This window comes from Saccostrea echinata, unplaced genomic scaffold, assembly GCF_033153115.1.
Source record: "Saccostrea echinata isolate AGI-Se365-2 ecotype Australia unplaced genomic scaffold, CSIRO_AGI_Sech_v1 ptg000005l, whole genome shotgun sequence".
Lineage (NCBI taxonomy): Eukaryota > Metazoa > Mollusca > Bivalvia > Ostreida > Ostreidae > Saccostrea > Saccostrea echinata.
Genome location: NW_026889754.1, coordinates 5,533,014 through 5,605,102, shown reverse-complemented (window position 1 = coordinate 5,605,102; position 72,089 = coordinate 5,533,014). Strand labels below are relative to the sequence as shown.

Sequence of the window (72,089 nt, the reverse complement as noted above, 5' to 3'; positions counted from 1 at the left end):
ATAATTTTATCCCATGTTTACCCCTTTATCCCGTGGATATGACTCATTGGATAATTTTTTCATAATCCACAGTTAAGTGCAGTTGTGACGTCACAATGGTTTTTGCGTTAGAGTGATGAAGTAAAATAAAGTGGAGTCCTATATAAAACAGTGTAAAACATTGGTTGTGAAGTATTAAACATGGGATAAAAAGAATCTCCCATGATTTGTAGTTGGATATGACTTTTATCCAACTCGTTGTGTGTTTTTATAAACGAAAAAACGCACAACTCGTTGGATAAAAATCATATCCAACTACAAATCATTGGAGATCCTATATATCTATTACTTAATACTTCCTGTCTGTGCCCATGTCCTGACGACGGATTTACGGAATTTTAATTCCTCGTACTGTAGAAGATCTAACAACTAGAGAAAGTTACAATGCAACAAATATTATTTGATGAACTTTATAATAAATTACTTGTATATAAGCTATATTAATGTTTTTTTTTCCATACATCATAAAGACATGAACACTAAAGAAAAATAACATGATTACAAAACATGTGAAGCGTGAAAAACTTTAATTAAAGCGTGAAATGACTATGCATATTTCAAAATATCAAGTATTGTTAAAACACAATCCAAAAATAAAAGGGAAAATCAAAATTCCCTTTATTTGACCCAATTTTTCATATCTGCAGTCATTTCCAGTGCAACAAGCAAAGGATAAGCTTTCAAAAGTCAAGGTTTAAGGAACGTTCCTCAGTCTTTGACTTCTAAAAGCATTACAAAGACACTGAAAATCATAAATTCATACAAAACACTTCTTATTGAATTTGTCTGTTACTCAGAAAATTTCCTATATCAATTTTGATTGAAATTACTTCATAGAAAATTTGAGGAACGTTCCTCTTTTCAGAAAACAGGAAAGCTGTCCAAAAGATTTCAGCAAGACTTCAGTATGCTTGAAAGCTGTACAAAGCATTTTAGGAACGTTCCTCTTTTCAATGCATTGAAAGCTATGCAAGGCATCCGAGGAACGTTCCCTTCCCCCTTTCATTTGGCTAAACCTGCACGATAGATCTGAGGAACGATCCTCCTTTTATGCAGACTCTAAGATTTACAAAACATTTGGGGAACGTTCCTCTTTTTTTATTTAGACTCTTAAGATTTACAAAACATTTGGGGAACGTTCCTCTCTTTTTATTCAGACTCTAAGACTTGCAAAACATTTGGGGAACGTTCCTCTTTTTTTTATTTAGACTCTTAAGATTTACAAAACATTTGGGGAACGTTCCTCTCTTTTTATTCAGACTCTAAGACTTGCAAAACATTTGGGGAACGTTCCTCTTTTTTATTTAGACTCTAAGATTTACAAACCATTTGGGGAACGTTCCTCTCTTTTTTATATAGACTCTAAGATTTACAAAACATTTGGGGGACGTTCCTCTTTTTTTATTCAGACTCTAAGATTTACAAAACATTTGGGGAACGTTCCTCTTTTTTTTATTCAGACTCTAAGATTTACAAAACATTTGGGGAACGTTCCTCTTTTTTTATTCAGACTCTAAGATTTACAAAACATTTGGGGAACGTTCCTCTCTTTTTATTCAGACTCCAAGATTTACAATACATCTAAGGAACGTTCCTTTTTTCAGTGCCGAAATCTATGAACAGATTTTGAGGAAGTTCCTCCTTTATAATCTGGCAGACATCTGTAAAATATATTTCATTTTTTGGTCGGACCAAATCTGCGAAAGAATTTGAGTAGTGTTCCCATTTCAATCTGACCAAAATTAAAACATCCAAGGAACTCTTTTTATTCTGGCTGAGATCTATACAAAGAATATGAGGAACGTTCTTCTTTTCAGTTGGACTGAAATCTAAGCAAAATAAGCGAGAAGCATCAAATTTCCTCATATCAAAAAGAAAGCTAAGGCCATTCCAAGTTTTCTCTCTGTCTGTGTCCACCTTAAATTCGAAAACCTATCTTTCTATCCGGAAATGACACACAAAACAAATGGGGAAAAAACACAACATTTTAAGCACAATTCTAGAATTTTTTATCATCATATGAGAATTCTCCTTGCATTGTAATTAAGTTAAACTATTAGTTTATTGATACATAAAAATTTTGGTACACCACTTAAAAGAGAGAGTTGCCTATAGCAAAAGAGTAAAATTGTGTTTAAAATATTTTTCATTGATTTTAATTTGTGTGTTTGTTTTTAATTTTATAAGCTCATAATCAATCCATCCACGGATGCTAAACATTGAAAAAACTTGGAATGGCAAAACCTTGGAATAGCAAAACTAACCGAGAACATATTACCTTTCATTAACTAAGCAATTGAAGAACGTTTTAACTTTCATATTTTAAAGTCGCCTGCATGACGCAGTGGTAGAGCATCTGCTCTAGAGTCGCGAAGTAAGGAGTTGATCCTTAAGTAGTGGGTTCGAATTCCACTGTGGAAAGAGGAGACCCGTCCTTCGGATGAGACCGTATAAACCGAGGTCCCTTGTCGCAGTTGGTGCTGGCACGAAAAAGATCCTTCGATGCTCAATGGCCCTGAGTGCCGAGTACAGGTAAAAAATTTGCAGCTCTCCACCAGCAAGTGGTGGCGCCTCCATATGAGTGAAATATTCTCAAGAGGGACGTTAAACAACAAAGAAACAAATAAATATTTTAAATTTGAACTAATCTTTTGATTGGTGTAAAAGTCATCTGTTTTCGAAAGCATTTCCAGTTTTCATTTCTTTTCATGATAACAGTGTTGTATATTAGGTTCTTATACTAATCAATTTACAGACGAAAAGATACATTAAAGTTCTTGGTTTTTCAAATACTGTATTGGAATTCCTTATTACTCAAATGCCTAAATATACACAAAGAACAAAATGTGCCAGTTTATGACAATAAAGGCACTCCCATTCCTATGTTTAAGGGGGAAAAAGACAGTTTTCACAGAAAAGGAAAACAAACAAAAGTGACATATACATATACTAGCTCTAAGCAGTAGAAACAAGTTTGAAACACATATAATAGTTGTAAAAAAAAACCTGTTAAAGTAATATTACTTGTACTAAAAAAATAATATTGATAAGTTTTCAATGATACAAGTACAATGAGAAAAAGTTATTGCAGGCTTATATTCCTTATTATTATTATAAATGTACTACTTTTTAAGATATATAACTTTATAAAAAAGGAATAAAATAACTCCCATAGCTGCAGACAGACAAGCAGAAACACACATTTTTCGTCCACTGTGAGGCAACACACACAGTTACCAATGTGACATTAGTTCTTAAAGATTGCTTTGAGCTTATCTATGATATATTCAGGCAGAACGCAGTACAGTTAAGGCAACATTTTCTATAAAAAGGCACCAAAAACGAGACACTTAAAGTTCAACCGTCTTATTTTTTAGCATGAAACTCTATCTGAAATATCTTAATGGCTTTATGAAGAGTTTGTCCAACGCTTTTAACATTGGTATTTTTTGTCATCATGTGACCCTCTACAGTCACGTGAGCTCCGATTTTAGGTCAAAATATGAAATGTCAAATTTAACCAAAAAGTGCAAGGGCAAGGCAAACAATATTTGAACTGCACAATGTTTCATTGTGTCCCTTAGTATCTATTCTATCGTAAAACTGATGCTCATTCAGTCAGATTTCTGAGATATTTAAGTTATTCATTGAAAACAGACACCAGTATTCAAAAATAGGGTATTTTTCATCATTTAATCGGAAATTCTAAATTGCCTAATGAATTACAAAGAAATGAGCATCACTTTTTAAAAACTATACAGTAAAGTAAAGAATTTAAAATAAAAACCTACCTCTTGGACTGTCGCCTTGCCCTTGCACTTTTTGATTAAAAATTGAAATCTTAACACATTCATTCTAAATATAGTTTTCAAACGCATCATTGACCCAGCATTGGAGATAACTCTGTGGTACTTAATAGAGTGTGTGTACCTCGCAAATTTTGAACAAATAATACTTACGGACTGTGCTGGGCTTTATTTCATTAAATCAAGTCGGTATGCATAAAAAAAATCCTTGAATTTACTTTATTTTGTATATCTTCGTTCTTTTATACTCCACACAAGACGTATTTGACACCTACCGCATTTCCTCCGTTCGTCAACAATAGGCCTAACCGCAACATCTATCATGTACATCGGAAAATACTCATGGTGAAAAAATATTGAAAGATTCAATCATTTGTAATAAAAAATAGACAACCGCTATCAATGATAAAATATTTATTCTCCTCCAGCAGACACATAGAAAAAATATCTCCGACAGAACTTAGTTTTTTTTTTGTTTTTTTTTTAAAAATACATATTTGATTATTTTAGTTATCAAACCTTCAACTGTTTAGGAATTCTAGACTACGTTAAAAGTTTTAAGAACAGGAGGAAGGGATTGGGGAGCTTATTCCTGTATTTAATTACCTGTTTTCCTTTCTACAGATCTACCAACCACCCCCCCCCCTCCATCACCAGTTTGCCTCTGGCTCCTTTGATACCATATACTTTACTTGCACGTAAAAAACAAATTATTAAACAGTGTTTACATCAGGTTTTACTTATTTGGGTATTGTAGCACAAATCACATTGGGGGAGGGGGGGGGAGGCTTTAGTCTCATTTTTTTTGAGTTATTATCAATCCATGCGCAAACAAGATAATCATAGTAAAACTTTGTAATCAAGAAACATATACTCTGTTAAAGAACAGGTGAACACAATATACATGCTGAAATTTAGATCTTGTTGGTACCCAAAAACACATATAGGCGCGTAGCCAGAATGGAAGTGAAATGTACGCAGAAACGGCTGGGGTCCGCTTTGGGAAGCCCTGATGAGGACCCTTGGGCGAAGTCCCTTGAAGCTCATGGGTTTTACCAAATATTTCATTCAAAATCATGCCATTTCGATTTTCTTTAGAAAATACAAGACATAGTACTTAATATTGCTTTTAACACAGTTAAATACTTCCGTGCAAATTTATTGTACATGTAGAAGCTGAATATTTTTTGAAATGATATATTTGGATCATGTACTATTTTTTAACTTTCAGCAACAAATATAATTAATTTGAATTATTAACAAAATAATGTTATATTTCAAATCATATTCTAGTGGATCACAGCATTCAACGGTTGATATTTTCTCAAAGATCTTTAAAAAAATTATCAATGTGTTGTAGAAGAATTACAAATTAATAAATGTTTTATTTGGTTGTGGCAATGATTTAATAAAACATTACAATTTTTTTTATAAAGACATGGTAATATAAAGTTTGAATTTGAATCGAAACAGTATGAGATAAAATGATTCGAAACACAAATATTTGCTGGATGGTATTGATATTTGTTCTCTTCTCACAAATCTCCCCCCCCCCCCCATTCCATTTTTTTTAATTTGAAAACGATGTGTACACATCTGGGTATAGGCAGCTACGCGCCTGTCAGAATATATTCAAGCAAAGATATTGAAATCTTAACAGCCTTCAAACTTTCACACCATTGTACTGTTAAAAATTCAAAGTATTATTTATCTAGTAAATTTATTTAATCAAAAACAGCTTTTCAAATCCAAAGGCAGGCTGTGAAGGGATTTCTGAGCAGGTGCAAAAAATAATCCACAGTTCAAACTGTTCTTCTGGATGAAATCAATTCTGAAAACAAAATGAAATACCATTATGGAAAGTTCATTGGTGTTGTAAAAAAGTGATACTCAAAACAATGCATTGAGTAACATGGAAAGCATATACATGACTCTACTGTTTTTATTATCAAAACATTTCAATAATCTTGTTAGGAATATGTATGGTTTATAGCTTATATGGAGCATACCTTTTTATTTTATTGGTGGAAACACTTGCTGCCTGAGTGAATTGTTCAAATTGTTTAGGAGTAGCTACAACACAATATATATGTAATGAGTGAATAACATAATGATTACTGTTGTAGAATGAAATGACATTGCATTGTACAAAACAAACCATGCTATACTATATTTTCTGAAATTCATACAATAAATCGAAATAAACTTTTATACAAAACTTTTCTGGGAAATTGAAACCTATGACATTTGCAAAAGTAGAATTGGTAGCTATACTTAATTTAAGTAAAAAAAAATCAATATACTAGAGATAACATTTAATTCTTTCACCTATACAACATTAAAAAAAAATACTTAACACTGCCATACTATAAAATTAATATAAAATGCTTTAGTATGATCATACCCAGTGGAGAAATTGATGCATCTATTTTGATAGTTCTAGCTAATGTACATGTAAATGCCAGTTTTAACCAGTTCTGTGACAGCTTCAATGACAAAAGAATTATACATATAAAAAGTACATAAATACATATAAGATCGACTTAATGTACATGTAGCAGACAAATGAAAATTCAAACATTTTATCTTCATTAATGTAGAAATTCTACAAATTTACTGCCTAGTGATACAGATAGTAAAAGTTCTACGATGAATTTAAAATATGAAGCACTGGTAAAACCTGAAATCTTAAAATTCACATATTTTGATTGCCAGAGGTATGGTCTTATACTCTTGTATGTACAGTGCACATACATTGTGTACACTGTGCAGTTTGACTTCACAAATACATTGTAAGTGTGACTGCATCTAAATTATACTATTTGATATCATGACGTGCTGTGCTTATATTATGTTACATGTTTGTACATGTATGCCAAAGGACAACATCATTGCATGTTTGAAAGTGTGCAACTTTCATAATGTGTGTGTTTTTGTGTATGTGTGTGTGGGGGGAGGAGGGGGGGGGGCATACATACAAGGCACTGCATTGCAGTTTGTGACGGACTGTAATAATACATCTTATTGTACATGTTCATGGTTATTTGACATCGATGTAAAGAATAGTATGTCTACATGTTAATACCTATGCACATACACACCTTAATGAACACAGAGGGACCTACGGAGGTAGTGCGGATCGTCTCAGTTATCCATGATTTCCCGAAATAACATCATCATCTTCTCATCAAAAAGATAAACAAGGCCCAGGTCTCTTATTTTATCCCTATTCTCTTTAAAGATTGCCTGATTGTTGCATTAATCCACTGCATATCTAAGCTGCTGTCGCCACGTTTTCAGATGTAAACATCATTCCGTGTCACCAAGTGCAAGCGCTTGGCTGAAGCCGAATGCAGCCAAACGACACAATAAAAAGAGAATTATTTCGAAGACGTGTTGTTACTATATAAGAGAAAATCACTAATGTTTATTTATTTAAACCTGAAAATACAGACATTCATTACAAATTCTCGCAATCATCATTAAATAGCTTTTTTGAGCTCTATTTCCTTATATGGATCTATCAAGGCGGAGCAACTGTCATGACGTCAAACCTCATTATGACCTCATTACCATATTATCTTCATGTGTAGCCTTAACTGTACTGCGAACTTTCTCTGCAATGAAATTAAATCTGCAGGCAACACGTGTGTTCTGGACAACATCTGGGTCACATCCAAGAAATTCAGGGTTGAGTTCCCACGTGGAATTGTAACTTCCTGTTAGCCAAGAAACCTTCAATTTAGATTTCGCGACTTCATTGACGAGTGCCAACAAGGTTCCCCATCGATGATATCCCTCTTTCTGATTGGCCTAATGGCCACAACCATATTCTTTTTAACATCTTCATGACCCTCTTTGAAATCCCACTGATCTGGCTTGAGAGCGCTTTTCTTTGGTGGTGGAATGTCCAGATCTTCTGTGGAATCTGTATTATGAAATTGACATTTTAACTCTTAATTGTTAAAATTGAATCTATTACAGTATAACAGTAAGGGTTGAAGGAGGTAAACTGAATCGTTTTCAAAATATCAGACAGTTTCAGAATTGAAATGCAGATCAATCCTGCATAGTTTCATTTGCATAATCCAGTTGGTCTTCAACAAAATATTAAACTTGTTTTGGTTAAATTGGAGATATGAACCAGATTTTAAGGAAGTTAATAATTCCAGAAGAGGTAGGGGGCCAATCTAGACTTGTGAAAATTGTCCTCTTCTCATTTCATATACCATTTCGCTTGATACAGTTGCAATTATTAATCAGCAATACCTTCAAGAAGAATGGATGGTTGTTAAACATATTCAGTATATGCCTAAAAAACATCAAGAGGCCCATGGGTCACAATGCTCACCTAGGTCTATATGGCCCTGCTGTTTTTCATCACCCATTTTTTTTTATTATATATGCATTTCCTAAGGATGCATCATTATCAATATGACTAATAATGGCTTTGCTCTTCTTGTGAATAAGATTTTTAAAGACCTTTTCCTATATATTCCTAGGTAAAACTTGATACCCCATTGTGGCCAAACCCTATTCCCAGGGGTTATGATTTTGAACAAATTTGAATTACATTGTAATATCTGAGGATGCTTCCAAATCAGTATGACTAAACATGGCATTGTTGTTCTAGAGAAGAAATTTTCCTATATATTGTGTAAAGCTTTGACCCCCCAATGTGGTCCCACCTAATCCCTGGGGAAATGAATTGAACAAACTTGAATCTACACTGTCTGAGGATGCTTCCATATCTGTATGACTAAACATCGGGCTTTTTTGTTTTAGCATTTTTTTTTTCAAATTAATGGCTCTAACAAGTAATTTGGTTGATTGCCTATCTAGAGTTCATTTTTCGTAAAGATTTCCTACATATTCGTATGTAAAACTTTGATACACCATTGTAACCCCACTCTATCTTGGGGCCATCATTTGAACAAACAAAGCTACAGTTTGTAAAGAGGAACTTTTTTTGGACGGACGGACGGAAGACAGACAAAAGGTGATCAGTTCAGGTGAGCTAAAAGTAGTCTTATAACCTATTAGCAAGATGGAGGGATTTCACAGTTTTGGTTAAATTAAGTTGTTATTTTTCAGATTGTGGTGTCATACCTAAATTATCATATGTGAGTGTACAAGCATATTCTATCTCTCAAATAAAGCCCCCAATGATTCAGTCAGGTCATCATTGTGAAATTAACATGCCTACTCTAGAGATCAGTAGCAACAGTTTGTCTCCAGGCTGCTCAGGAGATGAGTACAAGACATTTAGCATTCTTATGTAGACATTTGGCATTGACATTTTGAAATTACCTCTGTCACTCTTCCTTTTGCTGCAAGATTTTTCTTGCATTTCTTTCAACATTCTGCACTCCTTTGAAGCTTTATTTAATTTTTCCTGTGAAACAAAATACATATGCATATAATAAATTGTTTGTTTTTTTTCAGATTACTTTTGATGCATTAATATTCATATTTTGTTATTTTTTAATCTGGAAAAAAAGAACTTGCCCTCAGTGAAATTATTTCATGTAAATGTTGTTCTGCTTTTGCATTTCTCTCTGAAAGTTCCTCTTTTATTTTATTTTTCTCCACTGAAATCAGTTCTATTTTATCCTCCAGTTTCTTCGTTTTCATTTTTAGATCATTGATCTCCTCACAGTGTTTGGCTTCTCTTTCCTATTATGAATACACAATATGCAACACATTAATTGTCATATCTTACATTGACACTTGAACTTCAAGTTGGCTTATGGTTTTAGAATAATGAAAACAAAAATTGTTACTATAATGATGGTCTAAGCAGATATTGAAATAACAATTATCTGAAAACAACTTTGGACAAATAAAAGATATTTCATCTGAATTTCACTAGCACTTCATCTTGAATATCCAGATGTTTTCAGTATATGGACGATTTACCTTCAATGCTATGTACATGATTTTATAGTTGACCGAGTCTTCATCTTCTTGATTTTTATCAACTTGATCCAGTTCCTGGGTCTGATTCATTGCCTAAAATTGATAAATTTTGCTAAATTAGTTTGAGCACTTGATAATTTCTGTTTGTTTGTTTTGCATTGTTTTGAAAGTGGTCCACCTTTCCCTAGTCAAAGGTATTTTAGATATATAAAATTATAATACCTCTTCTTCCACTTGCAAATCAGATGACTTCTCAGGTTCTGTGTTGAAAGAACTATCTTCATCGCAGCTAGAAAAGTAGAGGTTAATAGGTGCATGTATTATGTTTAAAAATTGCAATTCCAATTCATTTCACAATTCAAATATTTTTGACATATATATATATATATATATATATATATATATATATATATATATATATCCAAAAAATGAAAAGAAATATCACAGTGTCCGGTAATTAATATGAAAATTAAAAATAACAAGGCAACAATGTTAGTAAAACGTAAGCGCTTTCATTATACTTCTTCAGACGTTTTACAATTCAAAACAATTCAAACATGTGACGTTATAACGCTACCTGATGATAACGTCAACAACAATGCATTGTTGTTGACGTTATCATCAGGTAGCGTTATAACGTCACATGTTTGAATTGTAAAACGTCTGCAGAAGTATAATGAAAGCGCTTACGTTTTACTAACATTGTTGCCTTGTTATTTTTAATTTTCATATATATATATATATACTCAGATACGTACTTTTTTATATATTTACTCATATACCTACTTTTTTGACCTGTTGCAAAGCACAGTCAACTCCTTAAAATTGATTTCACCCTCAATATACTTCTGAAGAAATGTATTTAGGAGAATGGTGTCTTTCACTCCATCCACTGGTTTCAGAAGCCTTCCGCTCACTTTCTCTATCTTCCTATCCCGCTTCAGTTTTTCGACACTTTTAAAAAATGTTTCCCAGACTTCACTTGGAAGCTGAGCCAGCCGCATTTCGAATCCAAATCTGTTGTTTAGAGTTTTCCTCTGTAAATGATTAAAAAAAAATTAAAATACACACTTTAATTTCTTCAATACAATTAACATTACTTGTTGACTTAAAATGTTTTGTTACTGATAAGTATTAAGAAGTAATAATGGAATAACCTACACTGATTGATCCCATGCATATTTCTAATCCTTTTTTCCATTTTCTAATTACATCTTTAGCTGTTGGTGTTTTAGTGGCGATTGTTTCAGGGTTAGACTTCATTCCTGCTTTTTCGAATAAAGCATACCTAAAAAGGTACATCAACTGAAAGTAATTATGTGGTCTTAAAAGAAATTCCTCTTCCAGTTCTTTAACATGCTTTTTGTCTGGCTCTCTAAGTAGGTTGATGAAATCAGGTTTAACTAAGTGCTCCACTGGTAGTTCTTTATAGCCTATAAAATCAAATTTTATTGATTGTTCAAAGTGCTGTCTAAATGATTCCGCAATATGCATATCATAAATCAAAGTTCTAAGCAAAATTCTAAGCAATAAAATTATCTTTGCCATCATGCAGAATCGATTTTAGTGATCAATGAAAAAATCATTGATTTCCTTTTTTACCTTTAAACTTTTCATGAATTCCTTCCATAGCTTCTTTATTGGTAACTTCCTTCCGCTGAAGTTTCCTCTGGCAAGACATTTCTTTCTTCATTTGAAGTGTTTTCTTGCAAGACATTTGTGTCTTCATTTGAAATTTTCTCTGTCATAACATTCTGTTCCTCAGATGAAACTTAAACAAACAAAAAAAATGTTCTGCTTAGTAATTAAAGCTTGTTAAAATATATTGAACCTCAGGATTTTTAGCATTTAGTGTGTTCATGTGTGTGTGTGTGAGGGTGTGTGTGTGTGTGTGTGTGTAAGGGACGGTGTGAGTGTTGTCTTGAAAGGAAAAAATTGAAGGGTTAAAATGAGGAGTAATTTGCACCGATGGTTAACTTCACTTATTTTCATGATTTAAAATACACATACCAGTGTTGCTGCTTTAATTCATTTCTGTAGAATCTTTTCTTATTGGAGAGGTATCAGTTGGTTTTTTAGGATTTGGAAAAAAAGAAGAAAATTTCGATGAATATATTTGAAGATTTAGAGAAGTGCATTTAAATATGTTTTGCATATGTGCTTTTGAAAAAAGTCTGTCACAAAATCATCATTTATTTATTTATTTATTTATTCTTTCTCTCAATTCATTACTTTGTAAATGGTTGTACTAGGAAGTGAAGGGTAAGTTATAACAGAGAGAAGTAAAAGTTATAAATACAATGAAAATACAACCAGACTAATTGTATCAAACAAGTCTTTATTTTGAACTTTTGCAAACACCTCATTAAATTTTAATGGTTTAACTAATAAATTATTTAAAAAGGCAAATAATTAAAAAAGGTCTGAAAAATATTTTGTTACTCTATTTTTAATGTAGATAACTTTTCAATGTTCAAGGTCATTTGATTTTGGAATGAGAAGCGGTCACCCATCCAGGTGTTATACAGGCTCGCCGTTGATTAACTTGCCTGAAACCTCACTAGGAAGCAGTATAAGTTCCCTATAGACCATCTGCTACAATATCACTGTATCCGATACAAACGGTTGCATCTGAACATTTAAATATGGTAGTCTCAAAAGGGTTTGTCTGTAGAAGAATTCAATCTTATATAACATAATAATAGTTTCATTGAAAAGTCTAATTTTACTTCAGTGGTAGCATAAAATATTAAGTATTTGCAAACTGACATCATGAATTGCAAAAGTTATATATAGCAAGAAAATATATGACTATAACTGGAAATTCCAAAATCTTAAATGTTTTAAAGGACAGACTATGAATAAGGCTGAAGTATACATTATAAATTAAGATATTATCCATCTAATTTAAGCTTAAGTGGAAACAAAAGCCAGAAGATTGAAATAATTAACAACTGTTCAATATGAGATAATTCAGATACAATAACATGTACGCACGGGTTGTAGATAAATACTGACTCGTAAGAAAAATGTATTTTTATAAAAGATGGTCAATCTAAAAACATAAAAAATACGAAATTATTGTATATATATATTTTTGTCTATAACAATCACTTCTTATCTGAGTCATGACACCCAGCAATTTGTTTAGAAATATTTTTAAAAAATATGATTTGATAATATATCAAATTAATTTTGCAACTGATAGACCCATCTTGAATTCCAAAATACTGTAATAGTGTAACTTTTAAGTGATCCAATTTGATTTCATTACAGATGTGATTGATATTGAAACATTTTACTTCTGTCATCCCAAACAGCAAAGCCTTAAAATCTTCACAGCTTTAATTGATATAATGCCAGTACCTAAAAGTAATGTTCACTCGGTTTTTGCTAAGAATAGTCAATTCCCCGTCAAATAATTCCAAAGAAATGTTCATTCAATTTTGTTTAAAATAGTCAGTTTGTTAATAAATGATAACAAATTATAAATTTTGAGCATTAACAAAGGGAGTTTCTTAAAAATATGATAGTGTTATTAATTGGCCAAAAAAGAATTAAGAAATAATGTAAAAATGTCTTTGAAAGGGAAATTTTTTTATGCATTATTATGTGACCCAACAGTGTATATCAAAAAGAAAGGAAACAAATGATGCTGAAAAAATATTTTGAAGCACAATATAAAATCACTATAACAAATTAAAAACTACAGAAACTAAAACATACTTTAAACACTACAGAAAAACTGTGACTCGATCGTTATATAATACTTTGAAAAGAGAAGTACATCATAAGATTTGTCGTTATTAATTAGGGAAAAATACAAATTTATGCAATTTTGGCACTTCTATAGGTGAAATGTTTTGTCAATGTTAAAATATGTAGCTTTCGATACTCTGTATATTTTTATTAATTAACAGATGTATAAAATTATTATCATTTTTTTTAAATAAATTGTGTATTTTTTATTATGTTAATAATTACAAAACATTTTGAGGTTATCAGCTGTCCCTTAGCAGTAAGGGAGTTTCAATCCTGAGCTTTTGGGAAGGTTTCTCTCTGAACCTATAGACTGAAAAGTTTGCATCATATATATATAGAGAGAGAGAGAGAGATTTTGAGACTTCCAGTTTGCAGACAAAATAGAATTGTTTTATACAGCTAGATAATTCTTAGTTGATTCTAAATTACATAAAATAGGTTATTTCATAGTGTCATATATTATATATTAACTTTTATAAAGATATCCCCATACCCCCAAACCCGGGGTTGAACTCTCGACCTACGGAACCTGTTTCCTAGAAACACATGAACAGCGCGCTAGGACCGCTCGGCCATCTAGGCCAGTCAAAAACGCTTGTTGCCGATGGAATTCTAGTTGCATCACCCTACACTACACGGTCATTGAGAAGGAAAGTGAGATACAGTTACTTGGACATTAGTTTTATTAGAGGATCATTACCGATATACATTGTGATAAAATTAATTATTATTTATAAAGCACATTTTACAAAAACTCTTAAACCTATAAATATTCTGTATTTTGGACAGTTTGATAACTTTTTAAAGTGAAGACCAACCCTTCCAAGTAAAAATAACTAGAATAGGTTGGCCATTCCATGCAGTTAAATTGGTCTTATAGCACCTCATCAAATCCCAGTGCAATTATTATCTCAGCTAGACATGCCTGCGAGTAGAGAATGGATGATAGCTCTAAATGATTTGTTCAAGCGAGGCAGTTAATGGGTTTCGACTCGCTAATTTAAAGCAGGGATAATTCACTATGTCCAACAATTATAAAGCAGGGATGAAATATGACCGGGGATTTGAGATTAAAAGAGATACTGTATTTATCTTATCAAGTGAATGTTTCCTCAAAGAAAGATTTAATTAGTGGAGTTTTCTATGACCAAATTCTGAGCTCTTTTTTTAATATAAAAATGAAGTGTTTCTTATTTTGAAGTAACACTGGATATCCATTAAAAAAACAAAATAAATTTTGACTTTAATGAACTCGTTATATAAAAAAAAATCTTTATGTTTATCAACATTGGCGAAAGATTTTAGCAATAATTAAGTTACAGATATGTCTGGGAGAATGTATATTTGTTTGATATTATGTAGAAATAAATGTTGTCCAGCTCAATTTAATTACAATTTAATAACTAATTGCAAATAAAAACAAAATTTGAAATAAAATGAGTATAAAATTAATTTGAAATACGTATTATTGATGAAGACATTCAAGACTATAGTGTAAACTTAATTACCACAATAAACATCTGTGAGTGTTTGACCCTGGACCAGTCAAAAGAAGAATATAAATTTATTAGTGCCTTCTCATGATGTGGTGGTGATCTGTTTATTATTTTTATTTTTATCTTTAGATCCTGTTGAAAACCACATCCATCTGATATATTCACCCGTGAGATTGTTTGTCGGTATTGGTTTCCATTTCTCTTTGATTTGTTAAACCTAAAAAAAATACTTTGAAGGAAATCGATTTTTTAAATTGTTTGGAATATTTTAGTCCTTTTTCTTAATAGAGAAATCAATATATAACATTATAAATCAATATAATTTAAATTCAATCTTTGATCTAGGTTTCAATTAAAATTTTGAATTAATGTGTTGGTTTCAGAAAGAAGAACTATTAATCTAATCAATTTGACTTCTTATCAATAAAATCTGTTCAATGCAAATAAGGTGAAAAACCATCTGATTACAAAATCCTTATGAAAGCATGAATTAAATAAATATATTTCTAAGTTTTTTAGAACTTTTACCCAGTCCCAGTTGTAAAGTTTATAGACTGTCACAATAAAAATATGCTCAAGTCAATCTTAAACATGTATCAAACTAACCCATTATGAAAAGTATAACAAGACAGATTTAGACAATATGTAAAAAAAAAAACAATTACAGAAATTATCTGTATGTTCATTATTACCTATTTTAGGAAATTTTAGGGGCAACTGAATATACGAACTTATGAAACTCACACTTTCTGTGAGATACTGTCATCCTGATCTATACATTAGAGCATGGGTATTGTGTGTGTAGTAGGGCTAGGCAATAATTCCAATATTCCGGTATACATGTATTACGGTATGTTGACAAAAAATATCGTATTGCAATACATTTTTTGTAATACTGAATACCGGCAAAATGCTTGGACTCAGGAATCCTACCATAAAATATAAAAAAAAGTTGTCAGAAAGGTTTGCGATCATGCCAAACAGTAAGATGTTACGTTTGTTGTAATGGCAAATAGATTCAGGATCTATCTGGTATTATGAATTAAACATGTCGTTGAGACAGTGCTGTATTAAAAACACGTGTTGTTTTTAACTCGTTTATTTAACTAACAGAGAAAATCAAAACATGCACAGAAGTATTATTTCCGGATTACTCAGTACGAACTAACATACACTACACTCCTCCCTGACTAGTAGAAGGATCACCATGAAAACAAAAATGAAATTGATTAATGTAGCAAACAGTTCAATCAAATACAACTAAAAATTACTTCACGCAAAATGAACTTTACAGAAACATGAGAAAGGTTCATCTCAGTAAATGATCATTTCCAGATTATGGATGAGCTCACAAATTCAGTCTGTCCGGCTTATTACGAGTTCTTGGCGGATTTCGACGTGGCACTGTTACTGGTGAACTGGTCTCTACATCCTTCGCGCATTCCTGAGTTTTGTCGGTAGGACATGGAACCTTCACGGATGGCACAAACGGAATATCCACTGGAGTTGGATATGCGGCTTGATTTTTGGATGTATGAACTATTTGGTCAATATGTCTCCTCCAAAGAGATCCATTGACATCGACTTTGTAAGATAAAGGTCCAGTGCGTGAATGGATTTGTCCATTTGCCCATTTGTCCGAGTTAGTGCGATAATCACGCGTGTTTACCGAGTCCCCATCAGCAAATTCTCGAATCACGTTTCCACAGTGTTTTGCTGTTGAGCCATATTGTTTTTGCAGTACTGTACTGGTTAAATCCGGTTTCATAATATCCAATCGGGTACGTATATTACGGCCATACATTAGAATAGACGGTGATTCGTTAGTTGTTCCTTGTGGTGTGATTCTGTATTTGCATAGAAATGAGTTTAGTTTCTTGTTTATGCAAGCTGATTCTCCTGAGGTAGATTTGATTGCTTTTTTAAATGACTGAACGAACCTCTCAGCTTGGCCATTCGTCCGCGGGTGGAATGGAGAAGAGGTTATGTGTCTGATGGCATTCGACTCCATAAACTGACGAAATTCCTCTGAGCGAAATTGAGGTCCATTATCGGACACTATTTCTGCAGGTATTCCCTGTCGTGCAAACAAGGTTCGTAAGGTGTTAATTGTTGCATTGCTTGTAGTACTCCTCATCTCAAAGATTTCCGGCCATTTCGAGTACGCATCCACAACAATGAGAAACATGGCATTGTGAAAAGGTCCGGCAAAATCTATGTGTAAGCGATGCCATGCCTTTGGCGGGAAATTCCATGGGTGAACAGGTGCAGCGGAAGGTGTGTTCTGCACACGTTTACAACCAGGACAAGCCTTGCAGACTTCTTCAATTGCTTCGTCAATTTTGGGCCACCATACATATGATCTGGCTACTGCCTTCATTTTGACAATACCTATGTGGCCAGAATGAAGCTCTGTCATTACTTTCTCACGCAGAATGTCTGGGATGATCACACGATTTCCCCATGTAACATATCCTTGATAAACATTGAGTTCTTCTCTGCGATTGTAGTACGGCTTTAACTGTTCATCACAATCATGAGGAAAATGTCCTCGGACCACATAGTCCAAAACTTGACTCAGAACTGGGTCACGTTGTGTTTCCCTACGAATTTGCACACAAGTTACAGGTAAGTCATCGAAATGTCTGTTGTAGAACAAATCAATGGGATCCTTTTCATCCTGTGGTTGATTAATACTGGGTAGTGGTACACGCGACAGTGCGTCAGCATTACCATGAGATTTGGTTCCACGAAACTCAATGTCATACTGGTATCCTGAGAGGAATACAGCATAGCGCTGAAGACGTGCTGCTGTCATCACAGGAAGGGACTTCTTTGGATTGAAAATGCTAAGAAGAGGTTTGTGGTCTGTGACAAGTGTAAATTTATGTCCATAAAGGTATGAATTGAACTTTCTAACACCCCAATAGAGAGCAAGGGCCTCTTTGTCAATTTGTGAATAAGCCTTCTCTGCTTGGTTTAATGTGCGCGACGCAAATGCTATAGGTCTTTCGGAGCCATCTGGGAACACATGAGAAAGTACAGATCCGATCCCATATGGTGAAGCATCTGCAGCTAGTTTCAAAGGTAGTTTGGCATCATAATGGCACAAAACCTTGTCAGAGCAAATCAACTCCTCGATTTCTTGGAAGGCTTTATCTCTCTTGGAACTCCATTCCCACTTGGTTCCTTTGTTGAGAAGTTCATGTAGTGGTCCTGCTACACTTGACAGATTGTCTATAAATCGGTGATAATAGTTCACTAGACCTAAAAATGATTTAAGCTGTGACACGTTCTCAGGGCGTTGGGCATCTCTTACAGCCTCAATTTTGTCAGGTGACTTGTGTAGGCCACGAGCATCAATTTCATGTCCAACATAGCTCACTTTAGCCTGAAAAAATTCACACTTCTGAAGATTCACATGTAGTCCATAGGATTGTAGACGGTCCAGTACCAGTTTTAAGTTGTGTAAGTGCTCCTCGTCATTGCGACCAGTAACAATGATGTCATCAATGATCACTTGTGTTGATGGTATATTCTGTAATACTTGCTCGATTGCACGCTGCCATAGTGCTGGAGCGGATGCAATTCCGTACGGAAGTCGCTTGTATTTAAACAGGCCCTTATGAGTGTTAATGACGAGTAGATCTTGTGAATCTTCATCTAGTTCCATGTGGTGATATGCTTGCGTTAAGTCCAATTTTGAGAAATTCTTTCCACCAGCTAGGGTTGCGAAAATGTCCTCAATTTTGGGAAGAGGGTATTTGTCGACGCACATTACAGGATTGATAGTTACTTTGTGATCGCCGCACAGTCTAACGTTACCATTCTTCTTAATGGCTGGGACTATGGGAGTAGCCCATTTGCTATGTGCAACAGGCTCAATAATTCCATCTGCCTGTAATTGATCAAGTTCTTGCTCAACCTTGGTCCTCAGTGAGTACGGAACGGTCCTAGCTTTAAGAAACACAGGTTTGGCTTCCGGATCAACTGTAACTGTCCCCTTAATGTGTTTAAGAGTTCCGACTCCAGGTGAAAACAACTCCTTATGCGAGTCAAGCAGATCCTTCAATGGTGACTGATTTGTTGAATTACTTGAACGTAAAGTCTTTATCTCCTGCCAGTTGAGCTGTAACTTTCCAAGCCAGTCTCTTCCAAGTAAAGCTGGTCCATCATGTGGAACAACAAGTAATTCAAGGTTAGCAGATTGCGAGTTGAGTTTAACATTCACCTTCATCTTGCCCACAGGTTGAATCATGTCTCCTGAATATGCACGCAGTAATTCACTGGATGGTTCAAGGTTTACCTTGCTAAAGTTTGCACTGTAGCCACTCTTGGAAATCACGGAAACAGCTGTTCCTGTATCGACTTCCATCTTGATGACTTTGCCTTCAATAATTGGTTCCACAGTTATTGGTGGTTCATGATGTGATTTCATGTGGAAAGTGCTTGTGATGTGTAGAAGTGGTTCTCCATCACCCTCCTTGTAGCGTTCTTCAGAGTGAAATTCCTCCTCATTATAGAATAGGGAAGTGTTACGTCCCTTGTTCCTGTCACGTTTCTTTTTCATGCAGGCTCGCTCAATATGTCCCACCTTCCGACAAAAAGAACAAACAGTGTTTGTGTGTTGACACTGTGATGCTGGATGATCACCATCACAACGATAGCATGAAGGTTTCTGTATTGTTGGTCGTGCATGAGATTGAGCGTTTGTGTTTCTCAGTAGGTTTCTTGTTGAATTGACGTGGTTTAGGACGTGTGCTGATTTTGTTAACTGTCTCACTCTTTACCCCCTGTACTTCAGCTGCATCTCTAGCTGCCGTTTCCATAGCAACAGCAAGGTTGATTGCTTTCTCCAGGTCAAGGTCTTTCTCTGAGAGTAGCCTCTTTTGTATGGTTTCTTGGCGTAAACCAACCACTAGTCTGTCACGTAATGTGTCACTCAGGGCTGCCTCAAATTGACAATGTGTTGCCAGATTACGAAGCTCTGCTACGTAAGACAAAACCGACTCATCTGGGCGTTGATTGCGCTTATGAAATTGGAACCGCTCGGCAATCACCGAGGGTTTGGGGCTCAAATGCTCACGTAGTGCCTTCAAAAGGTCCTTTATGCCTTTGTCTGTAGCCTTAGCTGGGGCAATTAAGTTTTTCAAAAGTGTGTAGGTTTTTGGACCAATTAAACTTATCAAGGCAGGAACTTTGTGGTTATTATCAATGTCATTTGCGAGAAAAAATGCCTCTAATCTCTCCTCGTATGACTCCCATGATTCAACCGAGTCGTCAAATTGTTCTATTTTACCGATGTGTAGCATTGTAAACAAATGAAAGTAGGTCAATCACGTACTTACTCCTCGTCGCCAATTGTTACGTTTGTTGTAATGGCAAATAGATTCAGGATCTATCTGGTATTATGAATTAAACATGTCGTTGAGACAGTGCTGTATTAAAAACACGTGTTGTTTTTAACTCGTTTATTTAACTAACAGAGAAAATCAAAACATGCACAGAAGTATTATTTCCGGATTACTCAGTACGAACTAACATACACTACATAAGACAAAAAGCTGGGTGTATTTAGTTGCATAACTGTAATTCAATCAACAGGGTAACTTTTATTGGTTATTTATAATAGTTTTGTACACATTTTACATGTAGAAGAAAGTTGATATAGAAAATTCCATTTAAATTTTTGTTGAAAATATTGCATTATATATCGCAATACAGTAAAAAATATCGCAAAATATCGCAATACAAAAATTCTAGCCAGTACCTAGCCCTAGTGTGTATTTAATTTTAATTTTTGTATAAAAATCATTTAAATAATCGTGTATAGATTCCTAAATACTCCTATACATTGCAAAGGAACTGTAAAACCATTGTCAATTTATTTTGATAACATCACTTGAAGGCTTTTATATACATCTGTACCTAAATCGGTTTTGTGGTAAAAGTGTTGCAAAATAAAAAACTAATTATAGTAATTTTCTGTTTGACAGTCATTACATTTTTATTTCTTTAAAGTTGTGGAGCAATTCATCCTTGATTATTATACAGCAATGTCTTCAATTTCCCCTTTTATAATCCTTTCTATTTATATTTTAAAGAAGGGGATGACATTGCTTTATAGCTTTTCTCAGACAAAAGTGTAACATGAATGAATTTACTTTAAATCCCTATAACTAAATCTGGTCAAAATTGCAAGAACTCATAACATAAAGTTGAAAATCATTCATTTTAAATCAGATCTGCAATACAAGTAAGCAAATAAAAAAAGCATAACATTTAGAAATTGAAACATATCGGATATAAAACCAACAGTTTTTATGCACGGATCTAGATGGGGGGGGGGGCTGTCAGGGGTCCTCCCTCTGGAATTTGCAGAGTTTAAATGTATATACTAATCCAACTAAAATGACCTTGGACCCCCCCCCCCCCAAAAAAGTGAACCCGTGTTAAGTGGATATGAAAAGTCATACATATGATGCTTAAGTAGGATTGGATGGCTAACCCCCCCCCCCCCCCCCAACCCGCTAAATAGGATTTTCACATCTGGGGTTTAGGTTTTATCTGTTTTTTGTTTGTCAAGAAATTTCTTGGATTTTTTTTTTTGACTGGGATGGACCCCCTCTACCCATAATACATTCCCGGATCTGTGCCTGGTTTTTGTGGCGAGGACAGATGGCATAATTTTAACAATCAAGTGCATGTATTATTGCACAATATATATTCCAGAATGGGAAATATATTATTTATGAAGAGTAAAACAATTTTTAAAATAGTGGTAATTAATGTCTGAAGCTCCTTGAGATATGATTACATTATCCATTTATAAATGTAGTAAGGGATTAACAAACCTGAATTTGAAGTGTTTTCCATCTTTGTACAAATGCAGTCCGTCCAGTCACATGCCCAGCAAACAATCTACAAAAATCACTGTCACTCAAATCAAAATCTTCTAGGCGCAGTATTTTATCATGGCCATTCATCATAACCTTTAAAGTTTATTATGATACATCTTTAATCAATTTGTTTTAGAAGAAGATGTGAAATATTTTCTAGTAATGTTTTAAAACAGATAACTTTTCCTTCAAATTAGCATTAAACATACAAGCAAATCTATCAATTTATCTATTTCATGGAAATCCATGGGAATAAATTCAATAAATAATATTGAACAAATGAATAAAGAAAAAAATATTACCTTGACACATCCCGCATTGTTTGCAACACCTATATCCCAAATTTTTCCTACAATGTTTCCATTCTGTTTCATGAACAATGCATTATTTTTTCCTTTGGAAATGGACCACATTTTGTATCAGTACAAAATCTGTAATATCTTAGTAGAAAGCTGGCTACAGTTACTCTGAGTGTTCACGCCCCTAAAATCTTTTCAGCATCCAGTTTGTGATTGACATCTGATGTTTGTAGTATCAGAGATCAGGTTGCATGTAACACTTGTTACTTAGCTAGAAATGGGTGATTCTCTCACTGAAGCAGAGGAATATGAGTCTTCCTTAGATCATATTAACATTTATACTGACCATGCTGACAAATCATTACAGGAAATATCAAATTTTGAACATTCCTTTAATTCTGTGTCTCAAAATAATGCATCTGGTGATATATTCTCTTTTCGCGACGATACACCACCTGCTATTCGTGCGCCCACCGTTTGCGATGAAGATTTCTATGAATATTTCAGTGAACAAAGCAATAGCATTAGCAAGGAGGTTTCAATTATTTCATCTGATCTGCACACAAGTGGGAGTTCAACAGATTCACAACCGTTTGGAAATGTACACTTTACTGAACCCTTGATGACCAGTACTCCAAAGAAATCAAAAAGTAAGTCCTTCTTTTCAAAACCTTTCTTTTATTTAATATATATAAGTATCAATGTGAAAGAATGTACATTGTGGCATTAATCTTGCTCTTGTTAGAACTATATATACCACATCTTTCAGTCAAAGAGCTGGTTTCATAGAGAAATGCAATTTTTAATTAAATCAATGTGTTGGATAAATTTTGTATTTTAGAAATTGTGTTCTGGTGATAAAAGTAACCTATTAATTAAAGTTATAATGATTAATAATTGAGATTTTTGTTTCCCCAAAATACAGTTTGGACAGCATTCCTCCTAAAATATGTGAATAATTTTAGGGGGCAGTCACACACCCTGTCCATAATTTAAAAAAAAAATTTAGTCATGCATGGATATGAAGGGTAAAATTTGTAAAATGTGAATAGCACCAGGTGAATTTACAGTTATTATTTAATACAAGTTTTGGGAATTTTGTACAATCAACTTTTCACGATTGTACTTGATTTCAAGCAATCTATATCACAAGAGAAATGTTTTCCTAAAAATTGTCATATTCTACAATGCAGACCTCTCACGGTTAGATTAATACCAAAACCATTTTAAGACAATTTCTCTCAGACATTAGGTGGTTCTAGCTCTCTGGTATAAAGCTGGTTGACAGACTTGGGGGCTATACATGTACCTGTACATTTTTGCTGAAAACCCTGTATTTAATAAAAAAGAGGCAATTTATTGTAATCTATATATGCATGGCTTGTGAACAAATTTTTCTAATCAGGCCTGTGGTATGCTGGGGGTGCCATTTTATTTCTGAGAATTGACTTGCTGTTATAGCAATGTCAGTTTAGAATTATATTTTCAAAGAAAGGTTGCCCCACCACCTTAATCCTTTGTATCTCTACCCAAATAGTTAAGTTATTTTCCCTATACTCCCCTTTACCATTTAAGTTTTTTTTTCTTTGTCACCAAATTATTTATTTTTGCCCCCCCCCCTCCCCAAACAACAATCTTCCTCGCCCACTGTGAAAAAAAGATGCAATAAATTATCTGCTATTTTTATTTTACAAAAATAGCCTTTCAAGAAAATTTTATACTTAAAAAACATATTGAGACATGCACTCACTGCTGATTTTGCCACAGAAATTCTTTAAATTTATTTCAGCACCACTGGAATGTGAAGTGTTAAATTCTTGCATGGTGATCAATGATCACTATTTTTACTTGTAAATTAACAAAATCAATTAGAACTTTATGAAGGTATAAAGAAAATTTTCAGGATTCGATAACGTGATTATCGCTTAATTAGTTTAAAGCGGGGCGGGGGGAGGGTTAAGACTAAAATGTCTATATATGGAGGTTAATTAAAAGATAACAATGACTTAAATTCAAAATTTAGAAGCATCTTGGACCTTTAAGAGACCTCAAGGCAGCCCCAGACCTTCTGCCTGGCAGTGCCTATGAAAATACTTTGTATAGAACACCCCCACATCCTCCAAGGAAATACCTTGAGCCATCCATAAAACTTCAAGAGTACAGTTGACCTAAACATATTATAATAAATGTATAACGGGATGGCACTCAAAATAACGCTAAGATGTATAGACGGTACTGTGAACAATTAACCTAAAATTTACTGAACTTGAAACCAACTGATTTTAAATTAAATGATAGATTCCAGTAAATAATTAAAATACGTTTTAAATAACTTGAGATGGTGGTTTATTTTGGATTAATCTCTAATTAACAAATTAAATGAAATTTCATCAATGATAAAATTCAGCCAATAAAAATACAATACCGCAGTCGACTTAACTCTTAATTCCCCCAAAATATTTAACTTCATACTTCCCTAATTTATTAAAGACTCTAATAGATAACTATAGGCTTTAGCTTTCTTCAAGTTACTGTGTGGTAGTATAAAGAAAAAAAATCCCCATAGTTCTTAAAATTTTACCTACATCTTATCCCTGGAACAACCCAAAAATTTGGAATCCCCGTAGAATGCTTGCTCACTTATATACCCCTGGGGAACCATCCAAAGAAATTCTGCGCATTTTCTCCGATTTAGATTTAGACAGAACATAACCAAAGCGCAATTAACCCTTAGGCTAATCTTTGATATTCCAATAAGCGCGGTGCGAGGCTATCTATATCTGCAGTTTTGAGGAAGGGATCCTAAATTTAAAACGTTTAAACTTAACAGCAGGAACTGAACAATCTGAGGCTTTCAATCTCTGTTCTCCTTTTTTTTGGGGGGGGGGTGTTCTTGTTGAATTAATTCTGTAAGTTCACGGGACTGTGTTCGTAATTTGGAGGGATATATACAGAACATAAAGTAGTAGTTTTTCCAAGGGAAATGCGTATAGCTACCGCCTGAAGATTGGTTTTCAAAGATAGTACCGTTCACGGTAGCTCAGTCGGTAGAGCGCTCGCTCCGTGATCGGGAGGTCGTGAGTTCGAATCTCGGCCGCGACAGACCTAAGTCGATAAAAAAATAGGTAGCAACTGTTCCTTCGCCATGCGCTCGGCACTTTGGAGTGAAAGTTGCGGGTCTTTCGGATGAGACCTTAAAAACCGAGGCCCCGTGTCACGGCAGGCGTTGGCACGATAAAGATCCCTCACTGCTCAATGGCCCTGAGTGCCGAGTAAAGGTCAAAATTTGAAGCCCTTCACCGGTATATGGTGACGTCTCTATATGAGTGAAAAATTCTCGAATGCAACGTAAAACAATATACAATCAATCAATCAATCAATCAAAGATAGTTGGCTATGAATATATTTATTGTGGATTGCTATAGTAGAACCACCTGATGCTCTTTCAGTTTGAGCATAATGGTTGTACATACTATAATATTTGATATTTATTGTATCGGTTTCTTTCAAATGTGTCTCTTGTAAACATATGGCAACCGGGCAATGGTCCTGAATAAGTAAAGATAATTCAATAAAATTGACTCTAAAACCCCGACAATTCCATTGTATAATTGTAGGATGATTCATTTCTATTTATCATTAAGGGTTATAGGAGATATTCTCCCTTTATTTTTGGGGGGCGATGCACTACGGACTCGCGAGGAAGAATGGGATGGTGTAAAATCCATCTCCTCGAATACCCCAAATTTATTGTGTAGAGCAACGGGATCTTTTGCCCCTTTGGGCAGCCGATCACTCGATAGCTTCTGCGTATTTTTTGAGGGAGACTTATTTTGCCTCCCAGATTGTTTGGATGTACCTGCAGCTGCAGGCTTTGGTGCAGCCGAAGCTGCATCTTTTGGTGCAGTCGAAGCTGCAGGTTTTGGTGCAGCGATAGCTGCTGGGCCTGCAGATGCAGGTTTTGAAACTGAATTGCCTTTGTCATTAGATGACGCGGTAACTTTGGTTGTGGAGGTCTGTTGAACAAAGTCGTTCTCACAGACCTGTGTTGACATATCTCTCAATGAGGATGACTTTACAACTGTTGAATATGATGGTAAATTCGGTTTAGGAACGCTGTACATGTTTACAAGTTTTTTGGCCTCTGGGTAAGGTATACGTTTTTCGGCTTTAACTTTTTGTATTTCTTTTTCTTTTTTTCCAAATTAGACACTGTTTAGAAGACGCCATATGGTTTCCTTTGCAGTTTTTACATCTTGGGTCCTTCTGGCAACTCTTTCCGTCATGCCCCTCTTCACCACACCTGAAACAGGTATCAGAGCCTTTACAATTATTTTGTCCATGCCCAAATCGCTGGCACTTGAAACAACGCAGCGAATTTGGGACAAACATTTCAATTTTCATCTGGTACAACCCAACTTTGATGTTTGTTGGCAGTGTTGGCATGCCAAATGTAAGTAAGTAAGTATTTGTTGGCTCAACATTTTCATTATGTTTTTTTGTAAATCGTTTCACAGAGACCACTCCCTGGGATTCCAATTCAGATTGTATTTCTTGTTCTGGAATTCCATCCAGGTCATGATCCCTGTCAAACAAAATACCCTTGCTTTGATTAAGTCCACTATGGACTTTTCCAAGAACAGGAATATCAGCTAGTTTTTTCAATGCTAACAAAGATGTCGAATGTTGTTTTTTGGTGTCTTCAATGAGAAGAGCACCAGATTTCAATTTTTTCACTGATTTCGGTGTACCAATAATACCTTGTATCCCTTTTTGTATGACGAAAGGTGATACTTTTGTTAAAGGCTTTGAAAATTGATCAGATAGTTGTGCTTCAAGTGTGATGAAGCGAGGCCAGTGTTCCACAACCGAATTGATTTGTTCCTCATTAAATGAGATTTCTAGACCTGATGGGTAGCAACGTTTTTTGGAGGAAGCCATGGTTAGATAAAGTAGTTTCAGAATCCTTGCTCCCCGCCCGCCTCGGAGCGCCAACAAGGGCGATGTCAAATCAAACAGATATCCAGTAAGAACGACACCAAGAGGATACAAAGAAACTATACTCGAACAGAATATATCCGATTGACCCTAAGCCACCGCTTAATATGTATATCAACATGGAAACGTCGGCGTATTGGAAACTTGCAAAAGCAAGACAAGTTATTATAAAGGTATTGCAAATACATCAATACTAAGGCATGTTAGATAAAATCAGCTCGGCGTGACTAGCCGATTGATCTTGACCTCCCGTCTAGATGAATATGGGGCCAAAGTGGAGTGTTGGTCTATCAGGTGCATTACACCCAGCACCTGCAGACCTCAGCCACCAGGATCCCCTTCTCGACCAACACGGGTCGCAACCCACGGCCAACAGGTTGCCCCATTTAGTCGCCTCATACGACATGCAAGGGGGTGCCAGGGACCTTTTCTTATCACCCCGGGTCCCCACGGGGGGACAAATTTTGATCAGAAAAGCTCACTTGAGCCTTTGGCTCAGGTGAGCTAAAAGGGTCATCAGAGCTTATTATTGAGGGTGTACAACTTTAACTTATCGCAGGGGATTGGAATCATTTCAGGCATTTCGTAATAGATACTCCTTACCATTACTTTGGCCGCCTCCTGTAGATCAGCTTATCAACAATATGGCTCACCTCGCAGCTTCCCCTATGGCACATTCAACCGTACGATGCTATATTAGCGCCATTAGCTACGAACACCAAATACATTCCCAGACCGATACTACAAAAGAATTCATTGTTAAGAAAATGCTAGAGGGATTGGGCAGGTAGAAGCCCAGTAAAGACAATTGTTCCCAATTACATTTCCTTTGCTTAATCAAATAACAAAATTGTCTCCCATCAGTTTGTTGAAACTCATATGAAACAACATTGTTTACTCTGGCCTTTCACTTAGCATTTTTTGCCCTTCTTAGAATTAGTGAGTTCACAGTTTCAGCTAAAATCATTGGTGCTGGCTCTCGAGGACGTAAAGTTACAGTAAACTCAAATCGAGATACATATTAGGGGTTCAAAAATTGATCAACATGCAAAAGGATCTACCTTACACATTTCATTAAACCAAGAAACATGTACATTATTACACATTTCACTGCTACTTGTCAATTAGGCCTAACATTCCAGGTCCATTTTTTATTCACCTTGATGGTAAGCTTTTGACTTCAATGCTACAAAAAACTATTCAAATTATAGGCTTGGACACAAAATCATTTAAGTCTCATTCATTTAGAATTGGGTGTGCAACACACTTGTATGCATTGGTTGTGTCTGGAGATGATATAAAGATTAAAGGTAGATGAAAGTCCAATGCTGTTTAAACCTACAGAGTTGTAAAGATAGGGGGCGGGCAATTAGCAACATGTTTCTACTGTATATTAACAATATCCTAAGTTGTGCTCCCGTCGTGGTATGGATTATTGGATCATCTTTGATATATCATGCTTAAAATCACACATTCATCACTTTCGGTAGTGAGCATTTGAACCTAGAACAACACAACATCCATATCAGATGGATTGGTCAAAGAGGAATGATCTGGGAGCAGGTCGAACCAATGATTCAAAGTCTGGTTTCACAATAAGGGAGCCGACACGTCATAATGATTCATTGTGGAGGTAATAGTCTCGGTACCATGCCCCTGCGCCAAGTAAAGTTTATTAAATGACTCTATCTCGCCAAAATTCGCAGCGCTACCAACCATTACCCTTCTAAATGAGATTGTTAATGCAGAGTTTTTATGAACATTTCAATAAATTTAAAGAAATTCATTTTCACTTTTTCTACAGAAAAGCAAACAAATTTCAGAACTATTTCAGAATTATATACTGCTTTGGAAAATGGAATTGACTTCCAAGTGTATGAATGCAAAAAAATTATTCCCCAACACAGATGAAAAAAGTATCATCGACTGGTATATTTAGAGATGTTTCTTCCACATCCCTCCATGATGACCCCATGAAGTTAGGAGGTGGCAAAACGACGGAAAACAGAAAACACAATCGCGGAACTGAGTTTTCGGATTGGTGGAAAGAGGTACGAAAAAAGTGGTTCTACACCTGGTCGACAAAGGGATAGGGCCTCTCTCATACCAATTATTAATAAATATGTTGAAAAGGGTACAACCATCTTCTCAGATCAATGGTCAGCCTATTTCACATTGACAGAAGAAGGCTACAACTACCTAATTGTAAACCACAGCAAAGAATTTAAGAGCGACAGCAGATGTTGTACCAATACCATTGAGGGTTTTGTAGTCTTTAGCCAAATTAAAATTCAAAAAGATTAAGGGAAATGTGCCAAGCAAACTACGATGCATTCTGGATGAGTTCACGTACGGCTATCGGTATGGACACGGGAATGGCGATGTTTACCGTCGATTGATACATGATGTTGCTAAGCTACCTGCAGACCTCATTTCATAATTGCGCATTTCATCATTCACGTTATCAAGATACATAACTTCTAATTCAGAAATAACTACCAAAATCCGCTAAAAATTTCCCAAATATATTACAATCCTTTTTATAGTCGCCCGCGTGGCGCAGTGGTTAGAGCGTCTGCTCTAGAGTCGCGAAGTAAGGAGTTGATCCTTACATCGCAGATTCGAATCCCACTGTGGGACGTGGAGACCGGTCCTTCGGATGAGACCGTATAAACCGAGGTCCCGTGTCGCAGTAGGGGATGGCACGAAAAAGATCCCTCACTGCTCAAAGTACCGAGTATAGGACAAAATTTGCAGCTTTCCACCGGCAGGCAAGTGGTGGCGTCTCCATATGAGTGAAAAATTCTCGAGAGGGACGTTAAACAAGATACAACCAAAAAACAAATAAATGATTCAATTTATAGATCACGTGTAAATTTCAATGCGTTACATTTATTCTAAGAGACGTCACATACGTCACACATTGCCAGCATAAACCATTTATTTCCTCATTTTCAGGAATGTGTCGTCGCCGTTTTCTTCCAGGTCTACATTAATTACAGAATCCTCCAGATATTCAGCTTGTTTATCTGAATCTTGACAATATTTAGTACTACTACAATCTTGCGAGAAGAATCACCTTTTTTATCCAGATCAATTACTTAAATTTTTTCAACGTAACGAACACAATTCTGTTTAATAGATTCGGGTAAACTGACCATTTTTTAATTATCCAAGGGAATTTGTTTTCAAAACAATCAACTTTCGTCACAGCTGATTAAATCATGTAAAATATCACGTGATAAAACGCGTCGTTGGACAAAATGACCGCCTTTTACAGTGTAATTAATACACAGGTGGCTGTTTATCCCAGTACAAATAAAACAACAAGGTACAAGAGTATTGCTAGAATATTTAAAATTTTAAATTGATATTCAATATCCTGTTACATAGTAAGGCTCTAGATATATCAGTCACATTATTCATTATTAAAATAAATAGTTTAGCTAAAGTTCTTCAAAAAGATATGCTTGACAGTTTGTATGTTGATGACTTTGTCCTTTGTTACAAATCCAAAAAAAAATGAAGTCCATTGGGCGGAAGTTACAGTCTGGTCTAAACAAAATTCAAAATTGGGCTGATAAGAATTGTTTTAAATTTTCAGAAACAAAACTGCATATGTGCATTTCTGTTCCAAACGGAAAGTCCACGACGATCCGCATTTGCAATTAGATGGCGATCGCATAAAAGTACTTAAAGAAATAAAAGTTTTACGTGTCATACTTGATAGTTGTCTTTCATCCCACACATTAAAATGCTGAAAGAAAAATGTACAAAAGATATAGATATAATTAAAGTTATTGCAAACACTAATATTGCAAACACTACATGGGGAACAGATAAAAATACGCTTCTTAAACTCTATCGCTCTCTAGTCAGGTCAAAATAAGACTATGGTTGTATTGTGTATGGATCGGCAAGGACCTCTTACTAGAAAGCGCTTGATGCAATCCACCATCAAGGTCTTGGACTGTGCTTAAGGGCTTTCCGAACTTCCCCTGTAGACAGTTTATATGTTGAAGTAAACGAACCACCTCTCGACTTAAGACGAATTAGGCTAACTTTATAATATTAAATAAATTTCAAAACAAATACTGATAACCCTGAAATTGACTGCGTTTCATCCGGAACATGAAGAGTTATAAAATAAAAAGAAAGAATGCATTAAATCAATTGGTTTAAGATATAAAAGCAATATTAAAGATTCAGACTTACCGTTGGATATTGTTAAACCCAATACACATTCTGAAATACCATCATGGTAATTAATTAAACCAGATATAAATACTTACAAGAATTCACCAAGTCTAAAAACGAATTCCATCGTTTTCAAGCACAAATCAGTAGAAATTAAACAATTTAAACATTCGACAATTAAAATTTATAAAGATGGTTAGACAAAAAAGACAAAAACAAAGTTGCTGCTGCTGCAGTAGTTATAAATGACGTCCGGATGAAGGAACGATTTTTACAGCAGAAGCAAAGGCAATACCACTTGCATTGATATATATTTAATTATAGTTTTTTTAAAAATATTTTTTTCAGACTCGTTCGCCTGCTTACAATCCATAAACAATACACTGATCCCCCATATATTTTGGATATATTTATCAAGTACTATCACTTCATTAAAGAAGGTAAAATTATTGAATTTTGTTAGATCCCAAGTCATACTGGTATCCGCGGAAACACGAAGGCTGATAGTGCCGCAAAAAATGCACTACAGTATGAAACTGTACATTTTAAATTCCTTAAACTGGTCTGAAATATTTAGTTAAAACCTTAATTCTCTTTGGCAAATATTTTGGGGGTTTTGTGATAATAGTACGTAGTTATGCAATACAAAACAAAGTTAACCAGTGTAATGTGTGCCGAATACACAAATCTATTTTTAGCTCGCTGTGACACACTTACAACAATACACCAGTCGAAACGAATTAAAACTTTAACAAATTTTAATTGTAAAAACAAATAATTTCGAATAGTAAACAAACATAGTTACAATGAAAGTACACAATACAGACAGAATTTACTCAACTGTTCATCAGTGTTCATCTATAAGTCCTCTATACATGAATTAGACATCGATCGCTACACACGGTGGGGGTAATACATCTGCACTTCTACGGTTAGCCCAGGCCGAATTACGAAGTACGTCCAGTACCGTCCACCATTTCAATCCCGAATCGCTGAATCAACCTCAACTGGTGACATCAAACATAAAACAGTAAAACAGTGCAAGAGTTTTATTAATAGCTTTATGCAATACAAAACTGAAACGCCAGGACGAAGAGTCATTATGTCAACAATACGCATTGGACATTCAAGGTTTACTCATTATGTCAACAATACGCATTGGACATTCAAGGTTTACTCATTATGTCAACAATACGCATTGGACATTCAAGGTTTACTCATTCATATTTACTAAACGGGGAACATCAACTGAATGCATATCTTGTGACTGTGCAATGACTATAAACCATATTCTTTTAGAATGTTATGATTCTGCCTGTTCGAAATAGATTTTTAATTATGAGCTTTTAATGCATGACCTTTTTATACAAATACAAATACAATGAAATATATGGAGATAATGAACAGTATTCAAGCTCAAAGGTCCATTAATCAATACAAAATAGTAGCAGAGCAAACACAGACCTCCAAACATCAGAGGTGGGATCAGGTGCCATGGAGGAGTGAGCATCCCCTACCGACCGGTCACAACCGCCGTGTGCTCCCTGTCATGATCGGGAAATAACGGAAAAATCCGTCGACAATTCAGTGTGTAAATAATGGCCTAACAATTAGTGTGAAAAACGTCAGTCAGCATTTGACTCAATGATAAATTGTATTTGCTGACAAGGTCATTGTATCGACCATAGAACTTACGAAATGATGACTTTAAACGAGACAGCTGATATTCTTGTTTCATAAACTTATTTGTCAATAATTTACCTCGTTTTAGAAATTGTACATACGTAGAGCATGCTCTTGCGTATCGAATCAACTGAGAGATATATATCCCGTATGCAGGTGATGAAGGTATATTGCTGCACAAGTAAGGGAAGTTGACGATTGAAAAGTTAGTCATCACGTTTATCATAAAGCTTGGTTGTTAGATTACCATTAACGTCTTTTTCAAGTAAAATATCCAAAAATGAAACAGATGTGTCAGACTCTGTGGTATCTTTTATCTCAAGTTCACAAGGATATATCGTATCGACATAAGAATGGAAATAGCCATTGTTAATTGACAATACGTCGTCGATATATCTAAATGTCGAGTTGAAGGCCACAGCAAGTGTTTTCTTCTTTTCACGTACAAGATTTCGGACAAATTCTGCTTCATATGAATACAAAAAAGGTCTGCTAATAACGGGGTGCAATTGGTACCCATGGGAATTCCAATAGATTGTTGGAAGACCTGGTCTCCAAAAACCACATAGATATTGTCAATCAGAAACTCAAGCATCTTTTTAATGTCAACTTCAGAGTACTTGTGTAAACAATCAGAATGTTTTTTAACAAAATAATTTTGCAAATGACCAATGACAAGGTAAGTATATTTACGAGTTCCATTTTTATTGAAAAAGCAGCTGTCAATGATATCAAAAAGCCTGGACTTTAATTTATCGTGGGGAATGGTTGTGTACAAAGTTGAAAAGTCGTAAGTTTTTAAGCTGTTGATTTTGGTAAAATCTTGTGATTTCAAATTTTTCAAAAGTTCCTTGGAATTTTTAAGTATCCACATCTGATTTACACCACTTCTCGAATATATTGTTGCACAGTACTCTTGAAGTTTCTCCTTCACCACTGTTAATATCTTAGTGAGGAGTAAAGATAGAGGCTTGGTTGAACATTTACTGGAACCCGCTATGTATCTTTGTTTGTAAGGATTGTTTATGAAGTTTCGGAATCCAATCTAAATATGGTAATTCAAATTCATTTTGGTTGTTTGGAATATTAAAAATATTCAAAACTGACATATGATTTTGAAGAATTTCTTCCTTAGAAAGAGAACTATGAGTATAAGTTGGGTTACCACTTGTAGAATTAAATCCAAATTCCTCTAAAATACATTTAATATAATGAGCCTTACAAACAAAGACAATGTTGTTACCTGCTTTGTCAGCAGGGACCAGTACGTACTGATCATGTAATCTATCTAATTCTTTTTTCACTTCTGGATTATTGAATACAGAAGGATAGATGGTTTTCATATTGCCTCTCAATCTTTTAATGCGCGATTTTAACATACATCTGATACACTTAATCCATTCTGACAAAGTATCAAGGTCTTCTTTTTCATGTCTGGTCCATCGCCTGGCGTAGTCATAGTACAATTTTACAATACTCGCAAGAAACTGATTTTTACAGTAAGATCCAGATAAATATATTTGAAATAGCAAATTTTTGTGATTGTAAATTTAACTGTATATATATTTTTAAATTTAAAGTCCTAAGAATGGGACATTAAATGGGGCCCCGTGTCAAGGATAACAACCCCCTTGGCACGTAAAAGATCGTTTCTCTGGAGTTCGAAAAAGAGGAGGCTCACTGGGGGCCACCAGAGAGATTCAGAAAATTATTTACATTAATTATTAGCTTTAATTTTGATAACAATATGCATAAAATAATTTAAAAGGAGGAGGACGTTAGTGACCTGATACAGCCGAAGAGGTGCAGCAGTAGTATGACCGACACCTGAGGGGAGTATACAATGGGGGTATTGTGTAAGAGAACAATGGGGAGAACAATGGAGGGGACAATGGAGACCCAGATGACCTTGTCCGACTTATGGTTGAGTGCCCTTGAACAATGGTGTACCCTTGACCTAGAAAGGGTAGAGTACAACTGAACAATGGGGTATAGAAAAAAGGGAACAATGGAGAGTGGGGGAAACCCAGTGACGTCAATAAAGTGAACAATGGGGTTGTATCTAATGTCAACAAGGGAATTTCCATGGACGACTGTAAACAATAAGTCATTGTAATGGTAAATGAAAGGAGATAATGGGGCGTGAGGATTCAAGAGAAAAAAAAAGAGACAAATACATTGGAATTCTTTTGTTTAACTCCGGACTGATTTTCCTGTTGTGACCATGACCTACTTATTCATTTCTCAATAAAAGGAGATGAGAAAAAGAAATGATGATCATACTTTCGTCGAGAACACATCTGAGCACAAGTATTTTCTTAACACAATGTCAACGATAAAATACGAAATTAAGATTGCAGGAGAATACACGGGTTTTGAGACTTTCTTGAGAAGGGGAGCGGCTGTCAAAAAACTCGTCGATGGTTATATTGCAAATAACATGAATTCTACCTCCTGTGACTACTGTAAGAAACATTACGTTTTGAGAAGCAAACTCGTACACGAGAAACACTGTCTCGTCAGACTGGCTATGGAAGCTAAAACGGATGTCAGGAAGATGACGACATTCTGTCTGCGTGCAAACGACATCGAAGACGATTCGCTTAAGGAGGAAATCTTAAGTATTCCAGAAGTTCTGAAAATAACCATGGCTGATCGTATTCCCTTCGATGATATGGAACAAGCTTACTACGAATCACTTTGGGAAGATTACTATTATGGCAGAATGGAATTTTTGTGGCCGGACGGAGTTTGGCGGAAAGAAGAACCTATGTGAATTCAAGCTGTAGGGACAGTCATAAAAAAACATTTTTTTATAGGTTAAATCATGTCATCATTTTGTTCATTATATTTCAAACACTTGTCAATAAATGTCATTTGAAAACGTTACGAATGTTTTGTTTTATATTCTTAAAAAAGGATAGGGGCATCTGTACATGGAATCGTGTGTTGTTTCAAGGAACAACTATGATGACATTCTTGTCAGAGGTATTTGCAAAGTTCTTGAGGAGAAAAAAAATAAACACTCCAATCTCCTCCGAATTTGTCGTGAAAGTCCATGGGGACTTGACTGTCAAACAATTCACTTGGTGACAAATGGCATCTACATCAGTAAGAGTTAAGATGTTTTCCAGACACGTGACAAACACTCATGATGAATATTTTGAAGTCCCCAGTCTGTTTCCGACTGTACAAATTCCTTTACAAACAGTTCTTATATCAGACACGTTTTTTTATCACGTGACCAAAAAAAAAAAAAAAGAAAAGACAAAAACAAAATGAAATATAATACAGATTTTATTCCCTCACGGTCTATGGTAACTAACATTTTCTCTTAAAAAATATCAATGACATTGAAAAAAAAATGTCCGAGAAATGATATGTATACTTTTTTTTAAGTGTTCATAAATATATTAACAGTCTTTCACAGTTTTTGTACAATTCTCAGGGTTTTTTCACCACTTGTAGAATTCATCGGGATTACAGGCTTCACATTGTAACATTCCCAATTGATTATGATGATCGTCCCGTTCATGACAAGGGATGACCTGCTCCAGCTCTGGTAAGATCTTTTTGATGTCACCTATATGTTTTTTCAAGTTTTAGTATTCCAGTGGTCTAAGACAGAGCCCCTTTTTAGTAGGGACGAGACCGGATTCACAGGAGGGTTTCCAATACTGTCGAACGTCGATGCAGGGATTGTCCTTCTTGACTGTGACGTAGACATTAAATCCAAGGTGCCATTTTCCATCGACATTTTCTTTTAAAGTTGCTTCAATCAGATCCAAGGTGTCGATCAGTGTTTTAAATGAGAGCAGTTTCAAACTGATGCCCTTTTTGGTGGGTTTCAGAAATGGCTGATGAATTTCCCATTCCCTCAAATCAACTCTGAGTTCTTCTTTCCACGTTTGGACTTTGACATAACGTCCATTTTCCAGTGCCACGGAAAAGCGAGGAGTAGACATGTTTTTCGTTTGGTGATCAAAATTAAAAATGAGAAAATGTCGATGGTGTGACTTTTATACTGGAAGTGAGAGCTACGTCATGGAAAATTCCTCGACGTCAATGGACATTTATTTGATAACAATGAAAGAAGAATGAGGGTAATGAGGCGGGGAAATGGAAAAATACAGAGAATACCAAAGAATACAACGGAAAACCCATGACGTCATACACATTGTCATTGAGACACAGAAATGGAAAAGTACAGAGTTATTGAATAACGAATAATAAAATGGAAAAACCCATGACGTCAAACTCCTTTGTCATTAAGAAACACACGGATAATGAAAATGACAAAAATAGACATGACCTCGATTTTCTTTAGAAAGATTACAATAGGAGAGAGACAATAAAGAAACGCACGAATAAGTTGTAGACGTATAAATAGAGAAGTTCTTTTTTCGAATCGTCATTTCACGTCTGCTACTCGACTGATCAAGATGACTTCCACGTTAGATGGAATTCCCAACCTGATAGAAACGGACTCTGCTGCCAATTTTGCTTGGGGCAACACGTCCTCTTTAGAATGTGAACCCTCTGACTCTTGGGAGGCAGATAGCAATGCTAATTTTGCCTGGGGTTATCCAGATTCCTCCTCATCCAAGAAGAAATCAGAGGAGTACGTCACGATACAAATGCCAGTGAAAAACATCCCTCCACCACCTCTACCTAAAAAGGAGGTTTCTGTCTGGAAGTACCCAGAATACGTCAACTTTTCCGAGCGTTATGCCAGTTTTGGGGATTGGCCAAAATATCTGAAGGGACCCAACAAAAAAGACCTGGCACGTTCTGGATTCATCTACACCAAGATCGGAGACAGAGTCACTTGTTTCTCCTGTGGCATGACCCTGAAAAACTGGGAACCTCTGGACGATGCTTACAAAGAACACCTTCGTTGGTCCAAGAACTGTACCTACGCCCGGATGGTAACAGATGGAAAATACGATGACTGGAGAAAGAGATCTTACAATGTTCGTCAGTAAATAAAATGTGAAGGTCTCTTGTTGTTAAAATGTGCTCCTTTGAAAGCTTACACTGAACATTTATTATCATGGACTTTTGCCTGCCGAGAATCCGAAACAACAGATCTAGGACACGTATAGCACGTGCTCCGAGTCGTATGGACATAGATTGAACGTAGTAGTGAGGCAAGCATATGTACATGTATAAAAGTGTGTGACATTCATGTTTTTTGTCCTATTTGAAATCACGTGCTTTATGACGTTCCAATAAAAATAAAGAACTTTTTGTTTCTTTGTTTCTTTATCTCTGAGAGAAGGTATAAAAAGGTCTGTTATAAGGGAAGTCATGTCATTCATACGTCAGTCGTCAACAAGAAGTGACTCATGGAAGAGTACTTAAAAAAAATCTGGTACGATCCTCGTCATGCCGGGTCCTTTGCGGGACCCTCCAAATTATATCAAGTGGTGAAACGAGAGGGTAAATACGACATAGGCATGAAAAAAATAAAAAAATTCCTACAAAACCAAGATGCCTATTCACTTCAAAAGAAAGTGCGTCGACGAGGCTTCAAGAGGAGAAGAGTCATCGTCCAGGGCATAGATTATCAGTGGGAAGCCGATCTCGCTGACGTCCAGAATCTGTCAGAGTACAACAACGGCATTAAATTCCTTCTGGTGATCGTGGACGTCTTTTCTCGCATGCTTTGGGTCAGACCTTTAAAAGATAGAAAAGTTAAAACCGTTATCGATGCATTCAAAGACGTATTCAGAGGACCGAGACACCCCCAAAGCCATCCGCACCGACAAAGGTTCGGAATTTTATAACCGTTACCTCCAACAGTATCTGAAAGAGCAAGGAATAAAAATATTTTATGCCCTCAACGAAACCAAAGCCAACTTTGCCGAAAGATACATTCAGACCTTAAAGAAACGATTACATCGTTACTTTACCCACGTTCAGAAATACAAGTACCTCGACATCTTACAAGACGTAGTCCGTTCCATCAACCACACTCCCAATAGGTCGCTAAATGGACGCACGCCGGCTTCGGTCAACAAAGAGAATGAAGAAGAAGTGAGACTCGATGCTTACCTAGCTCGACGCCGAAAAGACACTGCAACACCGAGGGTTAAGAAATCCTTTTCGTCAAAGAAGCGCAAAGCCTATACGTTTAAAGTGGGTGATCAAGTTCGAATTACGCATCTGAGACGAGCGTTTCAGCGCGATTACGATCAGACGTACACGGAAGAAATTTTCGTCGTCAGAGAGCGTTTTATCTCACAGGGCCTCCCCATCTACAAGTTAAAAGACATGATGGACGATCCGATTCAGGGTACGTTTTATGCCAGTGAGCTCCAGAAAGTGTCTAAAGACGAACAGACCATCTGGAGGATCGAGAAGGTCCTACGGAAACGCAAAGTTCGCGGCCAAGAAGAGGTTCTGGTGCGATGGTTGGGATGGCCCAAGAAATTTGACAGCTGGACTCCACGATCCGATATAAAAGAGACGTAACGCGTTCAAATACCTTCATTCATCGGAAAGATGTCGATGCGTATGGTCCTCAAGTCTACGGACAGTCCCTCCGTCTACGGTGATAATCAACCGTGCGACTTCAGAGTACGTCTACCCCGTCCCTTACCCTTAACGGGGGACTGGACGGTAGAACTGACGGAATTTCGCAACCTCAACGTTAAGCCGACCTCCGACCAAGAAATCTTTGTCTACTGTTCTGTCTGCGACGAAAGCATCGTGTGTGAACGTCAAAAACCCCTCCTGAGACGTATCGTTCTGGAAAACGACAAGAACGTCATCTTTATTCGACCTTATCGCGTGCCGTTACGCACCAATGATTTGAGGGACATACACGTGTATATAAGAGACAAAAACGACGTCGACGTTTCATTCTTAGCCGGAGAATCGACGGTGACGCTCGTCTTTCGACGTCTCTGATCAATCATGTCTGGACCCACGTACATTTCAAACCCCGCTCTGTGGGAACAATTTCATCACACGGAGGGGGGTGAAAACTTCATTCCGTCAATACGACGAAACGCTCAGAGAGGAGGAGGTATCTTAAACATACGAAAAGCTTACATGATTCCCTTGAAATCTCGCAATCCCGTCCCCAATCACACCATCCATCAGGTGACTCCCGTGGCTGCCGAGCAGGAGAGAGCCCTATCCGATTTGAAAAAAACCATCCGTAACGACGAGCCTCACATGCCTCTCAAGAAAACAATAAAAAGAAAGAAAACGAAGAAATCGATCAGTCGCACATCGACTTCCAAAGGGAGAGGACGTGTTCAGAAACCAAAGAAAAAAGGTCGTAAGCCAGCCAAACCCACAAAGAAAAAGAAGTCGACAAAACCGACGAAAAAAACGACCGCCCAGAAAAAATCCCGTCTTCCTAAAAAAACCATCTTTTAATCATGGCATTCTAGAGCGAGATCAACACGTCGGTGGCAGAACCCTCCGAACTGTCTCTCTTTAGCGATCCTCCGAACCAGGTGGCGGTACAAAAAATCTATTTCTCCGAAATACGACCCATTTCGTCCTTTGACGGCGAAACCGCTCCTCTCGAATTCGCCGTTCCGGGAGGGGGAAACGAATACCTCGATTTGAGGAGGAGTCGTCTGTACTTGAAAGCCAAAATCACCAAAGCTGACGTTACGGCCCTAACGTCCTCTGAAAAAACGGGTATCGTCAACTTACCACTACAGTCCCTATTCTCTCAGATCGACGTCTACATAAATGGGAAATGCATCTCGCAGAACGCCAATAATTATCCTTGGAAAGCTTACCTCAAAGTCCTCTTGTCTAATGGGCCCGCTGCCACCAGCTCTCAGTTGCAGACCCAGCTGTACTACCCAGACAAGGAAGCCCTTGACGATCCAGATGCCGCCGGGGGACGAAACCAGGGTCTTCGATTGCGCTACGTCTTTACGCAGCTGTCTAAAACTTTCGATCTGGAGGGTCCCCTGTACGTCGACTGTTTCTACCTCGACAAGTACCTGATGAACGGCGTCGACCTGCAACTGAGACTATTTCGTTCCAGAAGCGAATTTGTATTGATGAGTAAGGAAGCCTCTCCGAATTACAAAGTGACCATCCTCGATGCCGTCTTTAAGGCATGTAAAATCCGATTAGACAGCGCCGTCTTGCTGAACCACGCCACTGCCATCACCAAATCACCGGCCCGGTACAACTACCTGAAAACCGACGTCAAGATGATGACCATCTCGGACAAGACCAGTGAAGTTTACTGGGACGACGTGTGGAACGGAAGAAGACCTTCCAAGATGTACGTCGCCTTTGTGAAACAATCGGCCGTCAATGGAAGTTACGAGGGCAATCCGTTAAACTTCCAACACCTTAGTCTGTCCGAAATCGTCGTGACCGTCAACGGAGAACCCACTCCCGTCCGCCCCCTGAAAATGGACTTTGAAACAAATCGAAATTACGTCTCCGCTCTCTGTAACCTGTATCAAGCGTCCAAAAAATGGTACAAGGATGACGGCCTGATCATCGACCGTGACCAGTTTTCGAAAGGCTACGCTATTTACGCCTTTGACCTCGACCCCAACGACCTGGGTGAGGGGTATATAAACCTGGTTCATCAGGGAAACGTCGGAGTATACGCTCGATTCGCTACACCCACTTCGGAGACCGTCAGTGCTCTTGCTTTTTGTGAATACCCGGGTCTCCTCCTCGTCGATCAAGCCAGAGAGATACGACTACTGTAGAAAAAAAATGGACACGATTCAGTTACTTGGTCTTGTTCAAACATTTCCGAGATTAAAACCTCACTTTCGTGGAGTGTTTGCGTCTGATACACTTCCCTCACGAGTCCGCCAGTTTCCTTCTGCTTTCGTGTGTAACACGGACCCCATCGATAAGAAAGGGGCGCATTGGGTTGCTTACTGGTTCGATAACGTCAACGAATGCGAATTTTATGACAGTTTCGGAAGATTGCCGGAAGAGTACGACAGCCGCCTGAGAGACTTTATCGATCGCAATGCCCTTCTCTGTCTTTACAACAACGTGCAAGTACAGTCGGACTCTGCCACCAGCTGCGGACTTCACGTCTTGTTTTACCTCTATTGCCGCGCCAAAGGAATCGCCATGTCCAGTGTCATCCGTGCGACTTCGGAGACTGTCGTTCAGGACGTCGTTTTAAAGGGGAAACGCATTGTTTGACATTTATGTTCATGATGTACATTTTTTTTTTGTATTTTTGTACATATCGCATTACCATGACATGTATGATTGTTCATTTTTTAAGATATGTATGCATTGGGGGAAAAAACTGGAATTCCGGAAACCTGGGATTCCGGAAATCTAAGGATTCCGGAAACCGGGTTTTCGCACGCGGCGGCGGCGGCCCGGAATCCCCTTTTTTTCATATATAATTTATCATTCTCTGTATGTCCATGATGATTGTTTTTCATTTGTCATCTTTTGTATCTATATTTATGTGTAACCAATAAAAACGTAGACCCTATTTTTTTGATTTTTTTCTTATTTTTAATTGATTAAAAAAGCAGGATTGATCTGGTAGGAGATTAGTTTTCTAGAGACCGCCGAAGAGTCGATCACGATGAAATTTAAAACTCCCACTTCTTTTGCCGTCATCGGTGGTACCATGTCTGGAAAGACACATCTGGTATGGAACATGCTAAAACACGGTTCCGAGCTATTCGACGTGACCCCCAGCAAGATCGTTTACTGTTACCTGGATTGATTGATTGTATATTGTTTTAAGTCCCATTCGAGAATTTTTCACTCATATAGAGACGTCACCATATACAAGTGAAGGGCTTCAAATTTTGACCTTTACTCGGCACTCAGGGCCATTGAGCAGTGAGGGATCTTTATCGTGCCAACGCCAGCCGTGACACGGGGCCTCGGTTTTTAAGGTCTCATCCGAAAGACCCGCAACTTTCACTCCAAAGTGCCGAGCGCGTGGCGAAGGAACAGTTGCTACCTATTTTTTATCGACTTAGGTCTGTCGCGGCCGAGATTCGAACTCACGACCTCCCGATCACGGAGCGAGCGCTCTACCGACTGTTACCTGGAAGACCAACCCATCGTAAACGACATGCTGTCGACCCTTCCTCACTTCTCCACCTATCGAGGTCTTCCCAATCGTGAGGAAATTCAAGAGTGGTGTGTGGATTCACCCCACACCGTAATCGTTCTAGACGATATGATACATTTGGTGACGAAAAGTCCCGACGCCTTACACCTCTTTCAGACCATGGTGTCTCATTCCAACATGACGGCCTTTCTCTTGTCTCAGAATCTGTACCCTCCCGGCGTGTACGCCAAGAGCATTCTGTTAAATTGTCAACACGTCGTCCTGTTTAACAACGTGAGAGACAATCTTCAGATCATCACTTTCGGGAGTCAGGTGTTCACCGGTCGTTCCAAATTTTGGATGGACGCGTATGCCAAAGCCGTGCGTCGCCCCTACGGTTACATTCTGGTCGATTTGACTAATCATTGCCCCGAAGACAGACGTCTGCGCACCAACATCTTGCCGACAGAAGGGGACACCGTCGTTTACCTTCCTAAATAAATAAGACCGACGACGGTCAGAGTCGTCATTTTCCTCCGTCATGTCACCGAGAACCAGTCGTCACGAAGCCTTCCTTAAATTCTTATACAAAGCAGACCCCGTTCAGAGGAAGCAGCTCGTAAACATGGCTACCGATGAACAGATAAATGCCTTCAGGGAAATTGCTCTGAACCTGTACGCGGGGCACCCCTCAATTTCCGGTTACTACAAGACAAAACTAAAGGTTCACAAGATTCTCCTTCAGTCCCTCAGTGACCGTGCAGTGGACAACATCCGCACTCGCAAATTACTACGGAAACAGTCCCAGGCCATACCCTTGATTCTTAAACCCTATTTCAATGATGGCAGAGGAATACCTCCTCGTGAAGAAGACGACGTTCGACCGGATGAAACAGAATGAACGGAAAGAGACGCAAGACCGGGGTGTTAACACCATAGAAGAGAAAGTTCCCCCGCATACCATAGAAGAGACCGTGCCCCCGCACCCCACAGGAAACCTTGAGACTCAAGACGGATCCTGTTTAATGTATTCGGGGACGGGAAAGAGAAAGAGGAATTCCCCTCCGGGCTCACGCCCTCCAAAAAAAAGAAGGACGACGTGGATCAAGTTTTAAATATTCTTTTTATTGAATGACAATGCATCGATGTATATTTGACAAGCGTTACATTTTCTTTGACATTTAAAGCAAATCATTATGTACAAAATAAAACCAATGTCAATAAAATGATATCAAATGAATCAAAGAATTGTCTGTTTTTATCAATATCCGTATGGCAGTGTGGTCAGGTCCGGCTGGACGACCCGTTTGGTATATACGGCAGAATATTCCTTCAGTTCTTCCTGCGAATACAGTTCACTGTGAATTTTTTCTCGACGGATCTGGCTGGGGTTGTAGGTGTGGTAAACGCCGAGGTGAGCGTCGTCTCTATTAAACATGGCATCCTTCATACTTTCTAAATTAAGGATCTGCGAATTGGCATAATTTAAAGAAAATCCTTTGACTTTACATACGCGTTTACCTCTGTGGGTTTGATAGGCATACTTTTTAGGGCCATTACACACGAATTCCGTGATCCAGTCTCCCTCCTCGAGTTCGTTAGTGAGTTCGCCTAAATAGTCCCCGACGGGGGGTTCCATTCCCCTTCGTGCGTCATGTAAATCACGGAATCGGTGTCCCAGTAGAGCACGCGGGATTGTAATTGATCCAGTAGCTCGTAGAGTTTTAATCGTGCCCAGCAGGTGGTGAAGGACGCTAAGAAGACGTTAGTGAGACCCGGTGTACACATTTCCTCCGAGGTGCGTTTAGTGGAAAGCATAAGATTCTCGTCGTCCACGATATTAAAGTCGACGATTTGGACGGTGGGGTTAGTCATCTGACCGAAGAGTACATGAGCCTGGCTGTCGTGAATAAATTGAGTCTTGGTCAGATTGATGTGTTGACCGAATTTTCCCCAGAAACTGTTCAGCAACAGTTTTGCTAAACTCCTTAGTCCCGCATTGACTTCGATTTTGTTCGGGTCTAAACGAATGCCTTCCCTTTCTTCGTACATTTCAATGTACCGCTCGAGATCGGCCTCGGTCTCGACCCACGCCGGTCGCCCACTGGCCTCTTGTTTTATTTTAAGAAACATGTTAATGTATGACGCAAAAAGGCCTCCCGTCTTCGTGTTTGAGTCAATTCCAATGATATATCTCGTAGATGTTTAAGATTTTGTATCCTTTCTCGATAGCTTTCAAGAGTTCTGGTGTACAATACGTTCCCGTGAGAGCCCTCTGTGTATCGTTACAGACACAGGGTGTCTGTTGTTGACGTTCGACGCACGTTCGACAGAGGGGAAAGGTTAATTTACCCCCTGTACGATAACCTAAGACCGGATGAAAGAGACCACGTGGTGGAACGACTTTGACTTTGGCCAATCCGAAATACGTCGTCAGGTCGGCGAAATCGCGAGTGACGATGTCTGAGTGTCCGACGGGATAACGACACGTCTTGTTGACATAGGGATACAGGGATGTAAAGTCGACGTATTTGATTTTTGTGTCCCTTGTCGCTCGCTTGTAGAGCACACATCCGTTGGTACGTCCACCCATCAGACTGTCCCGAGGATCGAGACGATCCACCACTTCCAAACTATCGACGAACGACTTGGCATCGTCATCCGTGACTAACAGGGCGTCAAACTCGTGTTCCCAGATGGTAACGACTTTGAGCCCCTCTTCTCGGAGACGACGCTCCTTGTGCTCTGTCAGAGTAAGCAATTCGAAAGCTGTTTGCTCGGAGTTCGGGATCAGCACGGCGTCTCGGTCCTTGTAACAGACGGGACAGCCGTGGTATAGACAACCGTGGAACTCATAAGCCACGCCACGAGGGTGTTCTGCATTGGGCGGAACGTATCCGTCGACGGAAGAGCGGGTACCGGATACTCGGTATTCCCCACGCCCCGTCAGGGCATGTTGAATGTCTAACACGCCTCCCGAGGCTTGAGCTCGATGTCTCAGTAACTCCAACCAACAGATGGACTTACGACTATAATTAATGCGGGACGGATATCCCTTCGGTGGGGGCCATGCAATCGGAGACTTGACGAACTCTTCTTTCGTGATCTCGACGTTACGTTGCTTAAGATCGTCCCACGGAATCCACCGGCCCTCGTGATTCACAGTCACTTCTCCATCAAGCATTTTGACATCAAGCCATCGTTCTTGATCGTCTTCTTTGACCAGGTATTTCCAGTCTTCGGGTAAAAACTTCGTCTTAAATACGTCCATGCAGAGAGACGCAATGGTACTGGAATTAAACGCGTCAACGGTATGACCTCCGTCTCTGCCGGTGGCTTCCAGCAGGAGGTTCTTGAACTTGAGACATGCACGTCGGAGGATGTCGACGTCGCTCCGACAGTACTTGAGGATTTCTTTTTGAAAATCGAAGATTTCTCCACTGGCGACTTTAGTCTCGTACCATTTGAAGAACTCTTTCCTACCCTCGACGGACATGGCATTAGGACCGTAAGTCTCGGCAGGCGGGTAAGGTCCTACGTAATTCCGGTTGGCCTGACATGTAAAAAAATGAGGGAAGTATCCCTTGGCCAAAGATTCTAGCTGAAAGGCTTTGGGAAGTTTGGCTATGGCCACGGGTAGGAAATTAAACGAATCGATGACTCGGATCTGAAGGCCGCTGAGGTTAAACATTTGAATTTTACTTCCCCTGTAGATGATGAAGGAGGGGCGGATGGACTGTGACAGCAGGTACTGTAAGAGGAACTGACCGTCGTACGAGAGATTATGGAACAGGACCGTAAATCCTTTGTGATGTTCGCGAAAGATCCAACTTCCGAGATCGTACAAAGTCTGGAAGACGCGTTCGCGACGTCCACATCGACCGGGACAGGGGGGTGAGACGTACTGTTTGGTCTTCTTGTCCTTCTTTCCACAGGTCGAACATCGATCTCCGCAAGAGTCGCACGTGCTGTCGGGTGTGAGATCGTCGTTCTCGCATTTCTCACAGGCGGTCTGACACACGGTGTGTTTAAATTTACCGCAGTGCGATTTATGACAGTGCTGACAGACCCGACAAGAGGTACACAGGTCTCGTTCTGTTCGACATTCGGTACAGTCTACGCGGCGTAGAGGTGCGTACCCCCATTCACACTGGACGATCTCGTCCTTTTGCGATGCCTCGATGTCGGCAAAAATGAATCAACGACTGGTCTGATTTTCTTTGGCGTTGTGACTCCTAGCGTAGCACAGATGTTCGGGATCTACGTATTGCCTGCAAGACTTGCACGTGTAATACCCACATTGATGATCTTCGGGTTTTAACTCATGACGTAAGAAGGTCTTATTGCAGGTCGGGCATTTGTATCGGAGCTCACAAGGTATGACTCCCCCTTCGAGCGGATTCTTATGTCGAACAAAACAGGACCCAGAGCGACAGGTCTGATGGCAATCTGGACAAGTTCTCTTCTGTTGCACGGGACAATTGTCAGAAAAACAGACGTTGCAATGATTTCGACATTGATGTCCATACGGTTTCTCGTACGGTTTTAAGCACGAACTGCAGAATCGTGATCGGCAAAAGAAACCTGCCAGCGACGTGATGGGATGGAAGTGTTCGGCCTCCTCCGAGTCGTCGTGAAGTAAGAATATCTTCTTTCGTTCCTCGTCGTGGTTGGGACTGATGTAAGAGAAGGCGTTTCCCATCTTAACACTGATGACGTAGATGTTCACACCGAGAAATTCTTCTAAACGAGGGATGTACATGTAAGTCAGCGGAGCGTCGTCGACGATGTTCATCGTCGTACACACTCGTTTCGTCAGCGTATCTTGTGCTCCGTTATGGTTTTTACACAAATCTTGGTAATACCAGAGCGGACACTGTTGATAGAAAAGGAGAATTTCACCGGTCGTGAGAGTCGGATGACGAGCCTTGACTTTTCCAAACTCGACGTCCTGGGTTTTACAGCTGTTGGCTAAACAGACGAGAGCCGCGCGAACGAGACACTTGTTATCAGTATTACGTATCTTTATGATAGATTTCTTATCTGCGATGGCTTTGGCGACGGAAGACATCTTAACTCCCGTACCACCGCGGGGATATTTGATGGCCCCGATGTCGATTCGACAGGAGGAATCGAAAGGTAAGTCTTGATGACTGTTAAGGACGATCATCAGACTTTCCAACATGGCGTCCGCGTCCATCTCCTCCATAGGGCGACATGGGACAAACACCGGTAGGTCTAAATGGTCGTTGTAAATGACACCCCTCATGAGGTCCCCCGGCCGGAGATCTTTTTTCACGTGTTGAAGCATTTTCTCGAAGGCATCTTTGAGCAAACCTTTGACTTCGATCATCTTCTTTTTTTCCTGGAAGAGGCGATCCTTAAATGTCAATTCGTAATTGACGTCCATAGCTCCGGCTTTTTTTCAGTTTCTTTTCCTTGACGATTCTGATGTCGAAATCGTCACGACCGGTACCTACTTGATTTGCAAAAAAGTCGAAGGGTTCATCTTGCAGTAGCAGAGAATCTCCTTCGTGGAAAGTGACATCGGTAATCTCTGAGAAATCGATAGGAACAAACCCCGGGTCCCCGTCCACCAGCAGAGAATTTTCTGTGTGAAATGTACAATCGAGGATGTTTCCAAAGTCCTCATCAGGTGAGTTGAACAGTTGGTCGATATCCATTGGTTCGTCTGAGGAGGTTTGTTGGACGCTGGACCAATCCTTGTCCTGGATATCTCGAAACAACTCATGTTCCCGAACCACTGGACTACAACATTTTTTATTTGAAATCAAAAGTCGTCAATCAAGTTGGCTTTTTTTTTTATTGAAATAAACTAAAACTCTATTCATCGACATCTGTTTTTACAACTAAGGCATTGTGGATAACGTAATGCACTTTACAACAAATGTTTTTTTTTGTTTTTTTTATTTATTAATTTTTTTTTTAAATAAATGCAAGAACTAACACAACACCATACAATCGAATTTGAATTAAATTACTGGATTTTTTGTCATACTTTTACACACCAAATTATTTTTTAACATATATTTTTTTTCAAAATTATAAATAAAAATCCATTTGTAAGAATTATTGCATTGTGGATAAAGTAATACACTATATACTGCAAATGTTAGTTAAAACATGAATTTAAGAACTAATACCACACCATACTATCGATTTTGAATTAAATTACTGAATTTTCACCAGACTTTACATAGCAAAACACGTACTTAGCATGATTTTTTTTTTAAATTACGAATCAAAATGTATTTAAATCAAGAACGACATGTCATACCATGTAACTTTTAACATTTTAACCAAAACGGCCCACCATAGTGTCAACTTTTGTCTTATTAAATTTTATTTGAAACGACACACCATATTATCGACGTTGTATACACTATTTGTTTTTTACACAAAAGCGATGTACTGTGCTATCGACTTTTATAAACAAACGAATTTTTAAACGAAATGGCACACCATACTACTATCATTGTATAATAGTAATGAATTTTACACCAAACTGGGAACCGTACTTCGTGCGTTTGTCAACACAGAAGATAAACACCTTTTTTTAAATTACAAATCAAATTGTATTTAAATCAAGAACGACACGTCATACCATGTAACTTTTTACATTTTAACCAAAACGGCCGACCATAGTGTCAACTTTTGTCTTATTAAATTTTATTTGAAACGACACACCATATTATCGACGTTGTATACACTATTTGTTTTTTTACACAAAAGCGATGTACTGTGCTATCGACTTTTATAAACAAACGAATTTTAAAACGAAATGGCACACCATACTACTATCATTGTATAATAATAATGAATTTAACACCAAACTGGGAACCGTACTTCGTGCGTTTGTCAACACAGAAGATAAACACCGTTTTTTTTTTTTAAAAACTAAACATTTGCTCCTTCGATCTCTGATGAAGACGAAATTAATTATGAAATTTGGTAATGATGATGTTAAGTGACTTCAGTAAGGTTGTCCCCCTTCCACTGTAAGCGTAATATATATGCGATTCACCCTGTGCCAAATTTTTACACAAGACGGATCCAAAATTTATTTACCAAAAAAAAAAAAAAAAAAAAAAAAAAAAAATACATCACATAAAATTATAAGGTTTATGTTTGTGAAATCCGTTTTATATGACAAAAACACGTATTTGTTACTTTTAACAATATCCAGTATTTGTTATCGATAAGATTGATCTAGACTAAACATCATCATTCTGGTCTTATTAACTATAACTCGTGAACGTTAAAAGTAACACTGTGACTTCGTTTAAGTTACCTCTCTTACCCTAATACGCATTCGTATATTTCTATACTCAGGTATTTTTTGTTTGTTTGTTTTCTTAATGGGATTTCTTTGAATTTTTTTTCTTTTTTTTTTTTCTTTTTTTAATCATACGAGACTCATAAATTACCAGTGCATCATAGCTTATTCAGATTCGGATTTTATTTATACTGTAGAGTTAAAAAAAAAAAAACCTTACAATTCAGTGTAAATCGATTTACCCCCCCCCCCCTTTCAAATAAAAATATCATTACCTTATTGAGTGTGTATTTCCATGATTTCCACTGTTTGATTTTTGTTCGTGGTTTTTTTCATGTTCTGACATGCTGACATAGTCGTTAAACATTAAATGACAAAATCCACACTGAAACATTTTGATTTTCGGGGAATTTCCAACAAATCACGTCCGTATCCTTTGGAGGATTCACCACATACTATATATTAGATACGTCTGTTTGTCCTTTTTCAACATTCAGGTACACCTTCATTGGCTGTTTCCATGTCAACGTGAAAAAAACATTCTTTCAGTAGGAAAACTTTTTTGTCAAGACTGGGTTTTCCGCATTTTACTACATGCATTATATGAAATGTGTGCTCAAAAAAAAAAAAAAAAAAAAAAAAAAAAAAAAGGTTTGCTTAAAATCTTCATAACGTTGATCACCTTTTTTTTTTATTGCATCTAGCCATGTCTTTTTTTAATCTTACTCAGTCATTCTTACACTGATTATATTTTATTTTCCAATTCACATCATTATTCGAGTCTTGGAATAAATATGACCTATATTTTCTGTCAATGATTTTTTCAATTTTTTTTTTTTGTTGTTGATTAAATCACCTTCTTTCAATATATCTTTTCCCCTCCAATCTTCACTTTGTACGTCTGAGTTTACAAAGTATTTCGGGTACTTGTGTGCTCAAAAAAAAAAAGGTTTGTAAATCATATTTCATTTCAAAGCCGCTTACACAAAGATTCTTTTTTTTTCCTTGTGATATTCCTGTACTTTTAAATCCTTTTTTCCCATCTGTATTTTTTTTTGTCTCGTTTAAAGCCCACTATCCTCGTTAAATGCACTGAAGGATTTCAGTTATATAATGTACTTTAATTATTTCTCGTAGTTCATTTCCCCCCAAAACTCTTACGACTAAGAATAACATTTACGCACGAGATTAGACAAATAGTAACGACTGCCAAATTTATAGAATGACTGTAAATTCTTAGTCTTAAGACGATTTGTGGAAAAAAGGACTACTGAGAAAAGTTTATGCCTTCCGAAAAAGAAGAAGTCGATGTATTTCGAGAAATAATCTTTATTAATCTATATGTATTAAAAAAAAAAACAAACAAACAAAAATTCAGCACGGTCCCTTGCTCACAATACACCCTCACGTCTCCCTGTTAAAAAAACAGCAAAAAAAAAACCATATTTAATTGTATTTCAAACCCATATTTTTAATTTTTATAGGAAATGTGATCTTTAAATTTTAAGTAAACATGTGATATTGATTGAAACATTTTAAATTTTAAAAAGAAATTATTTCACAAATACGTTTTTTTTTTTTTGTTACTTACATTTTACACACTAGTCTTTTTCTGGGACCGGAGGCCGTATGCCCCCCCCCCCCGTCGCCACTGGGAGCTTCCTCTTCGTCTGCTTGCCGACGGGGGGGACGGGTGTCTCGTCCATCTCAAACAGCTCGGCGTTGAACCTCATGTCCGTGGTGGCCGGTCTTCTAGATGCATGTAACATCCCTAGATGGGGCACCTCCGTCCTCCGTTTGATGGGGAGCCGACACGTCCAGCCCATCTTCCGCTTTAAGAAGCGGAAGAGGAAACCCATAAGGAGACCACACACCAGTAAAAAACTGGTGAGGGCCAACCCATAGGCCGTGTCCACTGAAAAATTTGTAAAATATATATTAATCACAGTTTTTTGGATGCCTTACGTAATATTAACCAATATTTATAATTGTTTATCTGGAAAAAAAACTTTAAAAAAAAAAGAAAGTAAGAAAAATCCTTGTATCAATTTCTTTTATACATTTTGATTTCATGTTTTGAAATATTCCTTTAAATCAGAAATCAAAGAGATCAATTTACAAATAAATATACAAATACTCACTTTAAGATGACATTTCTCACATGCAGCATGCAATTGATAAAATCATTTTTAAAAAAGATATTAGTAACATTAATTGAAAATCACCTGTAAACATACTCTTTGTTTTCATTATTGTTATTTTATAAAAACATGCTTCTGTTAAATATTGAGAGGAGGTGTCCTTGGAACGAATGTTTTATTAAATACCTAGTGTGAATAAAGAACATTATTTACTACACTGCAGTTACGTATTCGTATACTGTTTCTTCATCGCTCTCATTGTCATTCTCATAGTTTGTAATCGTCTCTAAATTTAAATCATGAATGATGGTTTTTTTCCTTTGGTTATATTTTAATATACATACGCAAGCTAAAATAAATAAAGGAATGGCTAGTAATATGTAAATATACATGAAACGTCCATGCTTAGTACCCCGGGTGTCATCTGCTGAACTACCCCTGGTCGTCACGCCCTCCGTGGTGCTGATGTCCTCAGTTGTACGCGTAAACGCAGATGACAGGTCTCTCGCACTGTAAATGTTAGGGGAACTGGATGTTGTGGACTTTTCAATCGTATGGTCGTTAGTTGAGTGAATGCGGGAACTGTATAATGTTGACTGAGGGTGTAATGATGATATAACAGAAGAGGGTATCATTGTCTTTCTCTGATGATATGTGGCGGTGTGGGGGGTGAAAGAAGTGGTGATTGAATATGTGTGTGGGTATGTCGTCAATAATTCCGGGGTAGATGATTGCATTGCTGGGTGGGTCGTCATCTTTTGGTATGTAAATGTCAATGGCGAGGACGAGGGGTTTGATAGGTCGGTTGACGTCACAGTGTCTGAAGACTGCATACGAGTTGAAGAGACATAGTAATCTGGAGAAATGGTGTGTTCGCGAATGTCAGTATCTAAAGTTAATAAAACAACAATCTGAAATCATCTCAATTCTTATAAATAGTTGAGTCACAAAGTTTCAACGCAAAACGTAACACATTTAAAAAAAAACAAAAAACAAACAAACTTTACGCGTAAAAACATTTTTTTTTAGATCAACAAATTAAAAAGAAAATTAACAAAAGAAAATCAAGTTAAATATTAGGGGGGGGGGATAACGGAGTGGCAACAAAACAAAACTTAATATATCTGTAGAAATTCTCCTCTAAATGATGGATATGTTTTACTTTTTTTTGTTTAAAAAAGTTAAATTCATAAACACGGAATATTGCATTTGATTTATCATTTTCAGAATTTCTACAGATCAGTGCACAACACTTATGAACTCACGTTCTTCTAGATCCAGGGTAGTGGACGACGCCGATGAAGTCATAATTTCTATACAAATACAGACAAAAAATTCCACTAATTATTTTTTTCTTTACCTTGGTAATGAATAAAAATATTTTACTCTTTTCTTCATACCTTCGCAATTCTTTTTTGGTCGTCCGAGCTCAAAAATTTCCTGGCAGACCATACCGGAAAATGAACTGATGACAAAGCGCAATTACATGAAATTGACAGTAGGCGGAGTTTTCTCACGTTTTCAATTTTGTTCGATCATCAATTTCAATGAGGCACAGTACAGGTGGCTGTATCAAATTACGCTTTGTCATCATTTCACCCAAGTAACGGCACAGATAGAAAACTATGTCACGTTCACCTTTTCTCTTTTTTAGGATACGTCCCCCCCTTTTATTCTTATAAATTGTAAGGTAGTTAATTACAGAGTTTTAAGAGATATTATAATTATACGTGAGTTATAAACAATGCATATTAGACGAATATATATTTTTTTACACTTAAATGATAGAGTGCATCTCAATATCTGAAACGATTCATTCATTAAAAAAAATCTTTAAAAAGAAAAAGTCCCAAACACTTATTTACCTTTACAGGTAAATTTCTCGCCCGAGTCCAACATGAGGATAGACTTGACTCTGTCCTGGCAGAATCTCTTGTAGTTCTCTATTGGACAATTTCCTTTAATCATGAGTTGTTCTATGGGGGACGTTAACCGGATTTTCTTGATCCAACAGTTCACCTGTACAACTCTACCTGAATACACACAGGCCTCCTCCCCAGGACACTCGGCAAAATCCAAAGAATATGTGCATTCCTGAGATAGATCGCACCCATACACCAAAGAAATGGTCATCAACCATAATATAATACGTAATGCCTTTTTTTTTTAATCAATGCAAAAATCGGAAGAAATAAAATCTTTTTTTTTTTTATAATTACAACAGCTTATACAGAATTTGAAATGGTAAATGACTGTAATGTATTTTATTAAAATGGGACATGAAGAACATTCAAACAATGATTACCTACTAACACATTTAACTTGTCCTCTTAATTGATTCATTATCACCCGTATCAGAAAAAATTTATTTATTGTCTTTATCTATTGTTGTCTGGGGTGTTCCCGCATTTTCCTATTAATTTTGCTCAATCTGTGACTCGCGAGTTCTTTCGACTACACGGGGAGGGGTCCTGTATGACACAGTTTTACCATATTAGGTCATCTTTAGCAATTTTACTTTTTTCCTTTAAAAATGAAGAAAATAAAAACCGTTTTTTTTTTCATTGTTATACCCTTTTCCAATCAAAATTCAGTAAAAATAATGCACACTGACTCTTCACCATATAAAAAGAGGAAAAACGCGCTAAATCTTCACTCCTTTTTTTTGGACCCCCCCCCCTCTTTCAACATGGAACGGTATTTCATGTTTTCTCATTTTTTAGTCAGAAAAGAAAATTGAAACTTTCTTTTCAGAGATATTTATTTCTTTTTTTTTAAGGCATTGTATTTGTGACGAGGTTAGGGAAATAATAGAGAATCTAACTTCAATCTGTGTGCAATTGGGGAGATTGCCCTGCCCGTGAGTATTTTTATTCTTTCCTGGAGTAATGATTCTTTGGATGTTATTCTTAAGCATCAGGTATGTCCAATATTAATTTCTGGGTTTTTTTCATTTATAGCATGGATTTTTATTCCAATAAAAGAAGGGCGCCTGTGACTAGGTATTTCCCATAATTTTACTTTTTTCTACTTCTACTTGAAAAGATTTCCTTCTTTTTTCACTTAGTTCATCATAAATAATTCTCATCGAAGGTATTATGATCGGATAAAATTAACATACATTATTTTTTTCACTATCAAGATTAATGATTATATTTAAAAAATCATATATTTTTTTTTAAATTGACATTTGTTAATGTTACCATAAAAAGATCATCTTTCAATTTGCATTGTTATCTCATTTTTCAGTACACCCACTGAGTAAGTTTATTTTACGGAAAATTTTCGAGAGAACATAATCAATAAAAATGAAATTATACCTACTTTAATTAATATTCAAATTATGTATTCGACGCTTTTTTTTCTGTTAAAATAGAGAACCCAGTAGACGCCGAACAGTGTCACTGATGACAACAGAGTTAGTATATTTTTTCGTCATGATTTTAGACAATTTTTCTCTTCTTCATATTAAAGGCAATAGTGTATACTCTTTCATTTGCAAATTGTGTATCCTTTTGCTTTTTTTTATAGCGAGACCCCTCAGCGCCCCGCGGCGGCATTGGGGTTAGTTTTTTTTTCTAAAAGGATTTTGGTCAAACTTCATCTTCTAAATTGTTAGTAAAAATGTTTTAACTATTTTCCCCCTTTTATTTTCTTCTGCACAGACAGCCACCCAATGCCCCAAGGAGGAGGAATCTGTTAGTATATTTATTGCAATGATTAGTCTTAAAATACGAAAAATAATGTATACACTTCTTACACATCATTATTAAACATTGATTTTTTTTTTTTACAGTCCAATTGTAGACATCATCACTATAAGTGATGAGTAAGTGATTTATTTATTTTTTTTTTCAAATCATACCAGAGTTTTTCCTCCTTTAAAATGTATTTTTTTTTTATATTGAACTCTTATTATTCCAGTAGTACAAACCAAGGTGAGATGGAAAGATACTCCCTTTAAGGGAGTACTTTTGATCTTCTAAATATGTCCACATTTGATTTGAGGTAATTGAAAATATCCTTCTGCACAGTGACTTTTTTTTGTTTTTTAAAGAGAGATTTTCACACAATCGTTTTAAGATAAAACGTTTATAGGTCTTGGCAATTGTTTTTTAGCCCTGAGGACAAGGAAGAGGAAAGGAACAATGAGGAGAGAAAAAGAGACAACAATGAGGAGGAAAACAAAGAATCATCGTAAGTAGTTTTTAAATATAATATGTGGTCATTAAATTCTTATCGTATAAAAAATTCTTCTTTGGACTTAGATTATTCTTTAAAGTTTTTCGGGGGGAAAAAATAAGGGGAATACAAGTTCACTGTGAAATATTGATAAATCTTACATCGAAATTGTTTTATTTCTTTCAGATAAGAGTGGTGTGGAGTTGTCTAATGTGAATTGATGATTTTGATTTAATTAAAAATAAGAAATGTTTTGGAATTGTTTCTGTCATTTTTTTTGGAGAAGGGACTGCAAAGATAGACAAAAAGAGAAAAACACCTGGTCTGAAAACATTTAATTGTATACACGCATGCTTGGATTTATTTACTACAAGTTCACTATTCGTATGCTTGATTGGATCCGTTTATTCCGATTTTTACCTGTATCCTACAGGTAATGAACTTTTTCGAGAAGCATTGACTCTTACAGTTGACAGTTTAACTTTTTTATGTATTATGTATCGAAGTATGAAATTGATAAGAAAAAAAAAAACAGTGATTTTGTGGGTATTAGGAACTCTCACATTATTTGCAAACGAAAGAGACAATATATTCCTCTTATGTAAAAAAGTAAAACCGTCCCACAGGATGAAAAGCCAGGTTTCCCAAATTTGGAAACCCGATGGAAACATATGGGAATCGTGACATCAGTAGTTTCCATATAGTTTCCATTTTATGGAAACCACATAGTGGTTTCCACGTTGATTCCCGATATGGAAACAACCAACCTGTGGTTTCCCATAAGTTTCCCAATATGGGAAACCGTGGAAACATGCAGAAGTGGTTTCCACGTAGATTCCCGATATAGAAACAACCAACCTGTGGTTTCCCGTAAGTTTCTCAATATGGGAAACCGCGGAAACATGCAGTAGTGGTTTCGACGTATATTCCCGATATGGAAGCAATCAACCTGTAGTTTCCTGCATGTTTTCCAGATATGGAAAACACGTATGCTGTGGTTTACAACTATTTTCCCGATAATAGACATTTTGGAAACGTGTATCAAAAGAATAATAAAAAAACTGTTTGTGTAATTCTGTGTAATAAAATTGAACATTCTGTGACAAATAAAAGATTTTTTTAACATTTTAGTCTCGGTAAAACTCATGAAGACACGTGAATTGGAATTAGTAGTAAGAGAAGATTTAATACAACTTTCAGTTTTAGAAAAATCAGTGTAAACTGTTCAGATAAAATTCAATCATTGCGCTAACCCTTGTAATCGCGGGCACCTGTTCTCACGTGCCACAGGTGGAGACACGTGTCGCGAAGACACCTGCGACTGTGTATTTTTTGTATATTCTATGTGATTTGAGAGGGTTTTCTCCCTAAGGGGAACAATGGGCTGTGGTCAAGCATGTACATACACATAGTCTCCACAAACTCAGTTTAAATTTAGGTGATAACTGCTGGCCATTGATTTGATTTAAAAAAAAATAATTTAAATTATCAATAAGACCACAGAATATTGATAAAATAAGCTACATTAATTTTAAGATGTTCAATGAGAGAATGAAAAAAAAGAATTGTATTTTATTTTTTCATTACTGATTACAAAACAAAATTTCCTAACCGTTTAAAAATTAAATATACTTTTCTATCGGTCTAGAATAAATCTAAATTCTCGTTATGTGTTAAATCATAATTCTTTTTCAAACAAATTTGTAAGTGCATAGATAAATGAAATAAAATTTCTTAATCGGTAAATAACGAATCGTCCTTGTTTGACATCAATGTAAACTTTGAATATTGAAAACATAGAAAGAATTGTTAATTATCAACTTTGTTGCCTGCTTAATTCGCAAATTGTTTATGAGAAAGGATGCAGGTGGATCTATTATACAACATAAGAACTAAATTACTAATGTTTTGTGTGAACTTCGTATATAGTCCTCTACAAAGACATTGATAAGATAACACAGCAGAATAATATTCATATACAAAATTAATGAGTGTTAACTAAATAACTTATTTTTTATATATATCTGTACACAGACCCTGATATGTCTTCATTTTTCGCAGGGAATTACAATAATGTTGGTCTTAAATGCATACATGCACGTATATTTAATTTAGCCATTTTGTACACAAAGACCAATGCTGGCTCTAAATAAAGAAAAGTCTATGATATTTATATAACATGATTTTCCTTTCCTTAAGAACAACGTCTTCTGAAGAACTGCATGCTAAGGCAATTCATTGAAGAAAAAAAAATTATTAATTGTTTTACACGTAGATGGTTAGCGAAAACTTAATATTTTTAAATCGTGTATTATGTTAAACGGAAGGTTACCCCTTTCAAATTTAAGCCCCCTCCCCTCCTTCAAAAAATGGAGAGAAAATAGTTTCTTTCGATATTTAGGTATAATGTACTGATGTGGTGATTGTCAATACTTCTACATGTACAAACATTTCTTTATACATGCCGTCCATTTCTTGATTTTTATACCCCTACATGCACCATTACTTATTTAAAAAAAAAAACTGCACTGAAAACTGTCTACTCAAACCATAGGCCTGTATAATTTCAGTTTGGGGCACAAACTTTCCCAGAAAGTTAATACGTTCTTAACTAGCAAACCTTACCAGAAATTACCAGAAAAAAGTTATATATGAAAGATACAGGGCGGTACTGGCTGAACGGCTAAAGCCACGTACATGTATATATATACAGCCCTGCACATCAACGAGTATACACCGGGCATTATTTTCCAACAAATCAGATGATCAAATATTGACAAATTGTTACCAGTTACGACTAAAATTCTGAACGCAATGGACATGATTGTAGGTTACCTACAATAATTCTGAGCTTATTTTAATTATGTGTTTCAGGCCAGTAGCAACAGTTTCAAAAGTGTGGGGGGGGGGGGGGGGGGGCGGGGGCTTCCATAAAAATCTGACAAGCCAACAAAAAAAAAAATAAATAAGAAGAGCATAACCATTTACTTTCACCCCCTGCCCCCCCCTCCCCCCCCCGCATTCTACGGGCCGGTGTTTTCCAAATTAAAACAGTTTTCCCTACCTTTGCTTAGATATTGATTCGTTTTTTCCACCTTGTGTTTACTCTCTTTTTTTATAAATCAATTTTCAAACTTAATGTGAAAAATTCTGATACATTATAACGATGAGAATTATCTTAACTAAAGGCAAAGATGTTTGAAGTAAAATATAGCAAATAGAAAAAAGTCCAGCAATTTCGTCCACTGATTATTATTGATATCAGGCTAAAATCGAAACCAAAAAAGGAGGGGGTTCAAAATAGAATCTAAAGCCGAACAAGAGAAAAAAATCATCAAATCTTTATTATTCTTGAACCGTCCTTGCTGGTAATTAAATTATTTTGTCTTGATTTTCACTAGTGTATACTAGTCTAACATACCCTGATTCCTTCTACTAACTAGCAATTGTTGACACCGAACTTTTCCATCATCACTAAAAATAAAATATACTGTTCTGTATACATGTCATGTAGTTCATTTGCATGCCAAATGCAGATCGAAATTTACGGCAGACTTCAAAGGACAACATTCTTGTCACAAAATAAAAAACAGCCGATAAAGAGTCATCAAGCGTTTATTTTGAGGGGCGCAACAGGAAATAAGCTTTGTTTTCTATACTGTAAAAAATATGTTTAGGGACGTATGGCATGTCCACTATGCCCCCCCCCCCCTAATTTTCTACGGTCCTCAACTAATATTCATTTTCTGACGCTTCAAATTCTAAAACATGTATACATGTATAAAGGTTTAACATCTTTCGTTGTGACATTATACATTAATCAGAGTAATGAATAATTTAATGAAAAAGTAGGGGGGGGGGGGTAACCGGACATTTTCTGTTTGGATGGGCACTACGTACCCCCACCCCCCAAGTCAAATAATTTGAGGGGTCACACCAGAAACATGAAATGTCTCTGGTCACTCTCAGAAAACCTCTTTGTTTTCTATAGTATACTAATTATCAGCAAATTTATTGAGGAACACCCCCTTTCTATGATTAGTGAAGAACTTCACTAAGGATATGAACTCATAATCACCGTAATAGGGAAATTACATTATATGTAAAAACTTTTATTACCCTCTAACATAATAAACGTAAACAGGTTTCGTTTCCCATAATGCATCGCTCTGCAGAGGCTTTAATTTCATTGGTCAATTTTCACGAGGCGCCATTTTTGGAGTTGAGCAAGACGGAGATGGACTCGGGTGTAAGGTGCAAATGTGAAAAGTTAACGTTGTTTTCGCCACCCAGTGTCTTTAAAACTATGAAAAATGCAATGATCAACAACCAAGGATTAGTGTACGTATATTTTTATATACTTTTTACGGTAAATAATATTAATATTGGGCAGAACAAATCTTTCCCATCGAAGACCACATTCGTTTTGACGCCATTTTGAAAAGTTTGATATCAAAGTTTTAAATATGTTAGTTTACACATTGAAAAAACGGAAAGAGAAACTTGAATTATACAATATTTAGTGTTTTACGTTCAATCATAGATGTATAGATAGTAGACTTTGTATAGTTAGGCCCTATGGCACCACATTTGTCTTTTTCCATGCTGTATGTTGTATGTTAACGTTTCGCCTTTGTAGATTTTTTTAATGAAAATTAATGCTTACTATAATAGTTCTCTCTCTCTCTATAAATATATGAAAAGTGTATGAAATTTTTTTTCGTTGTTAAATCGGATAATAATGTTTGTACCGAATATGGTTTCTTTGTTAATACAGACAAACATATGATATATCCGGTTTGAATACATGTGTTCTCGGAATGCAACTTGTTGTACTTTTGGACTTCTGGAACTTTTTATGATGTAACGACAAGGTAAAAATGAATTATTTCTCCTACTAAATTACGATTAAGTCATCAATATTTAAACAAAAAGTGTCTGCAATCTCAACTTATCAGATTATTCACGAAGGACATCATCATCGATGGAAATTTAAACAGTTAAAAGAGAGAGTTCTGACTATTGTAAGCCGCCTTTATTTGGCAGATAATATTAGAAATTATGAAGAATCATTAGAACAATTTAAATAGATTGTCTGTAACTAGAGTACATATACATCTTACAAAGTCATAACACAACCCTTATTCATATGCATAATGATGATATGTATAGGGAAAATGTATTGGTTTGTAAGTACTGTCTATAATAATATAACAACTGTTTAACAATCTAGTGATAGATTGTAAACTGAAATAGTTTACTGTTCAAAAGACAAAATTTCTCATGTGTGACCTGCTGAGAGATTTACTGAAAATGTTAAAAATAATAAGCCTACAAGATGTACAAATATTGATCATTTTTGATAGTATTTCAAGTAATGCAAATGAATCATCTGAGTAACAATCATCAGTTATGGATGGTGGTCGCAACATCATAGAAGTCTAATCAGGGTTCGACACTAACGGTGGACCGGCGGCCCGAGTCCACCAAAAAATTGGAAGGTCCACCAAATGTTCTGGACTAGGTGGACCGTCGGTCCACTTAAAAATTAAACACCATATTTAAAAAAGAAACGGTAATTCCACTTTTTCTATAAATTGACATCCGTAAATCAACGATTAATTCATCCATATTTATATTTTACAAGAGATAAATAGGGTATAATTTATTTTGGGGAACCTAGCGACTAAATATATATTTTACATGTAATATTGATGACTACAATATCAATAACATTGACTGCAAGAACATTCAACACGGATCTTGAAAAAGAAGCATGTAAAATTCGAGCCAAATTGGTCAGTCTGTCCTTTGTTTGTTTAATGCACAGAAAGGTGTTAAAATATACACTGGGTAACAGGAAATCACTTCACGCCTGACTTTCTGATGGCCAGGTCTGGAGATAATGAGAATTGATTGACAGCTGCATTTATGCATTGTCCTCAAACAGGTGTGATTTATATTTTATGAATACGTTATCTGCAGTTCCTGTTTTTTTTCTGCTATACATTATATCACATAAAAGAATCATATGATCACAGTTTATTTGAATAAATAATAAAATAAATAAATAAATAAATATACTTTTGTCAGTTTTGCATCGTATAAAAAGTATTCTAGCCATAGATACATGAAAAATTCATTTGTTTATATGAAAAACTCAATTATTGGGATTATAAATTGTATCTACCGTTGGAAGCTAAATAAATGCAGGTTTTTACCATTGTAAATAAATGATATTAAAATAACAAATTGTTTGAAGATGTAGATTGTGTTCTTTTTTTTAGATATTGAAAATATGTTTCACAATATTGCTAAAAACTCCTGACTACTAGTAATTGATTTGTTTCTGTTGACTGGTTAAACTAATACTTTATTAGTCTGACGAGACTGGGTACATAAGTTGGTTTCAAGCCTTGTGTAATGAATTCATTCATTAATTCAAACATTTATAAAGGTCCACCAGAATTTTAGAAGGTCCACCAATATTTTTTGACTAGTGGACCTGCGGTCCACCAAGGTAGAATAGTTAGTGTCGAACCCTGCTAATGGTAAAAATAAGTGAATCGTTATTTGTTTGAAATTTTTGTTTGATATATGTTGTATGATAACGATAAATTTTTGTTTGTTTATTTTATTCCTCCCTGGTAGTTGTTGAAGTTTTGTCCATTATTAAAAATACTTTTGTTTGATCAGATGTACTCAGGGTTGTCTCTAAGACCTGGGGGCCGAGGAATTTCCCCAACTATAATGATGTAAATAATCCCCCGGTTATTTCGATATTCCTCCTAAACTCCCTAGTAAGGGAGGAACCCCAGTTCCCCTTCTACGTTTTAAATGTCCCCTTCTATTTCAATTCTTAGGGACAACCCTGTGTACTTCGACCCAAATTTTGTAAAATAGATAAGTAGGTAGGTAGATTTTTTTTTGGCAGTATCTAACAAATTGATTTTTTGTCATACAAAAACACAGAATTAGAAATTTATTGATGTTTCATTACACACTGGACAGCTAGACAGGTTTAATATTTATTGCTCTCGTTAAAACAAGTGTCTTGGAGAAATTCTAAACCTCAACTTTATAATGAAACAAACTTTATTTCCCTGGACCCCCCCCCCCCAAAAAAAAATGAAGTAAAATTAAAATACTTAAAAAAATGATTGGGTAGGGGTGATTTTGATGGATCTTTTGGAGTACATCAAACAAATCAGTCATAGCTCACCTGAGCCAATTGAGCTTTTCTGATCAAAATTTGTCTGTCGCTGTCATTGTCTTAAACTTTTCACATTTGAATCTTCTTCTCAAGAACCACAGGGCCAATTTCAATCAAACTTGCTACAAAGTATCCTTGGGTAAAGGGGATTCAACTTTATTTAAATGAAGGACCATATCTTCTTCTAAGGGGAGATAATTACAAATAAATGAAAAATTAATGGCATCATTTAAAATCTTCTTTTCTGGAACCACTGGGCCAGGAAAAATTAAACTTATTTGGAAGCATCCTCAGGAAGTGTAGATTCAAATTTGTTTAAATCATGACCCCCGGGTGTAGGGTGGGGCCACAATACATTTTATTTCCACTATGGAAGAGTTATACTTCTTAGTGCACAGTGCTACTCTTTTGTGAAAAAGTCGGAAAATGTACAAATCTCGCGGGATTTCTGGGACAAACTAACATAAACATGTAAACATGGTAAACAATATGTTGAATGTCAATGAACAAATCCTAAGAAAATGCAAATGAAATATTTTATTGTTGTGAACTTTATATACATCAAGAGTAGGAATGACAACGATATCAATTTATGTCTATTGTTGATCGTATTTATGATACAGTATCTATTTATCGTATGGTACCTCTAAATACAATACCGGTACACATGCCTCGGAAATGTCGTATTTTTTATTAATGGATCATTATGGATGATAAATTTAGGGTTCTCGCTCTCTTACATATGTCTTTTAGTTCTTCTATTCTTTAATTGGAATGACAAATACATTTAATATTTAAAACTGGATTGAGATTGGCAGGTTTGTATTATCCGCAACGCCATGCTGTCCCAGTCAGACGACCAAACGCGCCTCTAATTTTGAAGAGTTCACTGATGGAAATAAAACGTATTGATGATCAAGTTTTACGTAGGAATACATAGGATAAAATCTTTGAAAATCTTCTTCACTAGCACCACTGTATCAGGAAAGATGAAACTTATGTTGAAACATCCTCAGCTAGTGTAAATTCAAGTTCGTTCAAATCATGACCCCCGGGGTAGGACGGGGCTACAATGAAGGATCAAAGTACATAGGAAAAATCTTAGAAATTTCTTCTATTCAAGAACAGCAAAGCCATGATTTGTCATATTTATATGGAAGCATCTTCAGGTAGTGTAGATGCAAGTTTGTTCAGATCATGACCCCCATGGGTAGGATGGGGCCACAATCGGCGATCAACATTTTACTAACAATACTGATACATAGGAAAGATCTTTAAAATTCTTCTCAAGACCAATATAGTCAAAATTAGTCATAATAATATAAAAGCATCCTGAAGTAATGTAGATTCAATTTATTCAAATCATGACACTCCCCCCTCCCTCCCCAGGAGAATAAAGGTGCCATAACAGGGAATCACAGTTATACAGTAAAACTCATTTAGTATGAACACGGATATTGTGAATTCACGGATATAGCGAAGTTTTCTTGGATCCCCAGCTAAATAAATTTCACTAATTCCTTATATGGATATAACAAATTAAGGATATAGCGAAGTAATTTCACAGATCCCAGTGGCTTCGTTATAACCGAATTTTACTGTAAAAAGGAAGAAAAGGAATATATCAATAAAAATTTTCTTCTTAAGAACAGCAATGCTAATATGTATCATATTAATTCAAAAGCATCCTTCGAAAGTATAGAATTCATACCCCCCCCCCTCTCTGAACCACTTTTATATTTAAACTTTTAAATACAGAACTGATTTATGCTTTTTCCTACCCAAAGTGCTCAGGTGAGCAAAGTGGCACTGAGGACTCTTGTTTATTGTTGGTCTTATAAGTGAAATCAGAATGCAATAGTGTAGTAACTGTACATAATATATTCTTTCAGAGAGAAGAAAATTAACATTAAAGGAGAACCAATAACTAAAGATGTATGATGAATCAAGATGTGATCATGTGGTAAGTGGTAATAAATTCAATCATAAATAGGCATGTATGACAGTTGCATTAAAAGAAAAGAACTTGATTCCAATTTTAATTGGAATGTTGAACTACCAGCTGCAAACAACAACAGGTTAGGCATAATAAAAAAAAATGTTTGTTTACGGTTACCCCCCCCCCCCCCGACCCAATATCTAATAGCCAACACAATTTTTTTTTCGTTATAAAAATCCATAAGTCACTCATTCGTCAGTTTAACTTTTACATGCATCTTAATCTACCTACCAACCCTATTTTATTTCAGCATGTAACAGTAAACAAACATATTTTTTTGTTTGGCCTTATGAAATTGTATGGCTTGGAGTCTTTTTCACTTCTCTATAAAATTTTCTGTCTGGATGATGTCTAGCATAATATACACCATGCAGTGAGGATTTTAGTTCACCTGAGCTAAAAACTCGAGTGAACTTTTCTGATACCTTTTGTTTTGTCTTTTGTCCATCAAACTGTCGATCCATCAGTGAGCTTTTCACATTTTCAACTTCTTCTCAAGAACCACTAATTTTAACCAAGGTTGACACAAAGTAAGGATATTTTAAATTGTACAGAGGAAGCCCCCTCCCCCCCCCCCCCTTCACCCCAAGGGGAAATGATCAACTCTTTCAGATATTATTGATATGATCATTGTTGAGCAACTTATAATTTTGTAACCTGTAGACTTTAATTTAAGAATAATGAATATTTGTTTAAGAGTCCTTTTGTCAAGGTTCAAAGTTCAATTAAAATTATTTTGTGATACATGTATTTGAGGATTCGAGATATCAGGAGTAAAATATTTAAAGAATACTTCCAATTACTACGACATATCTGTGGTATTCAAGATGCCAAAGTTCAACTGTATGGCTATGCTAAAGTAGTAAATATTATAACTTACTAAAACTTTCTAACATTGAAATATGTTATAATAAATGAAACAAGACAAAAATGAAAAATAAAAATTTACTGATTTCTGGCTGGTCAGTATTTTGATGACTGTAATTTCTAAAATATTCAATGAAACACTTTGAAGCTTTAACTGTAGGTATATGTTAACTAAATACACTATAAGATAATATTTATAAATGAGAAGTTTTGAATAAACATTACAACATTCGTGTATGTAAATTGGGGGTAAAAACTGGTTATCGGTAATGGCTATCGCCTTAATTTTCAATGACATAAAACAAGATTTAGAATGCAGGTAAATAGTAAGTGTCTGTACATATGATAGCATATAGAACTTGTACTGAATGTTGATTAGCTAAATCTTGAATGGCTGATATGTTGGTCGTTTTTGATGAAATTTAGATTATTTGTATGTAAACTGAGTGTACATGCAATATGAAATTATTCATAAGGTATTAAACATGATTAAAACATGTGTATGCAATGCAACATATGATGACTTCATATTGACTTGTATGGATATAGCTTAACATGTATGTGCATTGTTTTTTTTAGGGTCCTCTTCTGCAGATGCCATGAGATGATCTGTCTGTCCATCTGATATCACTTGTCCTGAGTACATTTTTTCTCCTCTTAGCCCAACCTCACTCAAATTTTAACTCATAGAGTGCCTGTGGATGGAGGGTAAAAAGTGACCTTGGACCAATTATCAAGGTCAAAGGTCAGTATCAAAACACACTATATATCTTTATTTAAAGTCCTTGTCCAGAGCATAATTTTTCTCCCTTGGTATGATCTTGCTTGTGTGCCATGGGATGAAGGGTTTTTAGTGATCTTTAACAAAATTTCTAGGTCAAATGTCAATAAGAAAAAAAAAAGATTCGTAATATCCTTGTCCAGAGCACATTTCTCTCCAATTCACTCAACTAAAAGCCGTGTTCTACATGTACGAGACGGTCATATTCTCAATCTTACCTGCTTTAATATTAATCTGGCTTAAAACCTTACTATGTAATGTTCATTATTCGGATTTCATGTCATTAAATTTAAAGACTGAAACTAATTATAATCACTGATATTGGTACATTAAAGGACATTGAGTGATCTTGTAAGATTTCTAAATAATATTCAAGCATACAATTCTTACATCAAATAATAATTTTATATGAAAATATATTGCAGATTGACGCAGATGATGTGAAGAAAATACAACGGAAGCTGATGTTGAAAGAAGTATAGAGTATTTAAAGAAGTTTTTATGAATGGACTTAGATGTGAAAGACTACTTCATTGTGTACCAAGATATATGATTTTATTTATTTTGATATCATTTTCAAATAATGTTTTTGCACATCAAATGAATTATTAAACATATGATTTGATAATGCTTTTTCCTTTTTATACATTTTCTTGATAGATTTTGAAAAGAAAACACAGTTTACCAAGGAAATTAATAATATATATTTTGATTTAAACCTGCTGTTCTCTTTTCACATTCTAGACAAGAAAGATTAACCATGGAAAATACAGGGATCCTTGAGCTTCCAGTTGCTTGTCAATCATTTTTCGAAATTGAAATGCTCAACCTACCCTGTAGTTTCCATGGTATGGAAACTATTACACCACAATTACACATTGCTTCCCGTCTCAGAAAAATAAGGGAATCTTGAAGTTTCCCTGTAATTTCCTTTTATGAGACACCAGATAATTCCACCAAGTTTCCATCACAGGGAAACCGCTACGCTCCAATTCCATATAGTTTCCTGAGTCATGGAAACTTGAGGAATCACGAGGTTTCCTCTAGTTTCCGTTCATGGGAAATCTGAGGATTCCATCGAGTTTCCATTCCATGAAAACCACTACGCTACGATTCCACATAGTTTCCTAATTATGGAAACCAGTGGAATCTTCAGGTTTCCCATTACGGGAAACTACATGGAGGCTCAGGAAACTTCAGGTTTCCTGGGGTTTCCGTGGTTCGGGATGCCTTATGGAATCGGAGCGTAGTAGTTTCCGTGGTACGGAAACTTGACGGAATAACCTGGCATCCGCTGCGGAAAACACTAGGAAACATGATGTAAACGTGAGGTTTCCATGTGGTTTCCATATACTTTCCCATGACGGGAAACTGCTTATTTCACCCAGTGTCCCTGATTAAAAGTCAACGCTTCTCGAATGAGTTCATTATTTAAATACCGAACCCTCATTTGACTCTTGTGTATTACATTGAAAGATGCTACATAGCTGAATGAACAAATTTACTACGATCTCCACTATACAGGTCATATTTAAATCTCCAAGGCGTCCCCTTTTTTAACTTCTCGTATTCATATTGAAATTCTTTATTCACTGTATAATTTGATTCCGTGTCTCATTGTTACTCGTATCAATACGTATAAAGGAGAATAAAAACCCATAAAGGGGTACCAACGAAATCCCTGATGGAAAATCCCCAGTTAGGGATCCGTGAACAACCCTTTGTGAACACATTGTTTGGTCTTATTGATGTCACTGGGTTTTCCCCACTCTCCATTGTTCCCTTTTTTCTATACCCCATTGTTCCCTTGTACTCTCCCCTTTCTAGGTCAAGGGTACACCATTGTCCAAGGGCACTCGACCATATGTCGGACAAGGTCATTGGGGGTCTCTATTGTCCCCTCCATTGTTCTCCCCATTGTTCTCTTACACAATACCCCCATTGTATACTCCCCTCAGGTGTCGGTCATATATACTACTTGCAGCATTTAAAGCACTTGGATCAGAAAATCTCATTCTTTCAGAAAAGGAAGTCTGGAAAGAATCCTTTTCTGATAATCATTAAGGTAAACAGTTAAATTTGATTAAATAACACAAAGAATGAGAGCATCAAAATGTTGAATACACACATTATGCTGGATAATACTTTTCTATAACAGTAATGCACTTCCTTTCTACTTTTTTCAGCCTACTGAAATAAAGTCCATTACAAACAAGCCACGTGACCCTCTTAGACTAACATTCGTACAAGGAGAGCGAGGGATGTCTAATACCTTCATCGTTGCTAGAGGAATTCAAAAGATATCAAAGATGATTTTACCATTTTTCTAGTCGCCCGCGTGGCGCAATGATTAGAGCGTCTGCTCTAGAGTCGGGAAGTAAGGAGTTGATCCTTACGTAGCGGGTTCGAATCCACTGCTGGATGTTGAGACCAATCCATGGGACTAGACTATATAAACCAAGGTCCCATGTCGCAATAGGTGTTGTCACCAGTGGCGTAGCTTCCAGGGAAGCACGGAAGCACGTTCTTTTACATTGTTTGATGGGGAAAAATGAGTTCATGAAAAATTAAAATGCTTTGAATAATGAATTAAAAACACACTTCGAAGAAAATACTTCGAAATTTATACAGATGGTTCTAAAGACAAAAATAAAGTAGCAGCGGCTGCAGTGAATAAAAATAATGTTTTCTCTTTCAGGCTTCCAAATGAAGCTACAATATTTACAGCAGAGGCAAAAGCCATACAGCTTGCATTTGAATATATTAAATCTTCTAATGACAACTCTTTTACAATATTTTCGGACTCGCTTTCTTGCTTGCAATCTATACAAAATATGAATATCGATCAGCCATACATTTTAGATATATTAGTTCAGTTCTATCATTTCACTCAACAAGGTAAAGTAGTTGACTTTTGTTGGATTCCAAGTCATATTGGCATCATTGGAAACACTAAGGCTGATAGTGCTGCAAAATTGGCACTTCAGTACGAAATTACCATTTTTAAAATCCCTTATACTGACCTAAAATATATTGTGAAACTTTATGTAAATTCTCTTTGGCAGATATATTGGGAATTTTGTGATACAAGTAAACTATATGCAATAGAAAACAAAGTTAACATATCATCTAACTTCGGCCTGAAACGTCAGGACGAAGTGATTATTTCAAGAATACGTATAGGTCATTCTAAAATAACACATGCATACTTATTAAATCGAGAACTTCAGCCAGAATGTATATCCTGTGACTGTCCGCTTACTATAAATCATATTCTTTTAGAATGTTCTGATTTTTCGCCTATTCGAAGTAGACTTTTCAATAATGTACGAACGATGCGTGAACTGTTTACAAATGTTAATGTTAATACAATTTTATATTATTTACATGAAACTGATTTTTACAGTAAAATCTAAAGGTACACAATGTTATTATTTTTTGATAAACATAGAGAGAGTTTTATTTTAAACTTTTAAAATATTTTTAAATTTTTAAGTCCGTCGGATGGGACGTTAAATGGTGCCCCGTGTCAAGGATTGCAACCCCCTTGGCACGCAAAAGATCGTTTTTCTGGTTTTCGGAAAAGAGTAGGCTCACTGGGGGCCGCCAGAGAAACCAAAAATCTTTCAAAACCGATCATACAGAATTAATTTTCCGCCGAAATATGGCTGAAATATTGCCGACTCGGCGTTAAACCCTAATCAATCAATCAATCAATCAATCGAAGAAAATACTAAATTTTGGTAAATTTGTGCCAATTTGTTTCATGTTTTAATTTATCAATATATAATAATTTATATATATCTTTAATTGCGATATATAATTTATAAAACTCAATGTTCATGAAAACATGTATGAATTGAAACTTCCTAAGTATTTTATAAGGGATAATACATATTTAGTATAAACTATATAACACTGATTATGTAAAAATATATGTAGGATTAAAATAAGGGTAGGGGAGCTGCTGCTGTCTTTCGTAAGATTTTTTCCTCGCTGAAAACGCATTTCTGACAATATCTTAGGAATAATAACTACAATAAAAATACTAAGAAAAAATATTTCATAACATTAAAGCTATACGAGCTAAAACTGACGATATCAAAAATAAAATTGGAGAAAACACAGCTAATTACATGCATAGTTTTCCCTTTCTGTTGTAACAATTAATTTTCATGATAGTTTGCCTCTAAAACCATTAAATCAGTAATAAAACGTATGATCTGAAATACTGGCTGTCAGTCGTTATGTCGATATGCAGTGACCCCTGGGGTCACTACTTCGGAATGCTCTAATTGCGCATGTGCCAATGTTGTAAACAATCACTACAATATCGGGAAAAAAACGTGGTCCCAAAGTAAAATTGACTGATTCAGACAGAAAACGACGCAAAAAGGAGAGAAATGTAACGGTGAACAAATATATAATTTCAATCGGGGATCAGATTGATCAATGGAATGAATTAAAAA

At 36.3% G+C, this 72,089-nt stretch overlaps 6 protein-coding genes and 1 long non-coding RNA gene across 7 annotated transcripts; 4 read left to right on the top strand and 3 right to left on the bottom strand.

The window, feature by feature from the left end:
* Nucleotides 1-16,370: 16,370 nt before the first annotated feature.
* Nucleotides 16,371-19,592, bottom strand: LOC133179563 (uncharacterized protein K02A2.6-like). Its single transcript, XM_061314291.1, has one exon. The coding sequence runs from the start codon at nucleotides 19,590-19,592 to the stop codon at nucleotides 16,371-16,373; it is 3,222 nt and encodes a 1,073-aa protein (XP_061170275.1).
* Nucleotides 19,593-36,700: 17,108 nt separating this feature from the next.
* Nucleotides 36,701-37,063, bottom strand: LOC133179562 (uncharacterized). Its single transcript, XM_061314290.1, has one exon. It carries the CDS (start codon nucleotides 37,061-37,063, stop codon nucleotides 36,701-36,703), a length of 363 nt encoding a protein of 120 aa, XP_061170274.1.
* Nucleotides 37,064-37,540: 477 nt separating this feature from the next.
* On the top strand, nucleotides 37,541-38,083 carry LOC133179561 (death-associated inhibitor of apoptosis 2-like). Its single transcript, XM_061314289.1, has one exon. It carries the CDS (start codon nucleotides 37,541-37,543, stop codon nucleotides 38,081-38,083), a length of 543 nt encoding a protein of 180 aa, XP_061170273.1.
* Nucleotides 38,084-38,810: 727 nt separating this feature from the next.
* On the top strand, nucleotides 38,811-39,575 carry LOC133179560 (uncharacterized). Its single transcript, XM_061314288.1, has one exon. The coding sequence runs from the start codon at nucleotides 38,811-38,813 to the stop codon at nucleotides 39,573-39,575; it is 765 nt and encodes a 254-aa protein (XP_061170272.1).
* A 444-nt stretch (nucleotides 39,576-40,019) lies between these two features.
* LOC133179559 (uncharacterized protein F54H12.2-like) lies at nucleotides 40,020-41,806 on the top strand. The gene is made up of 2 exons (XM_061314287.1): nucleotides 40,020-40,364; nucleotides 40,505-41,806. The coding sequence occupies exons 1-2, from the start codon at nucleotides 40,020-40,022 to the stop codon at nucleotides 41,804-41,806; spliced, it is 1,647 nt and encodes a 548-aa protein (XP_061170271.1).
* A 3,510-nt stretch (nucleotides 41,807-45,316) lies between these two features.
* LOC133179558 (uncharacterized) lies at nucleotides 45,317-47,285 on the bottom strand. The gene is made up of 2 exons (XM_061314286.1): nucleotides 47,280-47,285; nucleotides 45,317-47,152 (listed from the first exon to the last, which is right to left on the bottom strand). The coding sequence occupies exons 1-2, from the start codon at nucleotides 47,283-47,285 to the stop codon at nucleotides 45,317-45,319; spliced, it is 1,842 nt and encodes a 613-aa protein (XP_061170270.1).
* Nucleotides 47,286-67,517: 20,232 nt separating this feature from the next.
* Nucleotides 67,518-68,248, top strand: LOC133180010 (uncharacterized). The gene is made up of 2 exons (XR_009720237.1): nucleotides 67,518-67,584; nucleotides 68,046-68,248. It is a non-coding gene; the product is annotated as an uncharacterized LOC133180010 (long non-coding RNA).
* The last annotated feature ends 3,841 nt before the right edge of the window (nucleotides 68,249-72,089 follow it).

Bases quoted from the DNA above. Each gene is read 5' to 3' on its own strand.
- LOC133179560 (XM_061314288.1), top strand. From the start codon at position 38,811: ATGCATTCAAAGACGTATTCAGAGGACCGAGACACCCCCAAAGCCATC.
- LOC133179563 (XM_061314291.1), bottom strand. From the start codon at position 19,592: ATGAAAAAGAAACGTGACAGGAACAAGGGACGTAACACTTCCCTATTC.
- LOC133179562 (XM_061314290.1), bottom strand. From the start codon at position 37,063: ATGTCTACTCCTCGCTTTTCCGTGGCACTGGAAAATGGACGTTATGTC.
- LOC133179559 (XM_061314287.1), top strand. From the start codon at position 40,020: ATGTCTGGACCCACGTACATTTCAAACCCCGCTCTGTGGGAACAATTT. The intron at 40,365-40,504 runs GTTCAGAAACCA...ATGGCATTCTAG, and splicing joins CTTCCAAAGGGAGAGGACGT to AGCGAGATCAACACGTCGGT.
- LOC133179561 (XM_061314289.1), top strand. From the start codon at position 37,541: ATGACTTCCACGTTAGATGGAATTCCCAACCTGATAGAAACGGACTCT.